Source organism: Chenopodium album, chromosome 19, assembly GCF_948465745.1.
Source record: "Chenopodium album chromosome 19, dcCheAlbu1.1, whole genome shotgun sequence".
Taxonomy (NCBI): domain Eukaryota; kingdom Viridiplantae; phylum Streptophyta; class Magnoliopsida; order Caryophyllales; family Amaranthaceae; genus Chenopodium; species Chenopodium album.
Window position 1 is genome coordinate 4,615,131 of NC_137852.1, and position 70,097 is coordinate 4,685,227.

General features: G+C 34.5%; 8 protein-coding genes and 1 pseudogene across 11 annotated transcripts in view; 4 read left to right on the forward strand and 5 right to left on the reverse strand.

Moving 5' to 3' along the window:
• The first annotated feature begins 7,637 nt into the window (after positions 1-7,637).
• Positions 7,638-13,349, forward strand: LOC145594675 (NADPH-dependent diflavin oxidoreductase 1-like). The gene is made up of 12 exons (XM_081651011.1): positions 7,638-7,830; positions 8,432-8,509; positions 8,609-8,713; positions 9,222-9,313; positions 9,529-9,710; positions 9,985-10,082; positions 10,584-10,658; positions 10,750-10,860; positions 11,445-11,576; positions 12,064-12,183; positions 12,307-12,523; positions 12,622-13,349. The coding sequence occupies exons 1-12, from the start codon at positions 7,693-7,695 to the stop codon at positions 13,149-13,151; spliced, it is 1,878 nt and encodes a 625-aa protein (XP_081507137.1). The 5' UTR covers positions 7,638-7,692; the 3' UTR covers positions 13,152-13,349.
• Positions 13,350-17,230: 3,881 nt separating this feature from the next.
• LOC145594658 (small ribosomal subunit protein cS23-like) lies at positions 17,231-18,589 on the forward strand. The gene is made up of 2 exons (XM_081650993.1): positions 17,231-17,595; positions 18,171-18,589. The coding sequence occupies exons 1-2, from the start codon at positions 17,332-17,334 to the stop codon at positions 18,453-18,455; spliced, it is 549 nt and encodes a 182-aa protein (XP_081507119.1). The 5' UTR covers positions 17,231-17,331; the 3' UTR covers positions 18,456-18,589.
• Positions 18,590-19,534: 945 nt separating this feature from the next.
• On the reverse strand, positions 19,535-21,196 carry LOC145595981 (uncharacterized). Its single transcript, XM_081652408.1, has 4 exons — positions 20,882-21,196; positions 20,568-20,671; positions 20,249-20,420; positions 19,535-20,010 (listed from the first exon to the last, which is right to left on the reverse strand). The coding sequence occupies exons 1-4, from the start codon at positions 21,059-21,061 to the stop codon at positions 19,909-19,911; spliced, it is 558 nt and encodes a 185-aa protein (XP_081508534.1). The 5' UTR covers positions 21,062-21,196; the 3' UTR covers positions 19,535-19,908.
• Positions 21,197-22,220: 1,024 nt separating this feature from the next.
• LOC145595222 (ubiquitin receptor RAD23d-like) lies at positions 22,221-27,851 on the reverse strand. Its single transcript, XM_081651601.1, has 12 exons — positions 27,694-27,851; positions 26,685-26,846; positions 25,894-25,944; positions 25,224-25,294; positions 25,018-25,086; positions 24,737-24,914; positions 24,137-24,331; positions 23,964-24,029; positions 23,831-23,878; positions 23,630-23,736; positions 23,472-23,550; positions 22,221-22,604 (listed from the first exon to the last, which is right to left on the reverse strand). The coding sequence occupies exons 1-12, from the start codon at positions 27,757-27,759 to the stop codon at positions 22,467-22,469; spliced, it is 1,230 nt and encodes a 409-aa protein (XP_081507727.1). The 5' UTR covers positions 27,760-27,851; the 3' UTR covers positions 22,221-22,466.
• A 3,323-nt stretch (positions 27,852-31,174) lies between these two features.
• LOC145594941 (putative dolichyl pyrophosphate Man9GlcNAc2 alpha-1,3-glucosyltransferase) lies at positions 31,175-35,476 on the forward strand. Its single transcript, XM_081651292.1, has 7 exons — positions 31,175-31,276; positions 31,935-32,435; positions 32,543-32,726; positions 32,845-32,952; positions 33,688-33,849; positions 34,402-34,654; positions 34,753-35,476. Exons 2-7 carry the CDS (start codon positions 32,038-32,040, stop codon positions 35,196-35,198), a joined length of 1,551 nt encoding a protein of 516 aa, XP_081507418.1. The 5' UTR covers positions 31,175-31,276; positions 31,935-32,037; the 3' UTR covers positions 35,199-35,476.
• A 10,208-nt stretch (positions 35,477-45,684) lies between these two features.
• LOC145595226 (3-ketoacyl-CoA synthase 6-like) lies at positions 45,685-48,136 on the forward strand. The gene is made up of 2 exons (XM_081651605.1): positions 45,685-46,539; positions 47,112-48,136. The coding sequence occupies exons 1-2, from the start codon at positions 45,838-45,840 to the stop codon at positions 47,883-47,885; spliced, it is 1,476 nt and encodes a 491-aa protein (XP_081507731.1). The 5' UTR covers positions 45,685-45,837; the 3' UTR covers positions 47,886-48,136.
• A 4,527-nt stretch (positions 48,137-52,663) lies between these two features.
• On the reverse strand, positions 52,664-55,550 carry LOC145595585 (pentatricopeptide repeat-containing protein At4g32450, mitochondrial pseudogene; annotated as a pseudogene). The gene is made up of 2 exons (XR_014102978.1): positions 55,486-55,550; positions 52,664-54,810 (listed from the first exon to the last, which is right to left on the reverse strand). The product of XR_014102978.1 is annotated as a pentatricopeptide repeat-containing protein At4g32450, mitochondrial pseudogene (transcript).
• An 844-nt stretch (positions 55,551-56,394) lies between these two features.
• LOC145593842 (F-box/FBD/LRR-repeat protein At1g13570-like) lies at positions 56,395-58,996 on the reverse strand. Its single transcript, XM_081650210.1, has 5 exons — positions 57,621-58,996; positions 57,354-57,523; positions 57,193-57,247; positions 56,880-57,124; positions 56,395-56,527 (listed from the first exon to the last, which is right to left on the reverse strand). Exons 1-5 carry the CDS (start codon positions 58,866-58,868, stop codon positions 56,395-56,397), a joined length of 1,851 nt encoding a protein of 616 aa, XP_081506336.1. The 5' UTR covers positions 58,869-58,996.
• Positions 58,997-67,374: 8,378 nt separating this feature from the next.
• Positions 67,375-70,097, reverse strand: part of LOC145595080 (uncharacterized) — a 3,174-nt gene continuing 451 nt past the window's right edge. The window contains exons 2-5 of one of the 3 annotated variants that reach the window (XM_081651435.1): positions 68,663-69,996; positions 68,379-68,579; positions 68,031-68,197; positions 67,375-67,826 (exon numbers count right to left, since the gene is read on the reverse strand). In XM_081651435.1, coding sequence (XP_081507561.1) covers positions 67,820-67,826; positions 68,031-68,197; positions 68,379-68,579; positions 68,663-69,898 — 1,611 coding nt within the window. In that variant the 5' untranslated portion in view covers positions 69,899-69,996 and the 3' untranslated portion in view covers positions 67,375-67,819. Of the gene's footprint in view, positions 67,827-68,030; positions 68,267-68,378; positions 68,580-68,662; positions 69,997-70,097 lie in introns of all 3 variants that reach the window. The other 2 variants (XM_081651434.1, XM_081651433.1) reach the window with 2 other exon arrangements.

Consider the following 70,097-nt stretch of genomic DNA (forward strand, 5'->3'; position numbering starts at 1 on the left):
GAATTTTATAAATATGGAGTGCGGCGAAAGGATCAATGTTGAAAAAAAAAAAAAAAAAAAAAAAAAACTTGCAAATATAAAATAACATATACTTATTTTAAAATAATATGTATATAAATTGAAATAATAAGAGGTTCATTATAAAATAACATAAATTTTATAATCCTGGAGTACCATGCACACGGTACCCCAGGAGTAGCATAGAATTTGCGTTATACCAACTAACAACAAGAAATATACTACTATTAGGCGTTTATGTTGCAAAATTGATTTGATTGTGTGTAAATTAGTTTGACCCCCTTATATAATACTCCGTAAATGTTACCGAGTATCATTTAAGTGCGACCCCTTTGTCTAGATTCATTTAAGTACTCATATTGAGTATAGTAATAGTAGGTTAAATTTCGTGTCATGCACAGTGACCTATAGCTATATATAGTTGTAGATTATTGATTGAGAAGTATTATAATCATAAATTAGTCGATCAATAATAAATTATTGATTTGGTATTTGCAATTTTTAATTGTAGCTTCTAATACACAACTAAACAAAAGTAGGCAAAACAATCATCGGCAATATTTTTTCTTATTGTGAAATAGGTCACATTATTTTGAAATTTTACCAAATTTATTTAGAAAGATTTGTGAACTCTTTTATTTTAAACTAGGTTAGAACCCGAGCGATGCACAGTTTATTAAAAAAAAAAAAAAAACCTATTTTAAATTTGTACATTTTTAAAATAAATTGCTATTATACATGAATATAAATAAGAATTACGTATATTTTGTAATTTTAAAATTTTTTATTTTCATCAAAATTATGATATAGTATCTTTTCAACGTTGTATAATTTATAGTTTAATGTGTCATTTATTAGTGTGCTATTTAAAATTGTTTCAATTTCTTACGATAAATTGATAGGTTTTAGTTGTAATGTAGAAGCTTTAAAAATTTAAATTTCAAAAATGTTAAATATGATAGCGTAAAAAATAAAAAAAAATAAAAAAAAAGGATGATATCATCATTGCATTTAAGCGGGAAATTTTTTTTTTTGAGAAATTAAAGCAACACGTAGGCAATGGTGATGTCAGCAAATCCTGTTTTGGTAATAATTAATAGATGTAATCATTACTATGTGTTAATATGGAATATGTATAAAAAAATAATATTTTTTTTATATATGATTTGTTTCCTTAGTTAATATTCAATAATTGTGTCCAGGTTCCGAGCACTATTTACAACTCCCAAGTCACATCATTACAGTCAAGTCACATCACTTCAATATACTTATATGACATCATTATAAATATATGACATCATTCAAATCACATCACATTATTACACTTGTATGACATCACTAAATTTCATGAATTTCGAAATAGAATCATAACTCATTCATGGCACTTTATGAACATCTTTATCGGTGTCTTATAGTTTCAAACCTCCTTATATGACCCCAGAACTCATCTAACACATTTAGTTCATTTTTGGGAAAAAAAAAAGTCAAAAGTTAATCCAAACTAGTGTGTATATATTATAGCCTTCAATTTTGGACAATTTTCCACATATTTTGACCCGGAAATAAAAATTGTCGAGATTCTTACCATTGACCCTAATACACCCCGGGAGTCTAATTGGGTATGTGCAACCATCCAATATCCCTTTAAACGGTCAATTTATCTGTTCGTAACTTGCACCGATTTTGTGAACTCAAGCCTGCCACAGACAATTATGACAACATATAATGGTCATATATGGTTCCAAACGGCATTATAAGACCCTGAGATATATCCCCCAGAGTCTCAAGACTTTTCGCCACCAGGCCCCGTAACCTCCAAAATTCCAAAAGCATAGATAATAGCCTTTAATTTTGAAATTTTTTTACCATTTTTCGCCCAGAAATAAAAATTGTCGGGATGCTTACCATGGTCCCTAATACACCCCGGGGGTCTATTTGGGTATGTGCAACCATCCAATATGCCTTTAAATGGTCAATTTACCCGTTCGAAACTTGCACCGATTTCGTGAACTTAAGCCTACCACAGACAGTTATGACAGCATATAATGGTCATATATGGTTCCAAACGGCATTATATGACCCCGAGATGTATCCCCTAGAGTCTCAAGACTTTTCGCCACAGGCCCCGTGACCTCCAAAATTCCTTAAAAAGCGTGGATAATAACCATCAATTTTGGATTTTTTTGACCATTTTTCGCCCGGAAATAAAAATTGTCGAGATGCTTACCATGTTCCCTAATACACCCCGAGAGTCTATTTGGATGGGTGCAACCATTTAATTTGCCTTAAAACGATCAATTTACTAGTTAGCAATTTGCAGCGATTTCATGAACTCGAGCCTACCACGGACAGTTATGACAACATATAATGGTCATATATGGTTCCAAACGGCATTATATGTCCCCAAGATGTATCCCCTAGAGTCTAAAGACTTTTCGCCACTTGGCCCCGTAACCACCAAAATTCTTCCAAAAGCATGGATAATAGCCTTTAATTTTGGAATTTTTTGTCCATTTTTCGCCCGGAAATAAAAATTGCCGAGATGCTTACCATGGTACCTAATACACCCCGAGAGTCTATTTGGGTAAGTGCAACCATCAAATATGCCTTTAAACGGTCAATGTACTCGTTTGTAACTTGCATCGATTTCGTGAACTCAAGCCTACCACGGACAGTTATGACAACATATAATGGTCATATATGGTTCCAAACGAAATTATATGACCACGATATGTAACCCCTAGAGTCTTCAGACTTTCGCCACCAAGCCCCGTAACCTCTAAAATTCCTCAAAAACCGTGGACAATAACTTTAAATTTTGGAAATTTTTGTCCATTTTTCGCCCGGAAATAAAAATTTTCGAGATGCTTACCATGGTCCCTAATACACCCCAAGAGTCTATTTGGGTGGGTGCAACCATCTAATATGCCTTTAAACGGTCAATTTACCAGTTCGTAACTTGCAGAGATTTCGTGAACTCAAGCCTACCACGGACGGTTATGACAACATATAATGGTCATATATAATTCCAAACGGCATTATATGACCCCGAGATGTATCCCCTAGAGTCTAAAGACTTTTCGCCACTAGGCGCTATAACCTCCAGAATTCCTCCAAAAGCGTGGATAATAGCCTTTAATTTTGGAACTTTTGACCATTTTCGCCTGGAAATAAAAATTGTCGAGATGCTTACCATGGTCCCTAATACACCCCGTGAGTCGATTTGGGTATGTGCAACCATCCAATATGCCTTTAAACGGTCAATTTACCCGTTCGTAACTAACACCGATTTCGTGAACTCAAGCCTAACACAGACATTTACGACAACATATAATGGTCATATATGGTTCCAAACGGCATTATATGACCCCGAGATGTATCCCCTAGAATCTCAAGACTTTTCACCACAGGCCCCGTAACCTCCAAAATTCCTCCAAACGCATGGATAATAGCCTTTAATCTTGAAATTTTTTGACCATTTTTCGCCCGGAAATAAAAATTGACGAGATGCTTACCATGGTCCATAATACACCCCGGGAGTCTATTTGGGTATGTGCAACCATCTAATATGCCTTTAAACGGTCAATTTACCAGTTCGTAACTTGCAGAGATTTCGTGAACTCAAGCTTACCACGGACAATTATGACAACATATAATGGTCATATATGGTTTCAAACGGCATTATATGACCCCGAGATGTATCCCCTAGAGTCTCAAGACTTTTCGCCACCAGGCCCCGTAACCTCCAAATTTCCTTAAAAAGCGTGGATAATAACCTTCAATTTTGAATTTTTTGACCATTTTTCGTCCGGAAACAAAATTGTCAAGATGCTTACCATGGTCTCCAATACACCCTAGGAGTCTATTTGGGTGGGTGTAACCAATTAATTTGCCTTAAAATGGTCAATTTACTAGTTAGCAATTTGCAGCAATTTCGTGAACTTAAGCCTACCACGGACAGTTATGACAACATATGATGGTCACATATGGTTCAAAACGGCATTATATGACCTCGAGATGTATTACCTAGAGTCTTAAGACTTTTCGCCACCAGGCCCCGTAACCTCCAAAATTCCTTAAAAGCGTGGATAATATCCTTCAAGAAATTTTTTGACCATTTTTCGCACGAAAATAAAATTACCTAGATGCTTACCATGGTCTCTAATACACCCTGGGAGTCTATTTGGAAGGGTGCAACGATCCAATTTTCCTTATAACGGTCAATTTACTAGTTCACAATTTGCACCGATTTCAAGAACTCAAGCCTACCACGGACAGTTATGACAACATATAATAGTCATATATGGTTCCAAACGGCATTATATGTCCCCAAGATGTATCCCCTAATGTCTAAAGACTTTTCGCCACCAGGCCCCGTAACCTCCAAAATTCCACGAAAAACGTGGATAATAGCCTTTAATTTTGGAATTTTTTGACCATTTTTCGTCCGGAAATAAAAATTGCCGAGATGCTTACCATGGTACCTAATACACCCAGGGATCTATTTGGGTAAGTGCAACCATCAAATAAGCCTTTTAAACGGTCAATTAACCCGTTCGTAACTTGCATTGATTTCGTGAATTCAAACCTACCACGGACAGTTACGACAACATATAATGGTCAAATATTGTTCCAAACGGCATTATATGACCCCGAGATGTATCCCCTAGATTCTTAAGACTTTTCGCCACCAGGCCCCGTAACCTCAAAAATTCCTCAAAAAGCGTGGACAATAACTTTCAATTTTGGAATTTTTAAACCATTTTTCGCTCGGAAATAAAAATTGTCCGGATGCTTACCATGGTCCCTAATACACCCTGGGAGTCTATTTGGGTAGGTGCAACAATCCAATATGCCTTGAAACGATCAATTCATTCATTCGTAACTTGCACCAATTTCGTGAACTCAAGTCTACCACGGACAGTTATGACAACATATAATGTTCATATATGGTTCCAAACGACATTATATGTCCATGAGATGTATCCCCTAGAGTTTCAAGACTTTTCGCCACCAGGCCTCGTAACCTCCAAAATTCCTTAAAAGCGTGGATAATAACCTTCAATTTTGGATTTTTTTGACCATTTTTCACCCGGAAATAAAATTTGTCGAGATGCTTACCATGGTCTATAATACACCCGGGGATTCTATTTGGGTGGGTGCAACCATTTAATTTGCCTTTAAACGGTCAATTTATTAGTTAGCAATTTGCAATGATTTCATGAATTCAAGCCTACCGCGGACAGTTATAACAACATATAATGGTCATATATGGTTCCAAACGGCATTATATGACCCCGAGATATATCCCCTAGAGTCTTAAGATTTTTCACCACTAGGCCCCGTAAACTCCAAAATTCTTTAAAAAACATGGATAATAATCTTCAATTTTGGAATTGTTTGACCATTTTTCGTCCGGAAATAAAATTACCGAGATGCTTACCATGGTCTAATACACCCCGGGAGTCTATTTGGGTAGTTGCAACCATCCAATATGCCTTTAAACGGTCAATTTACCCGTTTGTAACTTGCAGCGATTTCGTGAACTCAAGCCTACCACGGACAGTTAGGACAACATATAATGGTCATATATGGATCAATACAGCATATTATGACACCGAGATGTATCCCCCACAATCTCAAGACGTTTCGCCACCAGGCTTCGTGACCTCCAATATTCCTCCAAAAGCGTGGATAATTGCCTTTAATTTTGGAAATTTTTGACCATTTTTCGCCCGAAAATAATAATTGCCGAGATGCTTACCATGGTCCCTAATATACCCCGAGAGTCTAGTTGGGTAGGTGCAATCATCCAATATGCCTTTTAACGGTCAATTACCCGTTCGTAACTTGCATCGATTTCGTGAACTCAAGCCTTCCTTGGACAGTTATGACAACATATAATGGTCATATATGGTTCCAAACGTCATTATATGACCCCGAGATGTATTCCCTACAATCTTAAGACTTTTCGCCACTAGGCCCCGTAACCTCCAAAATTTCTTAAAGCGTGGATAATAAGCTTCAATTTTGGAATTTTTTGACCATTTTTCGCCCGAAAATAAAAATTGTCGAGATGCTTACCATGGTCTCTAATATACCCCGGGAGTCTATTTGGGTGGGTGAAACCATCCGATTTGCCTTAAAACGGTCAATTTACCCGTTCGTAACTAACACCAATTTCGTGAACTCAAGCCTAACACAGACATTTATGACAATATATAATGGTCATATATGGTTCCAAACGGCATTATATGACCCCGAGATGTATCTCCTAGAGTCTCAAGACTTTTCGCCACCAGGCCCCGTAACCTCCAAAATTCCTCAAAAAGCATGGATAATAACCTTCAATTTTGGTATTTTTTGACCATTTTTCGCTTGGAAATAAAAATTGTCGAGATGCTTACCATGGTCCCTAATATACCCCGGGAGTCTATTTGGGTCGGTGCAACCATCCAATTTACTTTAAAACGATCAATTTACCAGTTTGCAACTTGCACCGATATCGTGAACTCAAGCATACCACGGACATTCATGACAACATATAATGGTCATATATGGTTCCAAACTACATTATATGACCCTAAGATATATCCCTTAGGGTCTCAATACTTTTCTCCACCTAGTCCTATAACCTCAAAAATCTCTTAAAAAGCGCGGATAATAGCTTTCAGTTTTGGAATTTTTTGACCTTTTTTTCGCCCGAAAATAAAAATTGCCGAGATGTTTACCATGGCCCCTAATACTCTTTGGGAGTCCAGTTGGGTGGATGGAACCATCCAATTTGCCTTAAAACAGTCAATTTATCAATTTTCGTACATGCCTCTTATATTGGCTATAAGCTTTCACAGGGCGTCTACGTAACCGAATAATGGTCATATATGGGTCGAAACAATATTATATGACCCCGGGATGCATCTCGTAATGTTCCGTGAAATTCCGACACCCGGGTTAAGACGCTCTGATTTCATGTATTGTAGCCTTCATATTTGGCTTTCGTATATCATTTTTTCACCTGGCGAGACTATGCATCCAATTACTTCCATGGGTTGCCAAAGGGCCTTGGGAGTCGTAAATAGTGCCCTAGAAACCATCTAATTCATCTTTAATCATTATGCCTTAAGGACCTTGGGAGTCGTAAATAGTGCCTTTAACCCGATATGCCTATTTGCATAATATAAAAAATAATATTATTTTTATAAATGATTTGTTTTCTTAGCTAATATAATTGATAGATTTTAGCTGTAGTGTAATCTTGTAATATTTAAATTTCAATAACGTTAAATATGATAACTTTTCAAAAAATAAAAAAAATAAAAATAAAAAGATGATATCGTCGTTGCATTTAGGTTGGAAAATATTTATTAAAATAGCGACACGTGGGCAGTGGTGATGTCAACATCTTATGTTTTAGTAATAGATTTGGTATTTATATTTGATTAATACACATATACTCCTTCCGTCGCTTAATATAAAGCCTCATTTCTTTTTCTTTTTCGGGTATCAAAGTGATCCATATTAAAAAAAAAAACGGAGGGAGTATATCGACGTAGGAAACTCTTCATTAGAAAGCCACTAGTAAGACCGATACATAGATGAAGATACTAGCGAGTAGCCCAGAATTCTGCAACTTTTTTGAGAAAAGCAGCCATTGAAGAAGAAGAAGCTATTTCAATGGAGGAAAAACCCAAACTACTCATTCTCTACGCTTCTCAGTCAGGTAATGCCATGGACGCTGCTGAGCGCATCGCCCGTGAAGCTGAGCGCAGAAGCTGCCCTGTCTCTCTCTACTCCATCGACCAATTTGATCCCGTAATTTTCATTTCTCTCTCTTCTTTTCTGCTGTTCTTCAATTTCATGATTTCTTTTAGCTACAATTGGTTTGTTAATTGCTTGATTGTTGATATTGGCTAGGTTTTTTTGAATTTATATCGATTGATTAATTGACTGATCGTAACCCTAGCTTTTGTTTTTGTTTGCTAAAGATAGAATTTTGTTTTGATATAGTAATTGATTTATTGATTTTGTTCATAATTCGAGTGGCCTATCGATTGATTGTGGCACGTAAATGCATGAACTATTTGCAGAATATTCTTTAATTGAGGAACTAATGGTAATATGTGGTTGATTAAGGAAATTTTGCTTATTTGAACTGTTTGGTTAATGAACTATTATTACTCTGTATATGAGATTGCCAGAACATTTTTATTGGGCATAGAGCCATAAACTCAATTCCGAACTTTGGTAAAATCATTGCCCGAGTGTGTGTGCTCGAGCACGCGTGTGATTCTTAGACAAAGATTTAAGAGTGGAATTTCAGGCCTAGATAGATTAGTGTTTACTATCTTTAACTACTACTCCGTATCACATTATGAATTTTAACACTTTGATCTATAATTGTTTCTTGTCATAGAGTTTGCTGCCCAGTCAAAGGGCTGTAGTTTTTGTTGTCTCTACCACAGGCCAGGGTGACACTCCTGATTCGATGAAGGTAAGTAGTAGATACAGAACACCCTTATGAGGTGAAAATTTGTAATCTTTTCATATTGGTGATGATTGATGAGTAATAGAGTTGGAAAACAAAATATAGGTGTTTTGGAGGTATCTATTGCAAAGGCACCTAACTCAAGACTGGCTGGAAGGAGTACACCATGCGGTTTTTGGATTGGGAGACTCAGGATACCAGAAATACAATGTAATACTTCTAGGGCTCTCTTTATCGTTGGGGAACTACGGTACCTCTTTCTCTCTTGGTAGGGTTCTTGGCATCTGCTTATGTTGTATATTTAGTTGTTGATTCTAGCCTATGTATCATGTGTAACTATATAATGCAAATTGTAAAGCATAGTGCTTAAAAAGTTAGCACATGAGTGGGACATAAAGGAGCATTCCAATGGGTGATTGGGTGTTATCATTCATATATCACAACATCGCTAATGAACATACAGTCCATAGTCACTCTAGGCTAGTACATTAAGAAAAGAACTGCCTACTTATGCGGTTATGCTCGTATATAAATTAGATTAAGGAATCAACTTGTGTATCTGCTAGCTATTTTCTATTTGTATTTTAAACATTGTCTTTAACTGCACCCATTCAATGCATTTCGTTTCTATGATAATCGCACTTTGAGAGTTTGAGAGTCGGATAATTTATTTTCAGGCATTGATAGGAACTTTATTTTTCTTTCCCAACTGCTGTAGTTTGTTGCAAAGAAGCTGGACAAAAGGCTTTCAGGTCTTGGTGGAACACCTATTATTGAAAGAGGTCTTGGAGACGATCAGCATCCTTCAGGGTAGGGTTGGATCAATATTGTTTGTAGATTCTAAACCATACGTCTATCTCTCTATGACTGATCAAGTTTTTAAACATATCAGATCATGTCGTTCATGTTACAACCCATATTTACTTGCATCATCAAAAGTTGTTAAATCTCACAGCTCGTAGTTTTACTGTGACTCATTCAGTCAATCTAATGACAGAATTTCTTCCGTCATTGATAATTGATAGGTATGAGGGATCTTTAGATCCTTGGATGTCTTCATTATGGAGTTCATTGAATCATATATATCCAAGCCTCTTTCCAAATGGAGTAGATATAGTTCCAGATATGAAACTTATGAATCAATCTAAAGTTTCTGTTACATATCATGTCAACGATGTGGCAAGTTTACTATACTCAACTTCTTCAGGTAACCTGTTTCTGCTTATTTGAATTGCTTTTATCTTATAGAGTTTTTTTCTGTCTCAATCTAATATAGTTCTGATCGACTCGATGCTTTAATGAGAGAGGGAGTGAATAAATTTTGTCTGTCCATGGGAAAATCTACTGCTCTCCTGAGTCCTGTCTCGCTCAGATCAATAGTTTATATTCATTATCTGTGTAGCTTTGAAGATTTATGGCTTTTAATTATTTTCATAATGCTTCCCATGTATAGGAGTCATTGTTTGTTGTTTTTGTTCCAGATTTTGAGTCCAGGGCATTGCTAATTGAAAGCGCTCGCTTGATGTCTCCTGCAAGATTTCCTGTAGATAAGAGTAGGCCTCAGTGCTGGTTAAAAATGGTATTCCCACTTTTATTTTCATCTGAATGTAATATGTATGATTATTTTCATGGTGATGAGATATTCTAAAAGGATCTCCGCCCTAGTGGACTACGCTTATTGGATTTTATTTTGATTTTGGTTTCTTGTAAGACCTCTTTTTGGTGTAGGCTATAGGCTATTCTTATATGTTAGATGTCTCAAATAGACAAGTATTGAGACTTGAGAGCTTTATATTCATCCTTGGTTTTCTTCTCTTCTTAATTTATTATTGCCTTCTTCCAACAGTATTTCTAGCCTACAGAAGGAGCCTGGAAAAGGTTTAGTAAGAAGTATGTTAACATCTCACTACAATATAGTTTGATAAGTATGGATATATAGTAGATATAGTATCTGTAATAGACTAATAGTTAGTGTGGAGGAAATTATGTACCCATGCACTTGCTGGGGTTTTTATATGATTTTTTTTCTTAACCAAGTTTCTTATTTCACTCCTTGATTGGTTGTATATTTTTCTTTCAGACAAGAAATTGTTCACTAACACGAGCAAGCTGTGGGAGGGATGTTCGCCATCTTGAATTTGAATTTCATTCAAATGTAAGTTTAATTAAAGTTATACTTTGCTTAGAAAGGTAGCCTTCGTATAAATAAAGGGTTTCGATGTTGAAGCAATTCAATCTTATTTCAGGCAGTTGGATATGTAGTTGGCGATGTGCTTGAGATACTTCCATCTCAAAACCCTGATGCTGTAGATGCATTCATACGCCGTTGTAACTTGGACCCTGAAGCATTCATCACAGTATGTAATTTTAACTACTTAGGTCCTTTTGTTCTTTTGAACTTTGTGAACTTTGAAGAGGGAAAATGAACTTTAAGCTGTAACAGAGTACATTCATTTTCTAGGAAGTGGAGAATGTTATTTGGTTAAACATAGGGCCTAGGCAAGCATTTTCCTTCAGATTGTAACTGGAACTTCCTAAGATATGCAACTTCCCATGTTTTTGTCAGCTAAATAATGTCACACTCTTCCACTACCTATAAAGTTCTACTTCCCATGAGTTTTGGTGTTAAACAAACAAACACTAACAAACATATTATTGACATTATGGAGTGCAGAACTAAAATAGGTTGTGGCCGTCATAAGCTGAAGTTTTATGACAGCTTAATTCCTATGACGAATTTTGCTTGCCCTTGAAAATGAACAATAGAAACTAATTGGCCTTATTTCCTTTATAATTCCAGCAGAAAATGTTTAGATATAGTAGAAAATTTAATTAATGATGGAGTAAAGATGATATGTAGCTGTACTGACTACTGATGCAGCCCCTGCCGGCCTGCCCTACTCAAGTCTTTAAATAATTTGAAACATTATCATCAATGCAGGTTCAGTCAAGAGATTCAAGCAATGCTACTGCTGCTGCTGCTGCAGCATCTAGAGTGCCCATCACACTAAGAACATTTGTGGAGTCAACCATGGATGTTGACTCAGCTTCCCCCAGACGTTATTTCTTTGAGGTACTAAAAGTTCTGCCTGAAAGTTGTGACAGATGTTTGCCCACTGTCATTCATTTTTTGAACATTCAATTTTGGTATACATTGTCTCCATGCCTAATAATAAGTGCACTAATAGGAATGCTATAAGCCTATAAAAGAACATTGGTGGGATTGGTTTTCTGAAATATGATAATAGTAGAGGCTGTTGAGGAAGTGACAGGATCCCACAGAAATTGGAACAAACTTTAAAATCAGAGTGGAGTTAAAAGTAAAACAAATTGGAACAGACTTTTATATCATGACTATCTGAAAATACACTTCAATGCAGGCCCCCACTATATATGTAATTTCAGACATAAGGCTACTTCACTATTACTGCAATTATAAGGCTGCATATTTACAACTCGCTACCCTTCCCAAGGTAGTGGGAGCCCTCTTTAAAGGCAGCAGGGTAATGCTGGTGTTAGTATTAATTCTTTTGATAGGTTCTAAATATCTTGTGTTGCAGGTGATGAGTTACTTTGCCACTGCTGAGCATGAAAAGGAAAGACTGGAATATTTTGCATCAGCAGAGGGTCGAGATGATTTATATCAGTATAACCAAAAGGAAAGAAGAACTGTCCTTGAGGTGGGTTGCTTCTTTTGTTCTTTAGCTCAGGAAGCAAACTTGACATGTCACATATCCCTATCGTCTACTGTCTCGACAATTTCTTCTACGAGTATTTTCATAAATTTAGTCAATGGATTTCAGGTTCTGGAGGATTTCCCATCTGTCCAAATGCCATTTGAATGGTTGGTCCAGCTAACGCCCCCTCTGAAAAGTAGAGCCTTTTCCATTTCTTCCTCTCCTGTCGCTCATCCTAATGAAGTGCACTTGACCGTGAGTGTGGTGACATGGACAACACCATATAAGAGGAAAAGGTCTGGTCTCTGCTCAAAGTGGCTTGCTGCACTTGATCCTCAACAAGGTGTTTGCTCTATCACTACAAAACTAAAATCGTATAAATTGATTATGACTTATTTGTCAAGATTTATAATGCTAATTTTTGTAAAATTATGTAAACAGAGGTTTTTGTTCCAGTATGGTTTCAGAAAGGGCTTCTTCCTGTCCCATCTCCATCATTACCCCTTATTCTCATAGGACCAGGCACAGGTTGTGCTCCTTTCAGAGGATTTGTGGCAGAAAGAGCTGTCCAGAGTCAACATGGTCCAACTGCTCCCATTCTCTTCTTTTTTGGTTGCCGGAATAAAGAAGATGATTTCTTATATAGTGATTTTTGGTTGCTCCATTCATGCGATGGTGGGGTTCTTTCAGAAGAAAAAGGTGGGGGCTTTTATGTTGCATTCTCGAGAGACCAGCCACAGAAAATTTATGTACAACATAAGATGCAGGAGCATGGGCAGAAAGTCTGGGATTTACTCAGTAAAGGAGCTTCTGTATACGTTGCTGGTTCCTCAACCAAAATGCCTTCTGATGTTATGTCAACATTTGAAGAGATCATTAGCAAACAAAGTGGGGTTCCAAAGGAAGCTGCTGTGAGATGGCTTAGGGCATTGGAGAAGGCCGGTAGATACCATGTTGAAGCATGGTCCTGACTCCTTGAGACACCATTTTAGTTTTTTTAAAAAAATTCATTAGTTACGTCAAAAAAAAAAAAAAAAAAAAAAAAATTCGTTATCACTTGTATACTGTTGAATTCATGATGTTTTAGCATTCACCATAGAATATTTTAATCAAGATTATAGTTGTATTCTTTACCAAGTATGAAAAGTTGAAATTTTTAATGGAATGTACCCAAAGGCCAAAGCACGTCGATGCATAACTTAACCATGTAAAAATAATTGTTCTCTGGTGCCGAATTTGATGGTTATAGTATACGAAATTGAGCCACTATAGGAGATTTTAAGACCCAATCTTGAAAAATCAAGCTATGGTATGGGGTACATCCCAACTCCATATAATGTTATTTGTACTCATATATGGTCACTAGTTGGTTACATAAAGGCTTGTGGTGCTCTTGAGTATATGAAGACAGCGATTGGCCTTTTTTGTATTTGGACCCAAAAATGTCGAAAATTAACCACAACTAAAGTTTATAGTCCACACTTTCGAACCAATTTCGGAACTTTTTTCCACAACTGAATTGAATGTGGGGAACGTTTTTCGAGGCCATACAAATTAGTTTAAAATCATAGTAGAACTATAAGAGAGTTACTGATAGGTCTATAAAGCCCTGAGAATGAACTAGGTTCAATTACATGGCTTTTTTGGACAACAATGATGTGTTGGGTCACTCCCCAGTAAAGGTGGGCACGGGCCGTGCCGGCAAGCGGGCGGCACGGGCCGTGCCGGCAAGCGGGCGGCACGGGCCCGGCACGGCGGCCCACCCGTGGGCCGTGGGCCGTGCCGTGGAGAAATTTGTGGGAAATGGCACGGGCACGGCACGTGGCACGTGGGCCGGCACGCCGGCACGACACGTGGCACGGCCCGGCACGGCACGAGGCCCGCCAGGCACGGCCCGGCACGGCATGGCCCGTGCCATATTACCATTGGAAACTAGCCGTTTTCCAACAGCTATAAACAGCTAGTTTCAAACAGCCATTTCCCACCCATTTTCCTACCCAATTGACCGATGTAATATTAGATGGAGATGCACTTCATGTTAGATGCATTTGTCATGTTCTTAACTTGTGTGTGAAAGATGGAACACAAGCAATTGGTCCATTTTATCACAAAATAAGGAATGATATTATGTCTATTAATAGCTCTAACTTGAGATATCAAGAATGGAAAGGTTTTTGTAGGCAACAAAGGATAAAGACTATAAAAATAGCACCGAATTGTGCAATTAGGTGGAACTCCACCTATGAAATGTTGAGTCGGGCAATTGAGTACAAGGTTCATTTAACACTGTTTTATAATATGAAATTTCCGCAATGTGCTTTACTAGAAGATGATTGGGTTAATTGTGAAAAATATATGAAGTTTTTACAATTACTATATAGTATGACACATTGTTTTTCTTCTGTATATAATTCTTGTTCCCATTCTTTATTAGCAATACATGTTTACTTGCACAACTTTTTGCCGAACACCGATCACAATATGATTATCATGGATATCTTCCATCTATGGAGGAAAAATGGCGTAAATATTACACTAATATTCCTATGATTTATATTTTTGCTTCTATCTTAGATCCAAGGCAAAAGTATGATAGCGCTTTTCTATTAATTGATATTTATTATAGTAATATGGAGTTTGAAGATGATGTTGAAACTTTTAAAACTAAGGTCACTAAAGATTTTTTCGCTTTATATAGTGTTTATGAATCCAAATATGGAACCGTGTCTCGATTTGCCCCTTCTCAAACATCCAAAAACGTAAGTAAAAGGGCCAAAGGTTTATTTGCACAAGCTGCTAACATGATGTCTAAGTATTCAGGTACAAAATCATCATCATCTAGGAGAACACAAAGCGATGTTTCGGAGTTGCAAATGTACTTAAGTTACGACTTCTTGAAAGGCATGGACGATGAAGAAAAGTTCGGCCTCGACATCCTCGAGTGGTGGAAATCACAATCCACAAAACATCCAATTTTGGCGGCAATGGCCGTGATATTTTTGTTATCCAAGTTTCCTCCGTTGCCTCCGAAAGAGCTTTTAGTGCGTCGGGACGGGTTTTAGACGATAGAAGAACAAGACTAAAACCCAAAACACTTGAAATGTGTGTTTGCTTCAAGGATTGGTTGGATGCCGAAACTCGTTCCCAAGATCGTACTTATGCAGAAAACGATGACGATGAAGGAACATCGAGTTCTATTAGTTCTCAATCAACTCAATTGGCCGATGAACTTGAACCAAGAGAAGACGAAGACGAAGAATAATAATTCCATATTTACATTAGATACTATTGTACAATTTTTGTATTATCAAATCTCGTATTCCGTATAATAAAATGAAGTTATTCATCAATTATTGTACGATTTTTAATTATCATTAATTTTTTGTATTATCGATTTATCGTACCGACTATTGGCATATAATAAAATAAATTATTCATCAATTTTTTGTGTTTTCGGGTTATCGCACTTACAATTTTTTTATTATTATATGCATTGTTGTTTTTCGCTAAATTAATAATTTTTTTTTATGTAAAGTTAAACATAAATTATTGGAAAATTTGTCAAAAATAAGTCAACCTTTGCGTGATTAGCTCAAAATAAGTCAACCTTTAGATTAACTATAAATAAGTCGAACTTTATATAGTTTCTTCTCAAAATAAGTCATGACCTGCTGAAGTTCAGAATGACTGGTTGTTTCGGTTAATTGTGCCATGTGTCATTAGGTGGTTGGTTTTTTTTAAAAAATAACTAAAATTTATTTTTTTTAGAAATTCAATTAACAATTTTATCAAATAATTAAACAAAAAAAAAAATTCATCCACTCAATACCCACGCCAGCCGCCCAGCCCTCCTCCCCACCAGCTCCCTTGCCACCGGTCTTCCGGCCGCGGAGACCACGGCCCGACGCCGGCGACCGCACTCCATCCCCTCCTTTTCCCCAATTTACAACACCCAACCCCGCCTTTTCCCTTTCTCGCTTCCCCACACCTCCACCTCGACACCCACTCCTCTTTCTCTCTCCTTTTTCGCTCTGGTTCGCCGGTAATTTGACGCTCTATTTACGGGGATGAAGTCACTGGTAATTTGACGCTCTATTTACAAGGATGAAGTCATTCATAGAAGATTACCGAAATCCGACTTCCCTGGCAGTTTGGAGATGTTCTAAGGGATTAATATCGAACGAAACTTGACGACGAAAAATTGTTAAGTCGTAAAGCCTATTTCCTCTTCCAAAAATGGTGGTTGAATTTGGTCTTTGTTTGAATTTTGAACCATCTGAACCTTCCATTTCCATGGTTTTGTGGTGACTGATGTCGTGGGTGGGGAAGGGGGGTTCGTGGGTGTGGGGAACAGGAGGAGAATTGGATCGTCAACGCCGGGGGAGGGAGGTGGTCGCCGGCGGTGGCAGGGGTAGCTTGCGGTGGTTGGGAGGGGAAGTGGGTGGTTTTTTTTAAAAAAAAATTTGTTTATTTAATCTAATTATAATTAACATTGACTTGTTTAGTAGGTTGTAAGTCATTGGACCTATTAAAAGAAAATATCCTTATAAAATCGACTTATTATGAGTTAATCGAAAGATTGACTTACTTTGAGCTAATCACGCAAAGGTTGGCTTATTCTTGACAAATTTTCCTAAATTATTTACATAAACATAAATTAATAACATTAAATATATAAACTTGAGTTGTACAAAAAAAATATATACCGATCTTTTTTTTAATATACATTTAATAAAAAAAATAAATAAATGCAAGGCACGTGTTGGCCCGCGGCCCGGCACGGCACACCAGGCACGTGGGCCGTGTCGTGCCGTGGGCTGGGGTGTGCCAAAAGTGGGCACGGCACGGCACGGTCCGCCGCGAAGCCGGCACGGTCCGCCGCGAAGCCGGACAGCACGAGCCCACCGCCAGAACGGCCCGCGACGGCACGGTGCCCACCTTTAGTCACTCGGGTGCACCTATACTGTAATTTGTGTTATTGAGACTAATTTTGCTTTGAAACAATGATTTATGAAAAAAAGAAAAGAAAAAACCAGAAAACACCTACTGAGAGTATTTCCTTATCCTACAAGTGATATATCTCAGTGAAACACAACTTCCTCATCTTTCTATCTCCTTCTCTCTCTTTCTTCATTTTTTGAACTCAAAAAAATGCTTTCAATGGCGGTTCAACCAAACATCAACGCCATTGTTAAACCTTCAACATACCCATCTCCAAAACTATCACTTAAACCCTCTAAAGCTCCCGCCTTTGCAAACCCAAAACCCTTTTCTTCTTCATCTTCATTTCCTCAATTGAACAACAAATTGAAGAATTCCAGTTTTTCTCTCTCTGCTGCTCCTGAAACCATTTCTGATATCGCCATTGCTGGGGATGAGGTTGATATTGAAGATGACTTACTAGTCACCAAAGAGGTCAGGCTACTCTTCCCTTTTTTTTTTTTTTTTTTGCTGAATTTTAGCCTATTTCATGAAATTTTGTTAATCATTTCTTGTGTAATTGGAAAATTTGATGTGGGTTTTTGTCAAAAATCTGTTTTGGGCATGTATTGATTTTGTTGGGAAAGTAATTATGATGTTTTGCTTGATGTTTGGTTATTCAAGATTGGTTTAATTGGAGATTTTGATGTGTTTGAAATAAATTTTTGGGATTACTTGATTAATAAATTATTTATATATTTATTATTGGTGAAATTGCTTTTTTTTTTTTTTTTTAATGCTTGTTTGATTGTATTTTTAGAGATTGTTTGATATTATGTCAGGTTAAAAAGCAGGTTGTTATTTCTGCTACGAATAAAATTTAGAATTTAGTTATAGAAATGAAGATTTCTTTATGAACTACTCCGTATTAATTAATAATGTTCTTTGATCATATCATATACTTCGAAATTGGAATGCTGAGTATATGCATATTACTTGGTGAGTTGGTAATTTGTGTATTGTGTTTAGGTTGTGACTGATTTGATCTCGTCATTGTGCTGTCAATGTAGAAGCTCAAAGTGGCTGTGAAGCCAATGGATAAACCAAGGCTAGTATTGAAATTCATATGGATGGAGAAGAACATTGGTCTTGCCCTCGACCAGACCATACCGGGACATGGCACGATTCCATTAAGTCCCTACTACTTTTGGCCTCGGAAAGATGCTTGGGAAGAGCTCAAGGTATTGCTAGAGAATAAGCCCTGGATATCTCAGAAACAAATGATTATTCTTCTTAATCAAGCAACTGATATCATCAACTTGTGGCAACAAAGTGGTGGTAATATTGCATCTTAGAGTACATGTTATGTGGTATATTCTTGTTCGTAGGCCTATGTTGTATCTCGTGTTTGTAGGATTGATCAAACATAATCATGCTATGTTACTTTGAATTTATATGTCTATTTTCAAAGGTTCAATTTTCACAGGAACTTCTGTTTGATTTGTTCAATACTTCAAATAGTGTTTGGTCATACCTTATACAATATTTATTTGATTGATCAAACATGGATATGTCATATCACTTTGAATTTAAGTGTCTATTTTCTAAGGTTCAATTCACACGAGAAACACACAGAAACTTCTCTTTGGCTTGTTCTACACTTTTAATTGTGTTAGTTCATACGAAGTATGCACGAAGTATCAGGAACTACATCTCTACATAACTGTTTAAACAATATAAGTGTTGTTATCAAACTGTGTATTGATTTTTGGTATATATTGGATTTGGGTTGGGTAATCAGGCATGAATTATTTTTGTCATGCCTATGTAATCGACGCCATTCAGTCTTACCCATAGCCATACGCCCATACCCATGTACTGGTGATAATACCATGATCACTAGTAATATAGCTTGTGATTTGTGAGATACCAAACTCATGCGTCTTGTGGGAATTCTTTCGGCTTTTGTTTGTTTAGCCAATTAAAATTTTTGAAGAAGTAATCCTGCTTCGATATACAAGATTGGGTCAGTACCTGTTCTTTGTTCCAGAGTCCAGACTCTTTGACTCTTTCAAGCGAACATTTGAGAAAACTTAGCAAATAAAGTACAGTATATGCTAAGGTTAAAACCTGTTGAGATTTTGAACTTGTTATATAGAATATAGATCTCCTTGATGTTTGTGCATTTTAGTGCATACTTTCAAAATGATACAGAGTATTTGTTTAAAATGATTTCACTAGTAAACAAAGTAATTGAAGATCTTAATGTTTATAGTTGTGCATTAAGATGTATAAAGCTCGAATTGTTGCAAAAACAAAGAACGGAAGAAGTATTTAGCATCGCATAATATGAACAAAACAGATGGCTAGACTAAGAGGTACTATATTATATGGTTATTATTATTATTATACAAAAATATACAAGAGTCTATTGATTATCATACAAGTACATAAGAATATTAAAACACCGTGATATTTTATACGAGTACCTTTTATAAGATTGTGGTTATACTATTCAGATTCACGTCCAAATGGTGGAACTTACACAGCTGCATAGCTAGCTTGTTCCGAGTGAAGATCAACCATAGAGAAACCCACTTTGAGTTGCAATGCGATTCAACCTCGTTCTTCAATTTTAGATCACAAATATGTACATTAATGAACAGACCAAATTCCTAATCTTTACATGAGAATTTTCCATCATTTTCGAATAGTAAATTAAGATTAGTCCTGTTTTTTGCCTTCGAAGGTTCAGTCAGAAATGGATTTTGTAGATGCATATTTCAGGAATGGAGTTATTTGATCATCTCAGCGTAACTGCAAACTGATGCCATTGTTGGATGCAATTTCCCCAAGAAAGCTCATTTGGGTTTCCAAACTCGGTCTTCTTCTTGATAGCTTCTGCATAATCTGTATCAAAAATCAACAACGTGCTTTAAATTAATCAAAGCTTATACCACGCACCTAGGAACACAGAAAGACGCATACAAACCACTGCACAAGATGAAGCGCGTCTGGTTATGAAATTTTTGTTATGTTAAAAAAATACACAGCCAAAGAGAGCACCTAGGTGCACATAACAATTTGCCTGAAACTCTTTGGTTGGTTAAACATATCTTATGTGAAATTAATAAATAGTGCTAATTACCTTTTCATTGACACCAAAATTTCTTGGAGAATCAAGTGATTGAGACACAAATTCCTGCCCAAACTTTGAACTGAAAAAATCTCGGATGTGCAGTAGTTCAGGGAAATCTCCAAACCTTGAAGACGCGTAAATTAAGCTTCCTATGGCCTCCTTTAGATCATCTGGGCATTCTCTGAAACAACAAATTACATATATTTAGCAAACAGGACAACAAAAAACTTGAGTAAACACTAACTTGTTTTTTTCAATTGATTACAAACAGGAAGCTTGATTATTCCATTGATTACAAACACCATAAAACAGGAAAGTAAACACTAACTTGTTTTTTTCAATCAATGACATGTTTTGCTTAAGAAGATGGCAGTAAGATTCTATCGTGTCAAAAGCATCCAACATGTTCTTGCTCTTAATCACATGCTCAACCTGTTGATCAGATGAAGATTATTATAAGACTAGCTCATTAAATATGTGTTAATGATCATTAAATCTAAAGAACTACAACCTCCGTCCAAATTCAGTTGTCATTTTAAAAGCACGGATTCTACACCATCAACATAACAACTAATTCCAGACGGAGTGAGTAGCTCTTGGGGCATCCAAAATTAGTGTAACATAGCGTGATAAGAATAGTACTCGAAGAAGAGCTTGTTCTTGATGACTGAGGTTGAGGAGTTGGATAACATCGGACTGAGAAAAGGAGAAGAGTGCTTGTTGCCGGTTCTTGAGATACGAATTCCTAGTCATAGCATGCTCTAGCAAACTACTTAACTTTGAAGATTTTCTTCCTAGTAAAACATCCAATGCTTTTCCCATTTTGCTTTCGAGTCGAGTTTTGATAGACTTTCCTTGTGCTCAGGAGCTTGGTATGTTATATATTTGGAGGATCAAGAGCTATTTATATAAGCATGGATCATTCTAGGATAATAGAAGCGGGTCAAGGAAGAACAAACTGGGTCAAAAATTGAATGGGACTTTGATGGTTTCAAGCCGTGAAAATACATTGGGTATATATAGTAAGAAAAAGATGCCAATTTTTGAACTGCCATTGACCCGAGAAATTTATGATCATGGCATAGTTTATCAACAAATATTCAAATTGATGACCACAAATTCATTTTCGTGGTGAGTTCCACTTGTTTAACCGGGATAAAAGTAGTCCTTTTACCTGAAAATAATAGTCACATATGCAAACTTTAGAGGTCAAGAGTTGTCATATTTTATGAGTAGAATGCTTTATAGTAGTTATTTAAAATTGGATCACAAAAAGGAAGAATTTTAAAGATTGAATAATGAGAAATAATATATGAGAATGATTCAACCATTATTAGTCGTCTTTGTAATAGAATGGAAATTATTTGTGTACTTGGTCTATTAATGCACAAAACTGAAGTGGAATGAACAAATTTCCATTTTAATAATGGTTCCAGAACACTAATAACTTAATAAGGATTTATTAAACTTGATATTGTAAGTAGCAAATATAAGACTTGACCCCTACCCATGAGATGACTCGATAACATGGTCGTTAGTCGTTATGCATGATTTATGAAAGTCTAATCAACTACTCCCTCCATCCTTTAAAGATTAAATGATTTACGAAAATATCTTTTAAAAGAAACTAAATTTATCAAGCCAGTAGTGTTGCTGTTTACGAATCGAATAATTAGGTTTGGCAGAATTCTTCACTAAAGTTAGGGGAAAAAGGCAAAGGTTCCTTGTTACCAAGAAAGTGAATCTGCTCAAATAATGGCTTAAGAGAATCGTATTCAAAGTGGATCTATCCGTCTATATGCTCTAGAAACCCGCCTAAATCCCCACAATTGTTCTCCAAGCTGTTTATTGCCCTGTGGAAATGGCACCTATTCCATAGGCAGTGCCAGTCGGGATCGACGAGATTAAGCCAGCTAGCCAAGTATGATTTTACGAACTACCATAGTAGGGAAACAAACATGAGAACCAAAGTTAGTGATGATGGAAAAGCAACAGAAAAGAAAACTCTTCAATTAGCTTAAGCTATATTTTATGAGATAAGGCAAATCAAAGGTTTAAATGGTACATAAAACTGAACAGATTAACATCTAGCCGATTTGATATATCCCAGGTTTGCAACTAATCCAAATAACCGTCTCACGCGCCCGACAATTATAAACGCAAATCTTCTATTGGCACGCAGTAAACGAGTATGCCGAACGATGAGAATCAACACAACCATTTAAACTCAGGAAAGGCCTTCATCATCCTCATTTTCAAACTCGTCCATGTGGTCTAGGAGATAGTTTGCAGCCAGCTCCTCATTCTTGTTGCAAGCAAAGTAGACTTGTAGGACGGTGGCCCGTCTAAAGCCCATACCTTCAAGCTGCAACACCCAAAAAAGTTGTAAATAAGCAGAGTCAGAGCATAGAATACTAAAATCATTGAAAACTATTAACCCTGGCCTATGTAAACTTCCTTCTGATTAAAGGTAAACAGAAACCAGTAAAAGAATCAAATGTGCACTTTTTATCACATATCTCATTAAACAGTATAAACGTTCTTCAGCAACAAGAGAGGAGAGAGAGGGCTAGGAAGGGTGAGGAAAATGAAATCTGCATGTGATTTGAATAAGGCACATGTGTCTCGTGATGACAAGTATAGCCCAAAACAATACACAAATGATAAGAGGTTCAATAAACAAAGTACAACAATAGTCGCAGACCAGAAACAATTCACTTTCTGTGATTCTGTTTCCAAAAAAGCCATGTACCACAATATCCAAATCTTTTCCTAAAGGTCATAAGTTCATAACAGATGGTGCACATAACCTATTTATAATTATCATACTTTCTATTAACATAAGAGACACAAAAATGTTACTTCTACCGACATCATGAAAAAGGTTGAGCATTATAGTTTACCAGCTTTCTGATCTTCCAAAAATGTTACTTCTACCGACATCATGAAAAAGGTTGAGCATTATAGTTTACCAGCTTTCTGATCTTCATAAGTTGGTTTTCATGAGATGTAAAATGAATTAAAAACAAGCAGGTAGTAGCAAGTGAGCATTTTTACTTTTTCCATCTTTTAACTGCTTAATCCACATAAGCCCCAAAATTATTCCAAAAACACTTGTGCCAAATTTAAGACCCATCCTAATATTCACTGACACATAAAATGAAGCATAAACCTCTTCAATTCTATTTATGACATGTTTTTACAATAATAAAAATAAAAATAAAAAACTTACGCGTTCAATGGCTTCACGTTCCTCTGGTGTCACAGACACAGTCGGTGGCATTGAAGAGGCTAACTGCGAGAGAAGGTTCCTGCTCCAAACATATAAAAAGAGTCAGGATCCATAAGATTTTCGGAATGAAAAAAAAAAGAGTAAAGATCCATAAATACCCATCCCCTTCAACCGGTTCATTAATCAGGCGAAGGAAATCAGACTGGTGTTCTTGAATTAGCCGCATCAGTTGTGGATTCTGCTTCCCCAGTTCTTGAAGCATGGGCTGAACATGGTAAAAAAAAAAAAAAAATATTAGACCTTGCAAAATAAATTCATATTTTTTAAGAACACGTTACAAACTGAAAACTAGAGCACACCTGCAAAATCTGGGGATTGGCTTGCACCATGGCTCGCAACGCTTGAAACTAAAAAAAAAAAAAAAAAACATAATGATTCAGGATCAAGGAATTACACAATTCAGAAAATATTTTAACAGATATTGGCTATTACCTGATGACTATTACGGAGAAAATCTAATGAGCCAGCGCCAGCATTTGAACCCACACTGGGAACACCCTAGGTGAAAAACAATAAGAAATGATAATAGAGGATTATTATAGACCAAACAGTTTTAGTAATACTTGTATTTAAGAAGTAATGCATATGATACATCGATGGCATACCTGTGGAAAGAGATCTAGTGGACTTGCATTAGGACCACCACTTGCTGGTACAGCTGCTTGAGGAGCCTGGCCAAGAGGGTTCCCAACCTGAGCAAGAGGATTCCCAGCTGGAGCAAGAGGATTTGCAGCCTGCCCACCAGTAGTAGCCGCAGGAGTTCTGGCCACTGGAGCAACTTCAGCTTGCTCAGGAATTCCCTGAAAATGACAAACCAAGATTCTATATCAGCAAGAATCAAGGAGATAGTATAGTAACCATTAAAATGACAGCAAATCATGCTGCATCAGTTGGGAAAGACAGCTTTCCTGTAGATGTATAAAGAATTAATCAAAAAAAAAAAAAAAAAAAAAAAAACCAACTACAGTAAAAGAATCATAATCCAATTCATGGCACAATACAAAAGCAGAAGATTCTTTATCAAAAGAACCAAATAAGAGGCACTACTGAAGTCAAATGAAGCAACAAAATGGATTTGCAAACATAATACTGAACCATAAGATATTTGCAAGAATTTTAAAGTAAAGAAAGCACAATGTATGCCCGTTTATGAATTAAAGTGGAAGGGGGGACATCAAAGAAGAATCAGTAGTATATAGACATACAGAGTACAAATATTCGACAGCCCTCTCTGGGTTGTTATAAGCAGCGCGTAGAGCACGAACAACAGTATCCCTGTCCCAACTTCCTCCACCCATGTCAAGAATTTGCTGAATGGTGCTCTCCAAATTGGTTCCTGCAACTAAATTAGACGCAGCCTGGCCATAGACATTAGCATCTCCTCTGCATGCAAGTATTTAAGTGAGTATTTATAAATAAAATCCCACAAATTAGTGATTTTGATGAAAAAAATGCTGAAAAGGTCTAAGAAAGAGTTAAAACTCACGAAGCAGCAGCTGCAGCAGTCACGACAGCTGCAGCAGCAGCAGCAGCAGGTTCTGTAGCTGTCTGGGTCCTAACATAACAAAATAGCATAAGCAAGGTATCAAAGGCAGTGTATCATGCAAGCCTAGCAGCTTCCAGTATTGTATAAAAATAATAATTGGTACACCAAAGCCTGGAAATCAAAAGGAAAATACTTCAGGAACTTACTGAGCTTGAGGTGCAACTGGTGCGGGCACAGCAGCTGCAGGTGTAGGGGCTGTTGTGCTCTGAGGCTGAGCCTACAAATATGCACTTGTTATATCATAGGACAAGCATTGAACTACAAAAAATCAAAATACCAGAAAGCATATCACAAAAGCTAAAAGCAAGGTAGCTTCACCTACACCACATCAAGTAGAAGGATAAGACAAGAAGCATGCAAGTTCAAAATAATGACAATAATAACATTACTACACATCACCAAGAACACCATAATATAGCTACAAGTCTAAAATCTGAATCTTTAAATCTCCCTAGACAACCCCCTTTACATCTCAAATTGTTCACTTTTCCAAAGAGGAACAACATTCAGCAGCCAATTACAGAATCAAACCATCCAGGAAAAAATCCAATCACTGCGACAACTATAGCCATCAAAGCAAGATCATTTTAATATATTTAGGCCCCATTTATGCTTTAATGCAGAAACATGGGTGAGATTTACTTGATACTTAATAAAAAATAACATAGAAGTTTCCTTGACAACATGTCACTAAACCACAAGTAAGTATCATATTACAGTTCAGATTCAGAAAAAAAAAATAATAAAATAATAAAAATAATAATAATATAATGTTCGCTATGTCATCACACCACTTTATATAATTTCCAGGCTAACCTGAGTAGCAGGTGCTGCGGACACGGAAGAAGCTCCAGCTGCAGCTGGCTTCTGCAGTTAATAATATATACATAAAAGAATAAACATTAAAATTCAAGCTAAATCATACAGACATCACAGTTAGCATGAGGAATTTTGGGATGTCCCAAATTTAAGTTAATACCTATTTTTAAAAAGAATTAAATCTCTTCTGCTAATGACGTTGGAAATTACCCATACATGCTGATAATTATAATGGACGGATTAACAATTGACCGGTTTGAGCAAGTGTCTATCATAATAATCAAAACTACCAATCTTAATGTTTAAATCTCTCACATGCCACCTAGCAGTGATGCCACAAGAAATTATTTTCATACAATTATTAACTAAAAATAAATATAAATAAAAATTATACTAACAACACATTGAATTGGACTGTTAAGGGATGTTCAAAATAAAAAAAAAAAAAAAAAAAGAAATACTTTAATGACACAAAAGGTACTGCAGTTAGCAATGCACTGACAGAATAGACCACAAATCTCCAGCAACCATAATTAAAAAAAAAAAAAAAAAAAAAAAAAAAAAAGTAGAAATTTTAGTAAGGGGTCTTCATAAAACAACAAACACTGCCACTCACGTAACATCAACAAGGCCCCTAAACCTAAGGTAAGACTATAGGGTGAAGAATCATTATAATTCAACAAAATTTTCTAACATGTTTGTGAATTGTGATCATACAAAAAATAGCAATAATCAAGACGGTTTCAAGTTTTCAACATGAATTTATACCAACAATGTGAAGAGCCTACCTTACTTAACATGATAACAAGGAAACTTTTATCAGCAACTCCATTTTCTCCCAAAGTTGTTTCATCTTTAAGAACTTTTCCCTGATGGATGAGCATTTGTGAGGTAGCAGGATAGACATCTGCACCTTGCGCTTTCTCGATGCTTTGCTTTACATTTGCAACCTAAACAACGAAATTGTTTGTCAAGACCCAGCAGAAACACAAATAAAATGGGCATCATATTTAATTCAAAGACAAGAATAATAGTATAGCTATCCATTCACCATACCAAAGGACAAACAGAAATCCTAAAGCATAACAATTAAATTAGATCTTTACATCAAAAGCGTAAAACACATTAATAGAAAACCAGCTATCCTAATGCAATAAGCCAATAACGGCTCAAAAACATCAAGAAAGACGCCAGAACGAAACCATCCTATCGACTTCCTCAGACGAAAATGTAATCTAATCATACTGAATTATATCACAAGAACTTACTCAAACTACTGTTCATCACGGTAAACATCCACGGCTACATTGACAAGCTACCAAACAACCCGCTAAGACCACTAGTAGTGGTAATTGACTGATTCGCAGTCGACGACATTAGTTAAATTCTAACACTCCAACCATAAGACATGCAGCCACAAATCAAAACAACCCTTTTCTACCACCACACTTGAACCCTACCTTCTATCTCACACTCACAATCGCAAAAATCCATCATAACAAACTATTTGATTACTCCACTTAATTCAACAAACATATAAACCCTAATCAAATCAATCAAAAACCCAAACAAAAGCAAACACGCAATTCAATAAAACCTAATTCTCCCAACAACAAGAAACCCTTGAATTGACGAATTCGAACACTAATTAACGATACAAAACACCAAATTCAAAAACGAAAACCCTAAATTAGATCTAAACCAAATAAATTCGCAAAAAAAAAAATTGAGTAGGGTTTTTTGAGTACGAAATCAATGAATAATTAAAACAACAAAAATCAAAGAAAGGGGATTTACAGAATCATCGGAATTAGCTTCGATCTCGAAGTTAGTGCCCTTAAGAGTCTTGACGAAGATTTTCATCTTTCGATGAAGGAGAACCCTTCCGTCGTCGTCGTCGTCGCCGGAGGAGAGAGAAAGGGAAAGAAGAAGAGAGAGAGTAGGAAACGCCTTTTTATTATAGAGAAAAAAATAAAAAAAGAAAAGATATTCTCTCTCTAAATTAATTAAATTGATTATATTTATAGGCGGTGATGTCAAATATTAGTGATTAGGTGATATACTTGCCTTGCGCAGTAGGATTCTTCTATGTTTTTTTTAAAAAAAAAAAAAAAATTTATATATAGATCGTAAAATTTAAGAGAGAGGGAAGATAAATTTCATTACAATTTGTTATATACATCCAAATGTATCATACACCTAACTAACTTAAGCTTAGTGTTTGCTTTTCATTGATGATGATTAAATTAAAAAACAATTATCAAAATGAGAACAAAATACACATGGGTGTACAGTGCACCCGAGTGTGTATAACAAGCTCTCAAATTTCATGGGTCTCATTCATGGCATAAATTAAAATTTTGCATGGTGCTCAATTCCAATTTTATATTGAAAAGGTAAATTTACGTTGGGTATGCAAAAAAAATAGAGAAATAAAGTAATAAAAGTACATGGAAATATAAAATTTATATGGAAAATTTAAATTTGCACAAATATGGTTGCAAATTGAAGAAAATTTTAGTAAAAAATTAATAATAATTGTTGTTGGAAAAAACAAATGGGGTGAACATTTTAGGACTAAAATTTGGCCAAAAGGAACTATTAATAAGGAACAGATGGAGTATGTTTTTTTTTAGCTACAATAACTGAGATCTCAACAAAATATAAGGAAATACTAGTAAGTGATTTAAGATTTTAATACTTAGGGCCTTTTCACATTTACTTAATTTGAGTTCAGTTTAGTTCATCTCCTAATTTTCTTCTCTCATAAAATATTCAGCTTAGTTCAGAATAGTTCAGTTCAGCTCCAATCAGTTCAGTTCAGTTCAGCTCCTAATTTCTTTCTTTCATAAAATATTCATTTTTCAGCTTAGTTCAGTTCAGTTCAGCTCAGCTCCAATCAGTTCAGCTCCTAATTCCTTCTCTCATAAAATATTCATTTCAGCTCAGCTTAGTTCAGTTCAGCTCCAATTAGTTCAGTTCAGATCGGTAAATGTGAACAGACCCTTAATGTTGTTTTTTGAAAATTGTGCACATAAATCAAATACGGCATTTTATTAAGGGGTGAAAAGGAGTGCTAATTTGATGTTTTTTACATTAAAAAATAAAAGGTGTACGAGTACAATAAATACCCTACATCCATTCTTAAATTGTTCTAAAATGACTAATATTTTGGATTTCAAAAAAAAAAAAAAAAAAAAAAAAAAAAAAAAAAATATTGATGATTAATATTTGTCTGAATTATATACAAAAAAATTCTTTTATATAAATAGTTACTCGTACTTCCTATCATACTCTTTAAATTAGTAAAATTAGAATATTAGTGTGTGAAATAACTATATTACCCTTATAAAATTTCTCATTTTCTATATACATTAAAATTATATTAGGTTAAAAGTGATGTCAAATTGACTAAAACTTACAATATCTTAAAACTATTTAAACAATACTATAGTATTATTGTAAATTAGGTGTACACAAAAGTTTTGCTTGTACGAAGTATTTCCTAAAAACTCCACTTACATTGTAATTTCATTTTCATATACTATTCAAAAGTGTCCATGAAAGGGAAAATCATGGTCATCTGGTTTCACCATACAATGAAAAGCTCGGGCTTGTTTGCTCAACTTACAATGGCCTTCCGCACACTCGATTACAATCCTCGATTTGCAAATCTTATGAATATATGCTCAAACATAGTGTTCAAGATATTCAAATTTTATGGATACTACAACAAATGATAACAAAATTTGAAAGCTTATATCTTAGTGTAGCATGGACAAAGTTGAACGCCATATAGTACATTTGCACATTAACTCAATACTACTGCAGCTTCTAATCTTGCTTTTCTACTAGTTTTTTAGTTAAAATGTTTAAACTCATTCATAAAATTGCACAAACACATTGATTGTGATTATTAAAAATAGGGAATAGACATTAGATTCCTTAATCAAAGTTATACTGCTACCAAACTCAACATTTAAAAGGTTGTTTGGTTGATATGAAAATTCAACTCTCTTTTGATTTGTTAGGTTTACATCACATGAAACTTAGAACCTGTTCTGATTTACTGAACTGAGTTGAACTGAAATAAAATAAATTGTTTATGAGAGAAGGAATTAGGAACTGAAATGAAATTAAGATGAAGAGAACATACCCTTAATACCTAATGAAATTTTTTACCTTTAATTTTGTTCTTACCCTTTTCAAAAATGAACATTTAGGGCCTGTTCTCATTGACTAAACTGAACTGAACTCAACTGAACTGAATAGAATTGAACTGAGCTGAACTGAACTGAAATGAAATGAATATTTTATAAGAGAAGGAAATTAGGAGCTGAACTGAACTGAACTAAACTGAACTGAACTGAATTGAGCTGAACTGAACTGAACTGAACTCAGCTGAACTGAACTGAATTTCAACGTAAGAGAACAGGCCCTTACTCTTATTTTTATAGCAAGTTGCATTCCTATAAAAATTACTTTCCTTAGTAAATTTTAAAGATTTTCATAAAATTGTTTGGTCCATAATATCAAAATTTAACATTCACATACGAAGTATTTTTTTACCGACTAGAGAGTAGAGATGTCTTTTTTTTTTTCTTGAATGGAGAGAGTAGAGAGGCTTGATTGTCTATTTTTCATGATTTTTACTTTTTAGAAAGGTTAATGCTCACAAATTTCGAATTTCTTCGTTTATACTTTAGCCCGTGCGATGCACGATTTTTTTTAATTTTTTATTTATTTATTAATATGCTAAAATTTAAATTCCTAATTTCAAAATATAATATATAATATTTAATAAAACTTAAAAATTTCATTCGCCAATTTTACTTATGTGGCATTTTAATTATTTAATTATAATAGAAATTAATAATCTCTTATTTGATTGGCTACAACAAAAATTTATAGTCCTACGTGGCGCTCTAAGAAAATTAAATCCTACGTGCCTCTCTAAAAACTCTGAAAAAAATTCCCCTTTATATATATATAAAAAACTCCCCTTTATATATATAAAAAACTCCCCTTTATATGTATTAGATTTTTTTTTTGAATAGTTATATGTATTAGATTAGATTAGACTAGATATTTTAATTTTTATACACTCAAATTTATTTACAGTACTGTATTTATTTTTTTTGAAGGAATTTACAGTATTTTTATCATCGTAAATTAAACAAGCATTTTTATATTTTGCGACACAACCCTTCAAAACCCCAAAATACCCCTCCGCCAACTACACTCGATTAGTCGACATTCTCTTCCCAACTCCCAATAACAGAAATTATACAAAACAACATTTTGTTGGTTGAATCTAGCGTGCTGTTGAAAGTTGAATCAGCCTCTCAGCTTTCTCTCCTCCATTGAAGCAGCTTCTGAAGTAAGATCTCCTTTTTTTAAATTCATCAAATGTCAATTAATTTCCCAATATAGTGTTATTAATCGTCAGTTTTATCCAATTTAGGGTTCTTCTATGTTGGATTGATTATTGATGCAGCTTGTTACTTAAATGTTGTGGAATTGTGAATTTGCGATTGTTACTTAATAATACCTGATTGTTATGCTTTTAATTTCAAATAATAATGATACTAATGTTATATGTTTCATCAAATTTGTCAAAATCTAATTGAAGAGAAATGCCATTTGATGGTCCAAAAAACACAAAGACTTGGATTTTGAAATGTTGGTCATTTTGTCCTGTTATTGGATATTGATTACTACATTTATTGTGTTGTCTCAATAATGTTGTGCAAAAATTGGCATTATATTCTCTCAAAAAAAAAAAAAAAAAAAAAGGCATTATACTATTGATATTAGACTATTGATATAGATTGATAATTGCAACAATATCCCATATAATAGCATTTCATACTAATAGGAATGAATGACTGCTGATATTTCTATGTCTTTTTCACTCTTTTTTTTAATGGATTAGATTAATTATTTAGCTCCAGTTGTGTTGGTTTGAGTTTCGTATGTTGTATTTATTTTCCTCTGGGAATACTATGTTTCAACACATTGAATCTTTGTACTTCTAGGCCTTGCTTGGAAAACCATGATGGGTTTGCCGAGATGATGTGAAAATCCGGTGTTTTGTCCTCTGGTAAGATTGAAAGGAGACGGTGAGCTAGGCAGTGCGAGATGGGAAACAAAAAGGAAAGAAAGGTCATTATTATTGATCAAAATGATGAAAATCCATGGTGGTGGTTACTTAATAAAGGTTTGGGAGCCTCATTCTTGTGCATCTCCCTATTTGCATTGTTAGTTAGGATAGTTGTTTCACTTCATCCTTACTCTGGTGCTGGAAATCCCCCAAAATTTGGCGATTTTGAAGCCCAGAGGCATTGGATGGAGATTACTACTAATCTTCCTGTTAAGGAATGGTATCACAATAGCACTGCCAATGACTTGAGCTACTGGGGCCTCGACTACCCTCCACTGACTGCCTATCAGAGCTATGTTCACGGCATCTTCTTGAAGTCATTCCTCCCTGATTCTGTTTCCCTTTTCACTTCTCGTGGTCACGAGTCTTATCTTGGGTGAGTTGTTTCTGGCAGATTCCTCAGTATTACACAGCTCTCTGAGGATCCTACAGTGGAAGACTGGAAGTTGCCTTTTGAACTGATTGTTTCTCCATTTTATGTAGAAAGCTGCTGATGAGATGGACAGTCTTATCTTCTGACATATTGGTGTTCCTTCCTGCCGTATTTTACTTTGCTCTATCATATAGCGCTAGCCGCCCTCGTAGGCATCAGAGTGATGTAGCTTGGCTTGTGGCAATGATTTTACTGAATCCATGTCTTATTGTTATAGACCATGGCCATTTCCAGGTTCATCTCCCCTTTACCTGTCATGTTTTTGATACTGAATGTTAATAAGAATTGACTCATCAAATTTATGTTAATTTTTCAGTTTGTTTTGACTCATCAACTTTTTGTTATTTTCCAGTTCAACTGTATCAGCTTGGGTCTCGCTATTGGTGCTGTTGCGGCTATTATCTCCAGTAGAGAGCTGGTAGCTTGTGCTTTGTTCACTCTTTCATTGAGCCATAAGCAGGTGCTTCCTTATCCCTTAGTTCAGTCACCGCATGTGAGCAGGGCCTAAACTTGGTTGGCCCCGGCGAAACCTGTCCAACCTTTTTTCTGTTTAATATAAAGTGATTTGTTCTTCAAGGAATTAGAATTACAAGCAAACGTTGGTCTAATGTTTGAGACCTCAATATTATGAATTTATGTCATGGCTCAAAATTTTCCCCACTTGCTATTTTCCCAAACAACTATATTTTCTTTTTGGATGCAATTTCGGCCACTGCATGCAAAACTATCCAGATCCTTTGATTGATTTGCCCCAAAATCTAATCATTAATGCATTTTTGAAGTACTTTTGAGTGATGACTTGAGTTTATGCATTGCTTGTAAAGCCAAAAAGTAATCAACAGGGATGCTGGTTATCCTTTTGTCTTACATGTTTGTTGTGAGCGACCTATTTCCCTTGAGTTTAGTTCATTTGTACTCAGAATAAAGAAGAAATTGGGCCGCCATTCTTCTTAAGAAGAAGTAACGTGCTCTTTAAAATATGAATCAGTTGACGACTTCATGTATTATAGGAGATACAAAGTGCAGAGAAAAAATTCAAATTTTCTTTGCATAATTAAGAATGAACCATTGCATTCAACCCCTGTTTGGCATAGGCAAGAACATGTTAAGGTCTCTGCCTTAAAATTAAATTGACTTGTGTTACATCTGTCTTTTCTTGTGTTTTGAAGTTGTTTAATTCATTGTTTTCTGACAGATGAGTGCATATTTTGCTCCAGCATTTTTCAGCCATCTCCTTGGTAGATGCTTAAGGCGTCGCAATCCTTTCCTTGAAGTGTCAAAACTGGCCTTGGTTGTCATTGGAACATTTGCTGTAGTCTGGTGGCCATATCTGCATTCAAAAGAAGCTTTTTTAGAAGTATGAAACAGTAAACCTTGTCATTCCCTTCAGCTAAGTACAAGTTAGATGGTATATATCGCTGTTTATAATTGCTCATAACTATGGATGCATGCACAGTGATCTCTTCTTTTCACTTGTAAACTTTTCTGTTCATTAAATTGTGTTACATGCGGTGGAAGCATCATGCTTTTGCTTAACTGTTCAATTTAAAGTGCTGATACACATTATTATCTTATGATTTGTTTCTAATTGCCCTGTCGTATGCAGAGTATATAAGTTTCTTGGAGTTTCCACTTATTTTATTAGGTTAAGAATTGTAATTTTTTGAAGAGTGGTTTGACTCTGGCTTACATTTGATTGGATACTATCCTCTCTCCTTGAAACCCATGATGAAATTTTTCCTTGTTTTCCCTTTGGAAGAAACCTCTAAAATGAAACATAAGATAACAAAACTTTTTTGTTGCGAATTGGGTTCTTGATGACAAACATTTTATAACATTGTGTGGAGAATTGACTGTACCTCTGAATCAATGAACCGCAGTCTTCTTATTAAATTTTTAAAATGTGCAGGTTCTGGCCCGTCTTGCTCCCTTTGAAAGGGGAATTTATGAGGATTATGTTGCCAACTTTTGGTGCACTACATCAATTCTAATTAAGTGGAAGAAACTTTTTGATAACCAGTCCTTGAGGCTTATTAGCCTTGTAGCCACTGTGTCAACTTGTTTGCCTTCAATGGTTCAGCAGATAAAGGATCCAAGTAACAAAGGATTCCTCTATGCCTTACTTAATAGTTCCTTCTCATTTTACTTGTTTTCATTTCAAGGTAAGCTTTAATTCACTTTATTCTTATTGACCATATTTGATGATTTTAGCACTTATTATTGCTGAACATCTTATATTTGTGGCTATATAATTCTGCAGTCCATGAGAAGTCAATTTTACTGCCTCTTCTGCCAGCAAGTCTTTTGGCTCTTGAAGAACCTTTGGTTTTCAGATGGTTAACTCATTTTGGGTTATTCTCAATGTTTCCACTCCTATGTCGTGACCGGCTTGTTTTGGCATACATCGCACTCTTCTCTCTCTTCTACCTCCTCTTTTATGCTCCCAGGAAGAAAGACTCAGGGAAAATCAGATCATTTTTCACCTTCAAATCATTAGTCATGAGCCTTCTAGTTTTTTGCTCTTTCGTGCTCCACGTAGTTTACATGGTTATGAATCCGCCAGAAAGGTATCCTTTCCTATTTGAAGCTATAATTATGTCTGTTTGCTTCTCTCAGTTTGTTTGGCTCGCACTTTATACCAATACGAAGCAATGGCTGCTGCATAAACAGCCTACTTCATTAGAAAATGATAAGAAACTTCGCTGATCCCGTTTATGATCGATTGTTTCTAATATGACATGTAAACATGTCGTTTTAATGATATATTGTTGATGAATATAAGTTTAAGCGTTACAGAAATTTCGGATTTGGAGCATCAGGCTTTTTGATTTCTTTGTACAGACATACCCTGACCTTGTTTCTTTAGTTCTAGTCAATTTATTGACAGTGTTAGGCTTATCATCTTGCATGAAATTTCTATTCCATGTATATTTATAAACGTCTCTATTTCACAAACATCCAAGGAGAATTAACCTTACTATGCTTGCCAACTTCTCTTAGTGACAATTGCTTGGTCGCATTATGACTATTTGCTTCCTTTAGCTATACTTCGAAGTATTGTGACAATTGAAGGTATTTATGCGGTTATGCCCTTGAAGTATAATTGATTCTCAGTTCAGTAAGAGTATAATTAGTGTACACTTGCAATCACAATGATCCCGTGATAAAGCTACAGACTACAGCCGGTTTGGTAGGTGTAGTAATGAAGATGTTTATGTATTTGCTTGAAGCAAGTTGTTTTTGAAGATGAGTGAGTAAAACTCAAACTGGTTGAGAGGAAGAAGATCTATTTTCGACTTGTCATAGATGTAATGGTAAAACCTCAAACCGAGGAGCTTTGATTGATAAAAGTTAGGATAGCCTCACTCTACCTCTAGTAGATAAGGAATAGGGACTAGTGGGCTACTGACTTAGGAGCTACAAAGAGCAATCCGAACCTCATCTTTAAGATTTTAACAAACTAAACTAGTATATGTCGACAACTAGCTATGCCCGGCTACCTCGTGTCCTCATTGTAAGTTGTGGACCAACTAGATGTTTGCAACTGGTAACTCCTATCCGTCCTAGACAAGTGCACAATAACTCATAAAGAAAGAATGTGTACCCTGTTTATTAAATGACATAAAAATGATACGTAGAAGGAACGATGAAGAATGGAAGTCAAAAACCTGCGTCCTTACCAAATTCAATGCATTCGTCTCATCCATTCATCCCATTACATTCTTCCGTCAAAAGGGGCAAAACTTTAAATGTATAGTGACAACACCTTGCACATTCAATTTATGCAAAAACTAGCTGTGAATTACTCCTTATGAAATTTTCTGGAACATGGTTTTAATGATATACAAGTACTCCGTAACTATTTATTGTCGTGGACAATGTTCGGATTATTGTATCTATTTACATAGTACTCCGTATGAGATTGATTTTTTTTTTTATTGTATGTTCGGAAAATGATTACTGTGGAGTACAATGTAATTGTTTACCGTGTGGGTTGATTACGATTTATTTTTTATCCTTATCTTAAGACGTATAACTTTATAGATTGATATGATAAAAGATAGGAGTAGTACTAATATAATGGTGAAAACTACTTGTAGAGTTGTAGTTGAATAAGTTGGAGGTTGTGAGCAAGACTTTTAACTTCAAGTGTGTTTTAACTTCAAGTCTTGGTATAAAATTATCTGTTTATGTGAAAGGAGTCCACAAAAGCTGAGCCTTTCAAGTTTCAAGATGAACTTCTTTATTAAAATACGACTAGAATGTATTCCTGCAAATGCAGATGATGCATCACATTTATAAAGAAAGATAAATGTTTTTTTTTTTTTTAAATATATATATCCGGATGACTTGTGATTGTATAGGGTTGGGCAGCTTGGGCCTGAGTTGTAGTTGTATACTTGTATTGTCCAAAAAATAGCAGCAATGTACAAGTAGCCCAATTCTATAGAATCTCATTGTTCATAGACTGTACCCAACTTGTATAGTGTATAATTATACGACTTAGGGCCTGTTCTCATTGATTGAACTGAACTGAACTCAGCTGAACTCAGCTGAACTGAACTGAACTGAATTTCAACGTAAGAGAACAGACCCTTATACCCCTTTTACCACGTATAAAATACTGATAAAAGTCATTGAAATTGACACTTTACTTTATATTCATGAATATTTCGTATTTCCTAAGTGTTTAACATTAATTACTTCATGTGAAAGTCAATTAGTTTAGCACAATACATCTACGCACAAAAAAATGTCAATTAGTTTAGTTGATCAAACTTTTAGGCGTAGTATACCAATGCTTAAAACCCGAAATCAAATCAATTACACATCATTAGTCTATAAGACTCTTTCAACACCGAAAGAAAAAAAAAACTCATTTTTTCATTTTAAAAAGTTTTTAATTATTTTGAGCTCGTCATGTAAGATCCGAATAGTGTATTGATATTTAAAATTATCAAGTACGAGTAACATATATCTAAATGATACGGAGTGATAAAAAAATACTAATAATTTGATGGGGAAATATAGAACCAATAAATTCCTCTAATGAAACTTCACTCCAACATGTAAATTTGGTAATATAATGTTTCTTTCTACTAACTTATACAATGTGTGATGATTTCTACTCCGTATTTTTTTTTTTTAAATATCCAAAAAAGAAAGACATTCTCCTTCAGCTAAATAAAGAACGAAAATTTAAATAAAATTTTAGACAATTTAGTCATTACACTATGTAGCTCTACGCCTCTACAGGTCCATAACTATACAACTTACAAAGTTTTATTTATTTAAGAGGGGGTGGGAGGTGAGGATTGGACCCAGGTCACTTCTCGGGGAGATGGAGGGACAAACCTCCATAATCCTCTTATCATTATTCTATTTTGAACATTATATAATTATAGATTTTGGTGGATTTTACCAGCCATCTCTCATGATCCAACACCCAACGGTTTGAAGATTCAACGACCGAGTGACAAGTAACCAATTAAAGTTAATTTTCTTATTTTGTTTTTTTTTGTAAAAACTTGTATATATAGCATTATTATAGTTGAAACTTTTATCATGAACAATAAAAAAATAAATGTGAAAAGGCATTAAAACTACAAGCGTTGACGTGTTATAATTAGTATTGTTGGACCACTGAATTAAAGTGAATTCAATCAATTTAGTACCTGATTTTGAGTGTGATTAAAAGTTTAAATAAATACTCCTCCTACCAAACTGAGGTATTTGATTTGAGTACACTACAGCAGAAAAAAGAAAAAAAAAAAAAAGCATTGGTTTGTTATTCACATTTATTGGCATGTACAAGTGGACCAATAAATATTTTGAACAAAATAGGAACCAATTAGAAAATTTTGAAAACAAATGGACCAATAGAAATTTGATGTTAAGCTCAATGAAATTTCTAGAGGAAAAGTAAAGAATTCTGCCATATTAATTTACTCCATATTAAAAGTTAAATTTGAAAACAAAACTAATAGTTGATCCACAAATTATGAGTAGGAGATTAGGTGGACATATACGGATTATTACATGTATTCAAGAGCATTGTAAGGTGCTCCCATCGACACGAGGAAGTGAAGTGAACTTCGTGTATTGGCACATATTTAAAGTGGTGTCTTATGCCGACCTTGTAGTTCATTATTATTTGCAATGTTATCCAACTTAAAGTACAAACATGTACATCAATTCTTAAATGAGTTTTTCTAATTGTCATTGTTTCGGTGATTGTAAAAATGTTCAACTATATGTTATGCAATTGTTAATTGAATTATTGAATTGTTATGCATTAGTGAAAAAATAAATTAAAAAATTAATCACCTTTATTTTTGATGATTTTTTCCATCCTCACATTATAATTGTAATGAACTTGTAGTAAAGGAATCCAAATGAACGTAAAGTATCACCTTCAATTATTAAATCATAATTAGCCGAAACTTAATTTGTTTTCGGAATAGTTATATTTATACTCTCAAATGAAACAACAATCATAAACAAAGTATTGTCTATCAATTCTTAAGCAAGGTGCCAAGATGACATTTTGGTTGTGCCTAATTTGTTAATTTGTACATGTCACTTGAATATTTGAGGGGTCATATTCATATATATACTCAACTACTCAGTGGTCAACATAGGTTTACATTTTTATTTTTTTTGAAAAACAATAAAGAAGTAAAATGAAAATCACCTTCAATTATTTTGTTATGTGAAAAGAAATTAATACGAAGTACTTTGTGGCAGAAATATAAATTTATCTGTGTAGTCTTATGATGAGAGTGCAAATTGTACTTTTATTTATTTATTTTATCAGTGCTCCATAGTAATGTGACAAGTGGCTAGTACTTAAGAGTACTAAATTATTTTTGTAAAAAAAAAAAAGGACAAAAAATTGTAATGAAGACACTTGTCATACAATGAGATTGAAAGTGAAATTTATCCACTCACTCTTTTCACTCTTTGGTTATGAGATTGAAAGTGAAAGTGAGAGGATGAATCGCAACTTTGTTCCATCCTTTGAAACATAATTTAACCTCTATTATCCTCTAACTTTTTGGACACATGCAACTCGATTATCCTCTAACTTAGGGCCTGTTCATATTTACTGAATTGAGCTGAACTGAACTGAACTGAACTGATTGAAGCTAAACTGAACTGAACTGATTGGAACTGAACTGATTGGAACTGAACTGAGCTGAAATGAATATTTTATGTGAGCTGGAAATTAAGAGCTGAACTGAACTGAACTGATTGGAACTGAACTGAACTGAACTGAACTGATTGGAGCTGAACTGAACTGAACTGAAATTAAGTAAATGTGAACAGGCCCTTAAAGTAGTATTAAAATTTTTGAATAGGTTTTACTAAAAACAGAAAATAATTTTTTTTTTATCTAATTAAATCATATTTGTGTGAATTTTGTCTAAAAAATGGAGTACGTACTAAAGTTATTACGGAGTATCCTTTTGTGATGATTTTAAACTTGTTTGAGCTTTTATTGTCTAAAATAAATCAAAATAAGCTAAAATATTTTGAACCTAATATAGCTAAAGACTAAGTAAATACTCGCTAAGTTTAGAGAATTAACTTAAGTCTATCAAAACTTTATTAATTAAGCTCAACATAAATAAGTAAAATGTAATATGTACGAGTATAAAAAAAAATAAAATAAGATTAATAATGTAGCCTTGTTTGAGGTGTAATCCCAACATGAGATTAAATTTTGAACTTAAAATAATTGTTGAACATTTAAACTTTGCACCAACTGTAGATAAATGCTTTGACTAAATAGATTATATATAAGTGATGATAGATTGATAGGGTGTAAATGCAATGGAAATTATTTAGTAGATTCATATTTTGTTTTTTTTATAAGTAAATCTTCTTATCTTTTAGATACAAATAAATACTTCATTTTACAAGTTGCCGAATAATAACAAAATAGAAGCATATTATTAGATTATATAAAATTTATGACACGTAAATGGCACTTAAAATGTTTTAACATTTGTTAGCTTTGAGTTTGATGAATACTGTGGACCATTAAAGACTTTATTATTTATACGTAGTATATAAGATGTTATGGATATTAATCTTAAGCCTGAAATTTCAACCTTAAACCAACGTTCATATGTAAGTAACCAACTAGTAATATCATGTTTACACGTAAAAGAAAGCCTTAGCTTGATTCAATATGCAATTAATCTACTTGATGTGTATATAATAATGCAATTAGCCATATATAATATTAACCTAACTAGATACCACATGCTGATTACACTCCACCTGCAAGAAAAGGGACATAAAACTTTGTGATTTTTTCTCTTCAGTATAAGTCATTTTGCTAGTCTATAGAAAGTTAATTTATTAAGTTTGTGTTGTTTTCCGTTACTACTGTAGGATATAACGGTAATATTTCAACCATTTTGTAGGCCAATTATTCAAATATATTGCTATCTTCTAATTGCACCCGAATGCATATGAAACCCATAATTAATTCTTTATTTTTTTTCAAGGATGTATGACATATTCACATGCAATTTCACACGTAATATTAATGCATAGTTGATAATGGTGGCAAGAAATTGGTTGGCCTTTTCATTTTTGTTATTCAACAATTGTATAAACAGGGATAGATTATAATGATGAGCAAATCATGCATGTGATAAAAAAGCAACTAAAAGTCTATTTTTAGGTCTTCATCCAATAAGTAAGATGAGAAATGCAAGAATTATTAATTCCCGAATTCGTGAAAGAAAGCTAGCTTATTAAAAATCAACCCGACTTTATATTTTCTTTGTCCATGCCACCATGCAAACTCACTAGACTCTTTGATTGATTTAAATCTTACCAATTTTTCATGCCTATTTATTATTATTGCCTCCTCGTTTGGTTAAGACTTCTTATTATTGAAGTACTACGTACATTGGTACATTGTATACTTCGAACTTATATATAATAAGTTTTATATGAATGAAGATGAAATAGGTTTGAGCTACCCTATCACGAAAGAGGTGGTTACATAGTCGGTCTACTTACAAGCCTATAAGATTCATTCCCATAACCAAATGGTAACTCGATCGATTAGATTTACAAATTGATTTTGTTTTTCTTCTTCTCTAATACGAGACATGGACAATAATCATAAAATGTCACCAATAACTAATTAATTTGATTTTTTTTTTTAGTATAACTAATTAAGTGACAATAATTAGGGTCATTAGTCATAACCTACTTTATGAAATTTATTCCTTTTGATTAATTTGACTCTATAGCTATCTGATCTCTCTAAGATTTTCATTTAAATATAATAATAGGACTACATAGTCCCTATCCAATCTAATTATTCACGCATAATTTTTAAGATTTGAATTCAATTCCTTAGGTACATAGTCCCTATCCAATCTAATTATTCGTAAGTTTTAGGTTTGAATTAATTCCTACAGAGTAAAATTATATGAAATATTAATAATACTTGTGTTCCTTTGGTCCGTAAATGATCAATCTCATATTCAATCTATTTTTATTATCAAAATTATTAATAGGGAAGGAGTAATATAATTTATTTACTCAAAATTAAAAGCTTCTTGTATATTTTTGTGAGATGACTCAAACCTTAAAAATATATACTCCCTCCATTCTTGAAAGTTCGATTCACTTTGCATTTACACGGTCTCCAAAATTAGCAACTTTGACCATTAATAACTTCGGCTATATATGTATAAGTAAATTTTTTAAAAAGTTGATGTTTGAAAAATTTATCATAAGGGGAATCTAATAAGATCAAACTTGTTAAAATCTTTTGCTTGTATCAATCATAAAATATAGTCAAAGTAATTTTATTTTGACCTTATAAAAGTAAGTGAGTAGAATTTTCAGAAACGGAGGTAGTATAATCTAAGCAAAAATAAGTTAATTAATGACAACTTCCTGGTTATGGTAATTTTACCTTAATAAACATATCACTTTATCTTTAATGTGAATGACCAAAAAAGTATATACACAACACCATACACACTTATGATAGTAATGAAAATCATATGCCATATTAATATGTTATTATTGTGTTCTTTCTCAACTAGACGAACTATATATTTCCATTTATGATAATTTTGTTATAGACGCATACCAAACATATTAAATTTTTTGTCGAACAATTCGCTACACGTTGAAGACCTTGAAGTTATACCAACTTAGAACATTACATATAACGTGGCACTACTTAAAGCATAAACCAATAAATAGAAAAGCAATACTTTGTATATATAAATATATTAATATGAAACCGGCAAATTATTACAAATAATATAAAAGTAAATCCTTGTTGATGGGAAGCTAGGACCCGGGTATCAATCGATATGATCGCAAGTTATTGGACAACGTAGTGCCAAAGATAATCGTGAATTTTAAATTTTATACTCCCTCCGCCCCAAAAAGAACGACCCATTTGGCCAAACTTTGTTCCAAAAAGAATGACCCATTTGCATTAAAACACCCACCAATTTGCTACAATATTTGTGCAAAATTAGCTTTCCCATATAAAAATTTGATTTTCCATGTTATTTTATTACTTTCTCTCTCTATTTTTTCACAAACTACATGTAAATTTATCTTTCCAATATACTTTACCTCTTTTTACTTAACTTCCTTAATACCCGCGTAATCAACCCAAATGGATTGTTCTTTTTGGGACGGAGGGAGTATTTGATATAATTGTTGATTTTAAATGAGTTATTATATTTGTCAAAAAAAAAAAAAAAAAAAAAAAGAGCTATCAGAGATATAATGATTTATTGATAAATAGAAGTATACTATTAATATTGTAAGTTGTAGGTCCAATTCAACCATTGTCTAGGGTTTGGTTGTACCTTGTAATATAAGCTTATCCAAAAAACGAGAGGACTATGACGAGAGTTAATTAGTGTAGTTAAATTGTTTAAGTATTTAATAGTGGACTAACAATCCAATTAAGTTGGAGGAAAACATAAAACTAATTAATATATATGACTTTACGTATAAGATAAAGCTAATTAAGCGTGATAAAGTTTAATTTGCTGCTTGGTGAGCAATAAACTTCCTTAATCATGCATAACCTTCATTATTTTTTTTTTTTTGGTGCAAATGCATAACCTTCATTATGAAATAACAAAGAAATTATATGTGTAATCTAATGTGCAAAGTATATTAATAAGAGCCATTTAATCTCCCAAATAACATATTTTTCTATGATTAGAAAACGAAATTAAAGTGCACTAATTCATCAATATCATCATCACATTGTCAGTCCTTCCAAGTAGATTTGGGGGTCCAAATTAAACCCCAAATTCTACATACAACTCCCTTGACTTAGGAGATGATAATAGACATGACTAGGTTTGGGATTGGAGAAGTCTTCTTTAGGCTTCAATTCTATCCACTGCGTATAATGTGCTTGCGAACCACATAATTGTTTTTGAAAGCTACATCTACATGCATGCATGGCAGGGCCCATAAATTCTTAATTTTGTTTGTGGAATAATTTGAGGATTCTTATATTATTTTCCGATATTTCGATCCTCTCAAAGATATATCTTATATAGTCATATGAAGCCTTGATGCCTTGACCCTGATTCCCTACTGATTCTGAATGAGTATAGACAACATGTTATACGCATTACAAAATAAACTACATATATAGCAATTCTTAATAATACTTGTATATGATATATAAAACCGAACTCTATAAAAGGTTAGGTAGCTAAGGTACGGTTCCATTTTAATTTTACTCTAAACATATGTACTGGCTTCTTTTTATTTTTGGTATGCGGTATGTGATGGTAATTATATTTACAATTTTGTAAAAATGATTAAATTGGAATTTCAAGTTTAATTTCCTCTACATCAAACACAAACCAGTGACGCATAGATTTAAATATACGAAGTATACATTATCCTACTTTTATATAATGTATTCATAAACCACAATTCTTTGTTTGTTTTTCTATACCTTTAGTTTTATTTTGTGAATTGTTAATGCAAAAGTACGTTTGAATACTAATCTAACTGTTTCATATCCTTGTATTAGTTATACAAGCATGAGATGTCTACTTTTAGCATTGTTCATTAAGGAATAAGGATTGATGATTTTACAAACACATATATTATGATTATACATATATATATAACATGTATCATAGAGTTAACTATGTATGAAAAAAGTTGTACGTAATAGCCCTAAAGATTATAAATAAGAAATTATACATAGAATTATTAAACATTATATTAATATCGTACAATTAGTTATTTGTGCACTTCAAATTTCTATATATATCTAATAGAGGGATGTACTTAACCCCGTGGATTATGAATAACAAAACCCTCAATTACAAGTAAGATAGTTATTGCTATTTTCATTAATATACATACAATATTTCCAAATATATATGGTTTTTGTCCTCAAACACAAAATGTGTATGTAACTAATATTAAGCGTCCTTATCAATCTATCATGATTGAGTCTATTATCGCTGGTATAGCAACATTTTGTTGTGAATCTTGTTGCAACTTCTAGAGACTTTTAACATCTAACTAATTTTAAATAGCTTAATTATGACACAGTACTTTGTAAACGACGTGAGTACATACATATTATAATTATTTTTATCCGAATGAGTCATAAGGGCAATACAGATTACAAATAATTGAGGCAAATATTTTGACCTTAAGCTAGCATATGACCTATTGTTATATACATGCACTCAAGGCCTGTTCTGATTTACTGAATTGAGCTGAACTGTTTTGATTGAAGCTGAACTGAACTGAAATAAATTGTTTATGAGATAAGGAAATTACGAAGTGAATTGAACTGAACTAAAATTAAGCTGAAGCTAACATACCCTCAATCTAAACCACTAGATTAAGACCGACCTCGCTTAGCTTGTAATCTTGTATATATATGATTATGATTTTATGATTGAATTCATGATGTATGTTTTTAAACCTAACTAGTCCATGCAAATATATATACAACCACATTTTAATTAAAAAATATATATATATAAAAAAAAACCAACAAAATCAATATGAATATAATAAAGTCCCCCAGCTAAGAGAGCGTTGCATGATGTTGAGTCCTCCATTGAATATCCTCCCATCTGCCCACAATTAATTGCTCCCATCTTTCTTCACTTTCTTTATATTCCCCTTTCTCCCTTCTCATTTTTCCTATACCTCGTTCACACATAAAACTATACTTGAAAATTATTATATTTTCTCAACCCTTTTATTAATTCCAAAAATCAAATTAAATTAGCCATATAAATAAAAAAATAGAGGGAAAAATATAGAGTAACAACAATATTACATGGCGAATACTTCGTCAGTGAGGCTAAAGTATGTGAAGCTAGGTTACACTTACCTAGTGAACCATTTCCTTGGTCTAATCCTTATACCCATTATGGCGGGTATAGCCGTCGAAATCCTTCGGGCCGGACCCGAACAAATTATTTCTCTTTTCAAATCTCTCCAATTAGACATGATCCAAGTCATGTGTTCAACTTTTCTTATTATTATTATCCTTACGGTTTATTATATGTCCAAACCACGACCTGTCTATTTAGTTGACTACTCAATGTTCAAACCCCCGTACATTTTTAGGGTTCCATTTGCTACCTTCATGGAGCATAATAAGCTCAACTTGAAGGACGACCAAAAGGCGGTTGATTTTCAAACCCGGATCTTGGAGCGATCCGGGTTAGGTGAAGAGACGTGTTTGCCCCCGGCTATTCATTATATTAACCCTAAGCCTACTATGGAGGCTGCTAGAGGCGAAGCTGAGTTGGTTATATTTTCTGCTGTCGACGATTTATTAAAAAAGACCGGAGTTAAGGCTAGGGATATCGATATTTTGATCGTGAATTGTAGTTTATTTTCTCCTACTCCATCATTGTCCGCCATGGTGGTGAATAAATACAAGCTTAGGAGTAACATTAAGAGCTTTAATTTATCAGGCATGGGTTGTAGTTGTAGTCCTATATCCGTGGACTTGGCACGAGATCTGTTGCAGGTAACTTTTTATCAGTCGATATTTAATTATATATGCTACATACTCTTCTTACGTACTACAGTAATTACGTTTACACTTCAATCTAATAGAGTAGTTGGACTCATTTATCTCTCTTAATTAAGTAAATTGTTGGAACATCAAATTTCTGAATTTTGCATTTAATTCTCAATGAACATATTGGTCCGTGACTGTGAAATTTCATGGAAAAATAAAAATTAATAAAGTAGAGTAGCTAGTAGTTGGAATATAGGATAATAGGATATTGGTACGATTCAATTTAATACGCTAAACCAAAACACTTAAATTTTTAAATATTTTACTCTTAGATTTGCTGATGATAAACTTTAGCTAGATATATCTAATGGGATGGTAGATTTGGGTTAAGATCAGTTAGTTAGAGCTTAAATTAGGTTAATTTAGAAAGAATAATAGGGTCAAGTACAATTAAAAAATAAAGTAGCTAGGACTTTACAAGTTTTGAGTGACAATTTTATTTATTTTACAATTCTTAGTTGTTTATGATTTCTTAGTACGTGTTTTATACATAGACTTATATTATTCACGAATTGTAGGTTCATCCGAACTCGTATGCCATGGTGATTAGTACGGAGATCATAACTCCGAACTACTACCAAGGGAAGGAGCGAGCAATGCTCCTTCCCAACTGTCTTTTCCGCATGGGATGTGCGGCCATCCTATTATCCAACAAGCGGAAGGAAAAGAAAAGGTCTAAGTACCAACTACTTCATGTCGTCCGCACCCATAAGGGAGCGGACGACAAGGCCTACAAGTGTGTCTACCAAGAGGAAGACCGCGAAGGCAAAGTTGGAATCTCCCTCCAAAAAGACCTCATGGCAATCGCCGGTGAGGCCTTAAAGTCCAACATCACTACCATGGGTCCAATAGTCCTACCAACCTCGGAACAACTACTCTTCCTCTTTTCTCTCATTGGAAGGAAGCTCTTTAACCCTAAATGGAAACCCTACATACCGGACTTTAAACAAGCTTTCGAGCATTTTTGTATTCATGCTGGTGGTAGGGCTGTTATCGACGAGCTTCAAAAGAGCCTCCAGCTCTCCGCTGAGCATGTTGAGGCATCTAGGATGACCTTACATAGGTTTGGAAATACTTCTTCATCCTCCCTTTGGTACGAGCTTAGCTACATTGAGGCCAAAGGGAGAATGAAGAAAGGAGACCGTGTTTGGCAAATAGCTTTTGGAAGCGGGTTTAAGTGTAACAGTGCAATTTGGAAGTGTATCCGTACAATCAAAACACCCGCTAACGGCCCTTGGGACGATTGCATTGACCGATACCCGGTCCATATACCCGAAATTGTGAAGCTGTAGATGAAGGCCAAGGCCAGGGTATATTATCAATTGAACAAAAAACATAAAATGTTGTTTGTTATTATTTTTCTTGATTGTCATCATATATTGTTTGATTAACTAAAATATGGTTTACTCTTATATTATAAGATCAAGGGGAAAAAAATCCTTTGTGATGATTTTATTTATTTTAGTTTAGTTGTCATAAAGGTTTCGAATAGAAATCTACCATGTTATGATGAAATAGATGAATGTTACGACCATTAGCTTCTGCCCATATGTTGTACTATAATATTTCACAATGAAAAGTAAACACTGTTACACTACTATCATGTGCTTAATTCTGTCATCTTTAATTTGGTACCAAAGATATGTTTCCAATTGTGCAAATAAAATTTGTTACATAGGTCATACAAGTATATATAATAACTCCATCAATTGATATTTTGGCGTATATAAATAAGAAATATAAATCTTGAATCATCAATTGATTTTTATTTTTTGTTCGAGGGCATTGTAACTCCAAATTCTCATATTCTACGACAAGTTTATCTTCTATTATAAAACAAAAAATTATAGCAACGTAAACTACATACATGACTTGCAAAAGTAGTTTAAACAAGATTCGGGAACTTTACACCAGGCCATTAACGTAAAGAATTAAATCGGCATTTTTTTTTTTTGGTTCCACGCTTAGATTTGTGGGCGTAAACATAGAGTTTTATCTCTGTGAAGCTTGATCAAACATGACAATGTAAACTAGCGGTATTCAAAACCACCTTAGAAAAATGAAGGTCTTATTTAGCTATGGTACTTATTAGGAGTACTACGTAACTTTAATTATCATTACTATTATCATGGATTCATGGAAACATCATTCTCATATGATGTACGAGTATATATATGACAACAAAAAGTCAAAAACTACTCAGAATTTTCATTAATATAAAAATTAATTTATGTGGCATAGTTGTAAATAGTTAGCCAATGCAAATGCCAATGTGTTTACAGTCGGTCCAAAATATTATCTGAGATTTACAGTCAACACTGTATAATATGGAGTAAATGAGTAATGTATACTTTATACTAGTAGTTTAATTTATACTATAAAATTAAATACATATGATAATGCAAGAGTAGCAGCAGAAAAGATTTAGGGCGTGTTCGGCAAAATATAGCTGTGAAGGTAGCTGTAGTTGTGGAGGCAGCTGTTAGCTGTGTAGGTAGATGTTAGCTGTCAACAAGTTGTTAGCTGTGAAGATAAAAAATTTAGATATGAGTATTCGGTAAAGTAGCGGTTGACTAGCTGTTACATATAAGAATCAATATTTTATTTTTAAAACTATAGATTAAATTTTCAACAGCTACCTCAAAAGCTACCTCTAATTTCAAAAGCTAATTTTTCTAACTTTTCACAAAAGCTACATCCACCACTAAAAGCTACCCAAACCACTACCTTACCAAACACTCACATTTTTTGTTAAGTAGTGGTTTGACCAAGTCAAACCACTAAAAGCTACCTAAAAGCTACTCAAAAGCTAACGCCGAACACGCCCTTAAATGGGGTCTCAAAATCATAAAATTGATGGCCTGAAAATTTAATAAGTGGAGGTTGCAACTGTGCCCAATGCCAACTTGGCAACCCTCCTTGTCACTTCAAAAAATGTTGGAAATTAGTTGGTTAGGTCTACTCTTTCTATTTCCAAATATAAAGTTTGATAACTTCCATTTTCAAATTTTAGGTATATTACTATTATATGATATACACAGGGATTTATTCTGACATAAATTAAATAAACTATCATTTATACAGCTTCATATTTAGATGGAGGTAAAGAGGAGGCTAGGATTCTGAGAAATGTAAAACCTTTGATGATTTTGCATGTAATTATACAAGAAGTGTCGCGTGTTTACATTCTGCGTGTGAGAGAGTATTTGGCCGTGATATGGTTCTGTATTAAAACGAACTAGTAATGAGAGAGGCAGCATACCATGCATTGTATGTTAGCTGTCGTGTGTCCCTCCTAAATCACGTATCACGTGTGAGTTTCTTATCGAGATGTACCACACTATCATATAGTTTAACTTAGTAAACGAATAGAAAAGTTACTTATATAGGAAATTAAAGCAATCGAGATCGAGAAAGACAATTGTATGTGAGCCCCTATATGATAAGTATTATTCAACTGTTTTTGCTTTTAGGATGCTAGTTGGATCTAAGGATTAACTAGTTGGGTAATCATAATGTTAATATCATTATATCTTGAATTCATGACAATATGTGTGACATGTATAGATTTAGATAGCTAACTAATTAATAAGTTAAATTAGGCAAATAATGTAGCAATGTCATTATCAATTAGTTGTACAGTGAAATAGTATTACTCGTGTTTTATAGACTCAAACCCTAATTAGTTTATGTTTTTGGAGGTTAGGAAGCCACATTCACAATTTTACACATCACTTTTTCATAATTTATACAACTGTGCGACCCAACCATAAAAAGTAGTTATGTCATTAATATTTTTTTTTTTGTTTGTTTGACAAATAAATCTAAGTAAAAGTACTCAACTTCACTACTACTTCCCAAACAGCTACATTTCCAGCAAATTTCCGTTGGGATAATTTATTGTTAAAAGGACTAGAAGGAAGGTAGATCAACTACGGAAAATCACATCTCCCATAGGATAATGGTTTCAATAATACTATCAATAATACGGACTATAAAGTACGTCTAAAAATGAGGAAATGATTTTGACACATCCATTGTAAAAACAAAGTATTATATGTTTTTTTTTCAAAAAGAGGTGTACCAAAATCAATTTTTGATGTGTCAAAATCAATTTTAACTCATTTTTGGTGTGCCGAAATTGTTTGACATCGATGCTTTAAGAAGCTCTCTATACTCCAATAAAATTACTTCGCATACAACTTATATAGAAAATTGTTTGATTATTGTTCATATTTCCATTATTTCAGAGCTAAACCACCTACTCATTGACCATTGTGTACACTAGATGTGTACTTATATTACAATTACTACTTCGTATAAGAGTCTTTCATCAATTGATTTGCTTCTTTTGTTGACTAAATTAGTGATATACACAGATGACGTTACACTTAATTATTTATAATTTTGGAATTTCATTAATAGCAATTCACAAATACAAGTTTGTTTACTCGTACCAAAGTCAAAGTGAAATAATGATTAATGAGACAGGTATGATACAAATCAAAGTGATAACAATATGTTTTGTTTAATGAGACAGGTATGATACAAATCAAAGTGATAACAATATGTTTTGTTTTTCTTATACTACATATCTATATAATGAATTAATGAAGTTCAACAAATATTCCATCTCAATATTTAAAAATATCACCTCAATTCTTATAGAGGTGCAGTGGTGATTGAGACTGCACTTAATTAAGAGGTGATTCGAACCTAATTACCCAGTACTAAGCCCCGAATTCAAATCAACCAAAAAAATTAAATAAATAGACCTGTTTAACAACTTAATACTCGACTTTCTTAACTATCTAGTTTCACAATAGGATTTATCGTGGCCTATTATGTCTGAACTTTATCTTAACTCATTTTTTTCTTTGAAATAATTCAATATAAGTTATAAAATTTATTGTTAAGAAAAATATCAAATAATCATTCAGATTTTCTTCACACTCCTTTCATATAAGCACACATAACAACAACAACCAGACAACGAGAAAAAAAAAAAAAAAAAAAAAAAGAAAAAAAAAAAAGAAGAAGAAAACAAAATATAAAAAGTGTATTGTTGTACTATTTTCACTTCATAATTTTAAAGCTTACAAATGTCCGGAATATATACAGGATATCTATGTAATCTTTTTAAGGTCCAAGCCCATCAATTTCTGGATCAACATTCCTATTACATTTCCAAAACTTTACTATTCCCACTTAAATCCACTTCCAAATGCTAACTGCCAAACACTATCTCCCTTCTTCATATCTCCTCTAGCTTCAATAGTTCAATGCAACACTGTAAACTCATACTAAACAGAAGAAGATGATGTGTTTCCAAATCTGTGAAGATTCATTCTAGAAGCTTCTACTTGGCGGGTTGATAAGCTTAAGGGCCTTTTAGATCTTGTCGATCACAGTCCGCCCCCAGCAAATATGCATGCCAAGATGATCATATACTTTGTTAAAATGTGGTACATAGGCTAGATTTTGTTACCCCTTAAGATTTTCCTTCAATTTTATTACCCCTTAGAATATGAATGCAAAAATGATCACATAATATTTGTCTATTTGAGTAAATTACCCTTCAAAGATTTAAATTGCGTGCAATAAAACAACCCTAATCTAGTCTAGCTTAGACATCCAAGACCCACTATTTTCCTGAGGTTCAGATAAAGTTATTATGTTAACTATATACATTTCTAGTCTCTCTTTGTCATGTATATAAGTATCTGAGTCTGAAAGCAGTATACAGGCATAAAATATTTTTCCTGAAATTCTAACAGTGCTTAGCATGTAGGTTCCAATTTTTATGGCATTTACATGTGATGAGAATGTCAATGTTCTCTGGCCTGCCTTTAGACAAGCTATGACATGGCAAATAACGATATGAAGGGAGACATAGGAGGCTAGAAGCATAGCAAAGGAAGTTGAAAACCTTATGAATCCTGATAGGATTCTAACAGAAAATTGCTAGCTCACAGTAGAGAAATTGACATGATAATGAAGTTAGAAAAAATAGTGCAATCAATTTAGCATTTCATTTCCAAACTACAATATGCATTTCTCTATATGTAAACACAGTTTTGATCCTTGCCTAGACACTTCCTAGAATTCCTACGTATCCCACTTTGAAATTTGAATGTGCTGAAAAGTATCAAACCCCCAATGGGAAATACAACCTTGGCACATAAAATTAAGTACCAAGATTGACTCTTAAAAGAGAAATGTTACAATCATATATAACGAAGAAGGATGATGCAGGGTTACCTTTTGCTGCCGTAAAATCATTCACCAGTAGTCATTGCAGGAGCATTTTCCATCATTAAAATGGTGAAATCTCTTAGCATCTCTCATTATGATCTCCCTACCTACAAGTTTTGAAATAATCTTGAAATAATTGTGGCAATCACCACAGACGCGAAGGTTTTTGATAATACGAAGTGGCATACGAGCTGGGTTCGTAAGTAGTGCATAGGTGCAAGCAAGTCTCTCGCTGTGCGCCATGATTGCTTCCTCTTTGCTCTCTTGGTCAATGTCATGAAGAACAAATTTGGTCTCTGCAACATACCCAGCTTCTTTTACTGATTCTTTTATTCCCTTTAGAACTGTATAAATCTTGTCATTCTCTGGATGTGTTCTATCACCCGCTCTGTATTCATGCTTTGTATGTGCCAGCGGATTATACTTCTTCACCTTCTTTTTTGGAGTGTCTGAATCATTAACCGGTAGAAGCCCATCCTTCAACTCCTTGCTCAAGCGAGCAGGATCCAGCTGCTCCACAATTTGAGCACAATGATCCCCTATTTCTATATTCCCTTGAACCCTGGCAATATTCATTAAGCTTTCCCAGACATCTGCATTAGGCTGAACAGGCATTTTCTCAATAAACTCTAATGCTCCATCTAGATCACCTGCACTGCCAAACATGTGCACTATGCTAGCATAATGAGCCATGGTTGGAGTAATGCCGTATATCTTGGTCATTGAATCAAAATGAAGCATTCCCTCGGTTGCATCTCCGAGAACTCCACAAGCATCAAATATACCAAGGAACATCTGACCATCTGGTTTCAGTCCTGCTTCCTTAAACTTGGTGAACATATCAATGGCATCTTCTCCAAGACCATTTTTTGCAAACCAAGTAATCATGGTGTCCCATGATGTTAAATTACGCTCAGGCATACTGTTAAATGTATTATAGGCATCATCCATTGAACCACATTTCCCATACATCTCCAGTATCCTGTTAAAAATGCTAATTTTAACAGGAGAATTATATTTGACAATATTCTGATGAACATCTTGTGCTTCTTTTAAAGCTTTGCCCTTCCCACAAGCATCTATCAGTTTCAAGTAACGAGGCATGTCTATAAAAACTCCCCTCTTGCTCAGCTTACTCATGGATTTCACAGCATGTTTAAGATCCCACTCTTCACAAAAAACATCTAACTCTTCAAGTGTACCCTCAACATCATTATCCTCATCCAATTCATCATTTCCAGCTGATTGTCCGTGATGAGTAGCACTTACTTGTTGCTGAGGAAGTATGTTAGGATTGCGAGATCCATTAAAGTTCTGCTGAGGAGGTCCCAAATGAGTGTTATGATATCCACCAGCATTTACTTGATGATATGAATTCACATTCGATCTAGTGTCCACACGTTCTTGCTGGTAACCACCAGGAGGGGATGCTACTCCATTCCCCATATACACATTACTAGAATTTTGCTGATACTGACCATTGCTCATAGTCTGGTTGTTACTGATTGGCTGAAATGCTGCATTTTCTCCGCCATTGGAGTATCCATGGTGTTGTAGACCTACTTCAATTTTCTCTGTCGTATGGTAACCAATATTTTGAGAAGTTGTCCATTCATTGGTAACATAATGACTAGACTGATGCTGAAAGTGTCCCACATTCTGTCTGTAATTTACACTCCCACCCCGGGGACTGGAGTCACCTAACTTATATAAATCATTATGATTTTCAGGAGTTCCATACCTCCTATCTGAATGAATATCCTCAGTACTTTCCTGAATCATATTTACTCCAAGACTCGAATACTGTCTCAGACAAAAGGCCGCTTCTCTTTGACAAGAAGCAATCTCATTACGCCAACTGATATGTGAGTCATAGTATCTATTATGAAACCGTCTGAATTTGGAAAAGAGAGGCATATATCTATTCATCTGGATATATACTCAAATTCACTCGCAAAATTCCTATGTCAATGAGAAAAATCACATCAACAAATTCTCTCTTTTCAAACTGATTTGCATATCATAATGTTGCAGCAATTATCTTTCCCTGAATGAAACAAGAGAATCATTTCACCCATATTATACAACAATTAGGCAACCTATCACATTATTTAACTAACTAAATCCTCCAATTTTATACCAACTTACAAAAAACATACTTTTCCAAATTAACATATGATAAATCTTCAAAAGAATAAACACAAGCTCGAGCCGGAGACGACTAACTACAAGTCCTATCAATGTTTCAGATGATTTCCTCTGTTTTTCAAGTTCCGAAATTATCAGCAAACAAAAGGGCATCCTCCAAATATTGAAATAGCAATATATGAGCACTAAAGAGTACACTTTACAGATTTTTTTACAAAAAAAAAAAAAAGACCTAGATTGTTATTTAACGAAGCTATCCTCTGAAATATGGAATCGAAAATTTATGGAAAAATTAACATATTCAAGTGACGAATGTAACATGAAAGTGGGCATGAAATCAACCAATAAATTAGCAATTAGTTCATCAAAAATGGTTATACACAATATTGAACATTAATTAACAACGAAGTCACTACTAGAAAAAACAGACACAAATCAAAATTAAAGTTCAAATTCTTAAAATTGAGGATAGATAGGACGAAAGCTTACCTCGTCAAGAACAGTCCTTGTTACGAAGAGAGATTAAAGAAAACAGAGAGAAAAATGAAGGTCTAATAATGGAGGTTAGAATGTCTAAAGAACTGGACTTAGGTTTTTCTTTTTTTTATTTTTTTTGGGGAGGTTTTTCTGGGGTTTGGGATGGGATAATTGAAAATTTTTACTAACGAAAAATCTACTTAAAATACTACCTCCGTTCATTTTGCAAATAATATGAAATGGAGGTAGTATACAATTACCGAGTTATTCATTTTATATTTTTATTGATTTAGTTGGTTAATTTTTCCATTCTTTTTGTACTTCTTTTTTATTCTTGTCTTAATTCACATGCTCCACGAATCACATGCATTTTTTTTTCCTTTTTATAGTAAAATAAATCATTATCCAATTTATTTTCACCTTAACGTAAAAAAAACTCCAACACATTTCTGTAACTAATAAAAAGGAACAGAAGGAGTAAGCAACAAAAACATACGAGTATTATACAATGAAAATAAGAGAAGCACTCTCCGTTAAAAAAAGAAAAAAAAAAAAAAGAAAAGAAAATAAGAGAAGCACTCAATAATTGATTAAGTTACAAAAGGCAACGTATTTATTTAGACCAAGAAGTAGTAGTAGTGTGGTTGCTCACGAATCACGATGGTGTCCAACAATTCAAAAAAAATCTTAAAACAGAAGAAATTTAAAAAAAGGCCTAGGCCATAAGAGAGTTTAGCAGCCCATAATTACAGGGGGAAAACAAAAGCCTATAAGCACCAGCAGGCAGCAGAATAACCCAAAAAGCCTACAAATACAACCCCCAACATGAACCTATCAACCAGACTACCAGTTTTATACGGAGTACAACAAAAGATGAAGATGTAAAACAGCAGCAGCAATTTGAACAGCAGAAGCATCAGATCAAGCATAAATGTTGCGACTACCACGCTCCAGAGCTCGCTTGGCACAATCTGGAGGCTCAAAGTGATCCTTGTGCACCACAGACATTGCCATTGCATAACAGACCAGTTTATGCATACCCAGATTCATCTCCCTTGGAATGTGATGGACAGACATCCACTCAAGATTACAGATATCTTTAGTGATTTGTCACAAGCAAAGTTGGAAGGTTGTGCAGCAAGTAGAAGACCTGCTAGACAGACGGTGATAGCTTGAATGATCCTGGTGCTAGCCAAACGTACTGTGTGTTATGAAGGCAATAACAATGGTTGTCATAAGCTTTGGGACAGGAACGGTGACAACATAGCATAAGTGGAAGAGCTTAGCACCTAGCAAAGAAAGGTTTGAAGACACTCAATAATCAAAATACTCAAAATAATGAAATAAGATGAACTATAAATTAGTAACTTTCACCCAAGGTGATTTACTGTGCAATTTTAGTATACCATGACAATTCTAAAGATAAAGACTTCACAGGGAAATTCTTCTCCACAGATCGCTCCTTGGCTTCAATCACCCAATCATCTAAGTAATCAGTCAAGTTGTTCAGGGTCATCGCATTAAATACAGTATTACTCTCCCAACCTTCGACTTTAATCAGCTTTATATCCTTCAACGAGTGATGCCAACATTCAAGATTCTGAGAGCAGTGACAATTTGGTTCTTCTGCCTTCCAACAGTTCAGTAGCCCCTGCAACAATATTTAACAAATTAAAATTTCAACTCATACTCTATTACTAGAATTTTATTTTAGCAAACCATACACAATTGAGCAATTGCATAAACTGATAACTTTACGTAGTAAAATTTGTCACTGCAATGCAAACCAATAGAAAGTAAGCGATAAAAAAAAAAAAAATAATAATAATAAAATAAAATAAGGCATACCTTCAACATTTTTAGGAGAAATAAAAATAAACTTGAATGACATAATCCTAGGACGCAAGTTCCAGAATAAGGCATCTAAAAGAGATGCATAGTTTATTGATGTCGTCCCCAACATATGCATAACCAACTTCATATTGTTGAGTTCAAAGTGAGGAAACTGTATCCCGATAAAGTCCTTAGCATTGAAGGAGTTTTCCTTACCCTGACAAACCATGAAAAATATTATCACAAAATAACCAAAGGAATATTTTTTATAATGGAAACAAAATAGCAATTACAAAGTTGAAAGACAAACATACTGGTATAGAAAACATCATAACAGTCAGGTCTTGAAATTTGAAATATCTGAGAAAGTTGCACAATCTTGTGAACCATAAACTGTCCATATTTTTAAGAAGGACAGAGAACTCTGCTGCACGATAATCAGCAACAGCAACACTGTTTAAATACAAGCGAGGTATGGTCTTCCCACTATATTTAAAAGATTGTAAATTAGGTGTATCAAACTCTGCTTCCACCAGTTTCATACAATCCTCAAAACATATCTCCTTGAGAGATTGACTAGAGAGTTTAATAACTTCTTGCAACATGCGTCCACCCAAAGACAGATGCTCAAGCAGAGGAAAGGATGTAATTATGCTCTGTAGCCACTTTGCATCTACGGAAATGCCACACAAAGACAAACGTTTCATAATTTGGCAAACAGGACTGACAATGATTTCACATACCATTGCTTCTTCACCATCACTGCAAAAAGTGAGTTCAAGTTCTTTTATTGTTGGCACCTTTATGCGAAACCTTTTGGCTTTGAAATCTATACTAGGACGGTACGCCACCTTCTCCAGTTTCTCATGACCACATATGTCAAGATTTTCAAAATTTAAACATTCCCACAAATAGAGCACTTTCATTGATTGTATTGAGGAAATGAGATCTTGAATTGTATCCTCATCTATAGAGACATAATAAAGATGCAGCTCAACTAAAGAGCATAGCTTAACAGCTTTACTATCAGGAGGCATACTTAATAGGATAGAACCAACTAGATGTAAAACGGTTAATGACTCCATTGTAAACAAAATCTTAGACAGGTCATGAAGTCTTCCTTTTCCCGTAAAAATATACAAAAATAACTCCTGAATACGGCTTTTAGCAACCAATTCCATCCACCTATCAACACGAGGGGCCAAAACTTTACTGACAAGGGTTATATGAAGAGTAAACTTGTTCACACGAAGTTTCTCCTCATGAAATCGAAGCAGTTTCTTATCAACATAGCTCATGAACTTGAGTCTTTGATTAAAAATATTGCGTCTCTCATCTTTAGGAAGCTCTTGCTCCTTCGGGTTAGTTAAACGTAAATGTTTTCCGAAATGCCCTTGATAACAATCAAGGATGGGAAATGTTTCCCAAACATATTGCCATCTCTTGGATAAAACACCCATTTGAGCAGCTTGTTTAGTTGAAAGATAAGACAACACATGATGAAGAATGAATTCAGGTAGTTCGGATATTCGATCAATACAACTTGTTTCCTTATCATCCATATTCAAGCAGCCAAATAAATCTCCCAATTTTCAAGTTTAGTTATTCAGACCCCAATAATACAAACCTTGCATAAAAAGTTAAGCAATTAAATCCCAATAATCAGAACAATGATTCTGTAATCTTACTCAAATGCTTTGGAGACAACCAAATTCCAGATAAATGAGTAAATTTTTCTAACAAATTCACTTAAGTCTGATTATTATAAAATAAAAAAAAAAATTAAAAAAAAAACCCCCGCAAATCGTTGATATCAATGCCCATTAATGTAATTAACAAAATAAAATGCAAATTAGTTTATCTTGAAATGAAATTACAAATTTTTTTAAAAAAATGAGGGTAAATGATTATTTTCAATTCTTCGACTAATCAACCAAGAGAGAAACTTTGAGAGGGGTTACATTTTTTTTCGTTTTTAATTTTATTAATTTGGGCATGAAATCAACCAATTAGCAATTAGTTCGTACTTTAAAACAATTGTTCAAAAAAAAAAAAAAAAAAAAAAAACAATTGTTCAAACACAACATGAATAATATAAAATGATTGATAGCAAAAAAAAATCAGGAAAAAAAAGTAAAATAAAATCTTTAAACACTTACCAGAATCAAAATAATTGCAACTAGTGAATGTTATGAAGAGTCGAACGCCGATGAAGTGGAGTGTAGAGAATTAGAGATTAAAATAAGCTGTAAAAATGGAATTTTGATTGTATGAAAATTTTTGACTGAAAATACCAAGTTTAATTTTGCTTTAGCTTCTTTGAGAAACTTATGGGTTTTAGCTTTTTAGAGAAGCTTTGTTTACTCCGTAGTTGTATTTTTTTCTTTTACCCCCTTTGTCTTATCAAACTTTGTACACATATCAATATACACCAATTAGGGCTCATTCTCATACGATAATTTTTGTTCAGTTCACTTCACCTCTTAATTTCCTTCTCTAATATAATATTCATTTCAGTTCAATTCAGCTCAGCTCTAATAAGTTCAGTTCACTTCAGTTCAGCTCAGTTCTAATAAGTTCAGTTCACTTCAGTTCAGCTCAGTCAATGAGAACAGACCCTTAAACTATATTTTACGTGAGTAAATATTAATTAAAATCATAACAGAGGTTATATTACGAAATTTTATATCAATACCAATCCAACAACATATTTTATAAGCTTACTATGGAGTATTATGTTAATAAAAATTATAGTCAAAGTTAATGTGTTTGAGTATGTGGTGTGAATCCCGTCAAAAAAAAAAAAAAAAAAAAAAAAAGAGTATGTGGTGTGAAGTATGAGTAGAAATTTTGAGTACTCTATATGTTACTCCGAAGTAAGTAGAGTATTAAGGCCTGTTCTCTTCAACTTAAGTTCAGTTCAGTTCCGTTCCGTTCCATTCCGTTTTTAATTTCCTCATCTTATAAAATATTCAGTTTAGTTCAGTTCAACTCAATAAATCTGAACATGCCCATAGTTGGTGACACCTTTATAACCTTGAAGTCACAAGGTCGAACTCTCAATTGTTGTATTGTTAATACTAACCCTTCCTCCTTACTTTGCAGAATTTATTACAATAAAAAAGACCTAGATTATTATTTAAGGAAGCTATCCTCTAAAATATGGAATAAAAAATTTATGGAAATGTTTTAGATATTCAAGTTATCAATATTTCTTCTGTTCTCTCTCTAAAATATTTCTTCTGTTCTCTCTCTAAAATATTTCTTCTGTTCTCTCTCTCTAAAATATTTCCTTTTTAACTTGAAAATGGAGGCAGATACACCACCTCCTCCATCATCTCATCAGGTTGTTAATCCTACTTCAGTTCCACATTCTCTAAGCTTTCGTGAAGTGGTTGCTACCTCTTCTCAATGGTTTGAAGAATCCAGGAAAATTGTTAACTCTGTTAATGATTGGGATGATCAAGAGGATATGGTCCCTGATCATGCTCTCTCTGTGCAATTTTCTAAAGATACTCTTCAACGTCTAAGAAAACCATGGAATCTCACCCTCATGGGGAAATGTCTAGGGGTTTCAATAAGACCTCAATTTATGGACATAAGAGCTAGAATTATGTGGAAGATTAAAGGAAGTCTTGAAACAATTGATCTAGGCAAAAATGTCTTCCTTTTTAGATTTTCGATGCAAGATGACTATGAACGTGCTCTTTTTGGAGGTCCATGGTTTATCTTTGATCATTATCTTATGCTTTCTAAATGGAAACCAAACTACAGGCCTGAAACAAATTACTTCGATCAAATGGCGGTGTGGATTCGCTTCCCAGAATTCCCAGTTGAGTATTATGACAAGAATGCTTTGTTTGACATTGCTAAACTGGTTGGTGAACCAATCAGGGTTGATTATGCAACAGATAAGATCACAAGGGGACGTTATGCTCGTGTCTGTATTGAAGTTAATCTCAAAAATCCACTATCACAAAATTATGGATTGGTGGAGCTTGGCAAGCGGTGGTTTTTGAGAATATTACTTCTCTTTGCTTTAGTTGTGGCAGAATAGGACACTCTAAGGATGAGTGTGTTATGTTTGCATCTAACACATGTTCAAGCTATGGTAAAGCAGATCCTAAAAGCTCTTCTTTAGCTTTGCCTAATTCTGTTTCTGATTCTGCTTCGGGCCCATCCTCTAAAGCCCATAGTTCAGAAAATTTGGTAGCTGATGCAAATATTCTCCCAGATTCAGAGTTGGGCAATTCGGAATATGGGCCTTGGACCCTTGTTACTAATAGGAGGTCCAACAGAAAAAAGCCACCTATTATTGTCAAGGAGAATACAAAAAAGGAAGTTCCAAAGAAAGTTCATAATCCAAGCAGTGGCTTTGGAAAGAGTGAAAAAATTTTAAATTCTGCAATTAATAGAAAAATTGCTCCCTCAACTACCAGAAAACTCACTCTATCTCAGTCTTGGAAACAAAAGAAGTCAAGTGAGAGTATTACTTCTAATATTTCTCAGAAGAACATTCCTTGTGATAAAAAATTAGAGCATATATCACTCAAGGAAAATATTTTGGAAGATTTCACAAGCAAAGATATAACTTCTGAATCTTTGTCTGATATCCATGCAAAAGACAATTTCCAACACCTGGCTTTAAATTCTTCTGCTTTGTCTCTTCCAATGCCTATTAATACTACCCCTTCTTCTAACCCTTTATCTTTCATCTCTCCAACTACTAAAAACCCTACCTCTTCTCCTACTGAACTTCCTTCTCACCTTCCAATTTCTGAATTTTCCCCTGTTTATCATGAATCCGAATCACAAAATACCACGCCTGAGCCTTCAGATGGACAAAAAGTCACCGGAGAAATCAACCTCGACGCAATTATAGATAATCAGACCCTAACCTGTCAAAGTTTCGGAGATGAATGGCTCCTCTCCCCTCAACTCAATCTGATGACATGCAAATCGAATTTCAGAACATACATCCCCTCTCCAACCCCCTCGACAATTCTGAATCTCTTCCCGGAGACTCCAGAGTTTCAAATCAACAAGAATCATCCCTCTTCGGAAACGGAGCTTCACGGAGCTCTACTTCTGTTGGACTCTCTCAAAAGGAGAGAAGAAGCTCTGGTAATTCCGAGAAATGTTCAGCGGGAACCTCACACTCCCTTGGCAATCCTACGAAGCTTTCCAATAATTCCATTGGTATTCGCAAGTCACGGCCAAGAAATTTCAAACCCACGTCGTCCATTGGTCCTTTACATCACCCAGGACGAGGTAGTGGGAATTCAAGTGAATGCCACGTATTGGGAAACACAGAGAGGTCTTCGGGAAATTCAGAGTGTAACAACTCCGATTCGAATGGAGGATGTGATTCAAGTGGACTTATCGGATGCATGGATGGATTGGGACGAGTATTATCTCCCCCTCAATCCGAAACCAACTGATGTTCCCTAGGTTGTTTTGCAGCGGAACCTTCCAAACTTAAAAATGAAATTAGTTCTTTGGAATGTTCGTGGAGCTAACAAAAATGATTTTTTACCAGCTGCTGCTCAAATTGTTTCGAATCACAAACCAACTATTTTCATCTTTTTAGAAACAAAGAGTGATGATAATCGTGCACGACAAGTAATGCTTCAGCTAGGGTTTCATGATTTTAGAGCAATTCAACCAACTTCAAGAAGGGGGGGGGGAGAATTTGGCTCTTTTGGAAAAATACTGTGGATCTTCCCTCGTACTCTTGTGATCCTCACCGCTTTCATGCTTTGTTTCACTTTAAGAATGGCGCTCCGGAAGCTCTCATCACCGGCATGCATGCTCCTAGTATTCCCTCGGAGAAGCATAAATATTGGCAGGAAATGGCAGCAGATGTCCCTCCTTCTTCTACTCCATGGTTAATGTTAGGAGATTTGAATGAAGTGACTTCCCAAGCTGAAAAGTCGGGTGGTCGGAGCTTTCGTCCTTCTCAATGTCGTGATTTTAATCACTTCATGGATAAAGCAGGAATGATAGATCTTGGTTACAACGGCAATCCTTTTACTTGGAATAATGCTAGAGATAGCATTGATCATATTCGGGAGAGGCTTGATCGTGCTCTTGGTAATGCTAAATGGTTGGAGACCTTCCCCAACACTAAGGTAATCCATCTTCCAAGACTACATTCTGATCATTCTCCAATTTTAGTTTGCTTAAATGATTCTTTTGTTGATGGTAATTTCCCTTTTAGATGTAAGGAGGTGTGGTTAGAACACCCTAATTTTAAAGAATTTTTTATCTCTAATTGGGAAAAACCGAATGACAATTTCTTGTTTGGTCAACAAAAGTTTTTGGGTAATATTAAAAATTGGAATTCTAATATCTTTGGCAATTTGCAAAAACAGAAAAAGAATTTAATTGTAAGGATTGATGGCTCTCAAATTTCTCTTGCTCATCATTACTCTTCCTTTTTGGTTAATTTGGAAAAAAATCTTTTAAGAGATCTTAATGAAATTTTCAAAAAGGAAAGGATAATTTGGGCTCAAAAAGCGGGTATTAATTGGAGGAAATTTGGTGATTTAAACACAAAATATTTCCATGTAATTGCTTCTATTAAAAAATCTCGAGGAAAAATCATGTGTTTAAAAGATAGGAATGATAATTGGGTTTTATCTCAATCTTTGTTAATGGATATGGCTACTTCTCACTTTAGAGGATTATTCACTTCCACCCTCCCAATCCCTTTTTTCCAGCCTATCTTCTTGCCAAATAACTCTCTAAGTGCTGATGATGCTTCCTTATTGTCAGCACTTCCTACCTTGGATGAAGTTAAAAAAAGCCTTTTTAACATGCAACCTATGAATTGCCCTGGCCCTGATGGTATTCAACCTAGATTTTTCCAATTTTATTGGGATGATTTAGGTGACATACTTCATAAGTTCTGTGTTGAATGCTTTTCTTCCAATTCTCTCCCTGATAAAATCAACTCTTCCTACATTTCCCTTATTCCAAAAAAAGGGCAGCCTGAATATATCACTGATTTTAGACCTATTGGCTTATGCAACTCCATCTACAAATTGCTCACAAAAGTCATTTCAGCTAGAATCCGTCCTCTACTCCCCTCTCTCATTAATCCTCTTCAATCCAGTTTCATTCCAGGCAGAGGCATAGAGGATAATATTATTGTGATCAAAGAAATTTCACACATGTTCAAGAAGGCAAAAAAAGGAAAAAATATCATGGCCTTAAAGCTTGATTTGGCAAAAGCATATGACAGTCTAGAATGGAGTTTTATTGAAACCACTCTTAGGGGTTTTGGTTTTCCTAGTTCCTTGGTTGATCTCATTATGTCATGTATTTCTACTCCCAAAGTATCTGTCCTTTGGAATGGTCAAATAACTGATGAATTCTCTCCTTCTCGGGGAATTAGACAAGGTGATCCGATATCTTCTTATATATTTGTTCTTTGTCTAGAAAGACTTTCTTTGATGATTGAAAAAGCTGTTGCTGATAGGAGTTGGAAGCCCCTCAAAGTGTCTAAACACATTTCCCTTTCTCACCTCTTTTATGCAGATGATGTGTTTTTATTTGGTCATGCTTCCCCTTTGAACTTGAATAACATCATGGGAATTATTTCTGATTTTGGAAAAATTTCTGGGTTACAAGTTAATATGACTAAATCTTCCATAATTTTTCCTCAGTCCATGTCTTTTCCTGTTAGACAAGGAATGAGTTCCTTGTATCCTTTTAAAATCTCCTCTTCCTTTGGCAAATATTTGGGAGTTGAAATAAGCCCTAACAAGCTTAAGATCTCTCATTATCATGATCTCCTTCAAAAATCATTGGATAGAATAAAAGGTTGGCAATCTAAGCTTATCAATATTGCTGGTAGAAAAACTCTGATCAAATCTGTTCTAAATGCTTACCCAGTTTTTTCTATGCAAACTAATTTACTTCCTTGTTCAGTTCTTCAATCTTTGGAGAAAGGTTGTCGAAAATTTTTGTGGAATAAGGTTGATAGATCAAGATATCTGCCTAGAACTAGTTGGTCAGTTGTTACCAAACCTATGGCAGCTGGGGGATTAGGCATCAGAAAATTAAGAGAATGGAATATTGCCTTTATGGCAAAGTTGGGTTGGTCTATGCTTAATGATCATTCAAAACTTTGGGTGAAAATTTTCAATGACAAATATCTTCAGCATTCTGCTCTTTTAGATTGCTTTCCCAAACCTCACCATTCACCTATTTGGAGTGATCTTTTAAAAGGTAGAGACCTTTTATCCAAGGGCATGATTGTGGGAATAGGTAATGGAGCTTCTACTTCTCTTTGGTATCATCATTGGGTGGCTTCCAAACCCCTTTACCATTTTGTACAGGGGGATGTTCCTCCTTCCAAAGCTCATTGGGGGGTATCTCATATTATTAGGTATCATTCTTGGTATCTTGAGGATATCAAACATCTTCTGCCTCCTAATATTCTTAAGCTTATCTTGCTAATTCCTATCTCCATGGACTCGAATTTTGAGGATTTCATTCGTTGGGCCCCATCTAAGGATGGAAACTTTAGTATAAAATCAGCTTATCATCTTCAATGTTCTTCTGATTTTTACTCTCTCTCTCAGCAGCCTTTTCATAGTGCCTTTTGGAAGAATATTTGGAAAATCAAAACTCCACATAAATTTAATATGCTTCTTTGGCATTGTGCTCATTCAATTCTTCCAGTAGCAAATTCTATTTCTTCTTATATCCCCACTATCTCTCCAGTTTGTTGTAGGTGCTCTTTATCTAATGAAACCCACCTACACCTTTTTAGAGATTGCTTTTCCTCTTCCATTCTTTGGAATTACATTTTCCAAAGACTTCCCATACCCAAAAACTTCAATTTCTCATCATTTAAAAATCTCACCTGGGATGATTGGATCTCTTTTAATCTTTCACAATCTGATAAATGGAAGATGATTTTTTGTACTTGTATTTGGCATATTTGGAAGGATCGAAATACTGCTGTTTTTGAGAGAAAGATGTTCAGATCCATGCATGTTTATAGCAGATTCTATGTGGACTATCAAATGAATGCTCATATCCTGCAGGGGAAAGGGAAAATTGAAGCTGCTGGACCTGGTTCTTCTAATTGGAATCCTCCTAGAGAAGGTTTTATTAAATTGAACACTGATGGTGCTTGGAGGAATTCAGAGATGGCAGCAGGTGGTGGAGTTATCAGAAGGAGCAATGGAACTTGGTTCTTTGGGGTTTCCAGCAAATATAATGCGGTTACCCCTCTTGCTGCTGAATTGTTTGCTATGAGAGAAGGTCTCAATGTTGCTCTTGAATTCATGGTTAAAAAAATCGAGTTGGAAACTGATTCAGAATACCTTACCAAGCTCTTCAAATCCGTGGATCATGTTCCCCATCATGAGTTATATGCTGTGATCAATGATGTTGCTGGTATTCTGCAGGCCAATGGAAACATTCTCATTAGGCATGTTCCTAGAAAAAAAAAATGTCTTTGCTCATAGTCTTGCAGCTTATGGAATGGAAATGAGCATTGGGCATAAGGACCATTTCCTGGTTCCTCCCTTTGCTAAGCATATTTATGATGCTGATTTGGGGGTTTCTTCATCATCTGGATAGTCACTCTTGGAAGGTAGTTTCGATGCTGTGGATGTCAACTTCTGTCACTATTATTAGTAATATAGGTTGTATGATAAGTATTTTAGTTTTTATGTTTAAGCTTACTCTTGTCTTTTCAATGTATTATATGCAGAACTCTAAGCTCTATATCACTATCCATCCTTATGATGATAGTGATCCTAGTTTTAGTTTTAGTATTAGCTGTTCTCTGCTATTTCTCTCCTCTGCTTCTAGTCATTCATTTTGGGTTGTTTTCCTTAATGGCTGTGCAGAGGTAGGCTTTTGTTGTAAACAACTCTTTGAGGCTATAAGCCTGTAATATATATTTGCTTCGTGTTGTGTCAAAAAAAAATCAATGTAACATGAAATTGGACATGAAATCAACCAATAAAATTAGCAATTACTTGTAGTTTTTTTTTTTTTGAACGGGTAGTAATTAATAGAGTAGTTACCAATTACTCCGTAGTTCATTAAAAATGTTTATAAACAATATTGAACATTAATAAACAAAGAGGTCAATTCCCAAAAAATAAATAAAAATCAAATCAAAATTGAACTTCATTGATTACGTTACAATTTATTTAAAAAAAAAAAAACTTCATTGATTAAGTTATAAAAAGCAAAGTTGTTGGTTTTGAAAACTGTTTAAGTACACACCAAGGAGGGTGTTCAGTGGATGCTCAGATTGCTCACATGTCACAATGGTGTCCAACAATGGTGTTCAGGGTCTTCTTAAGTACAGTAATTGTTACAAGCAAAGTTGGAAAGTTGTGCAACAACTAGAAGACCTGCTCTAGCCGTTAAGAGCTTGAATAATGTACTGGTGCTAGCCAAACTGTGTATTAAGGCAACAACGATGGTTGTCATAAGCTTTGGGTATGAGAACGCGACAACATAGTGTAATTGGAAGAGCTTAGCACCTAGCAAAGAAAGGTATGCAGACAATGATCAAAATACTCGAATAATAAAATAAGATGAACTATAAATTAGTACTCCCTCCATCCCTAAATTATATTCCTGTTTGTCTCTATTATGCGAGGAATAAATGCTAGAAATAAGAATGTTATTTAGGGACGGAGGGAGTTCTGTCACCCAAAGTGATTTACTGTGCAATTTTAGTATACCATGACAATTCAAAAGATAAAGATTCCACAGGGAAATCTGGTCCTTGATCGGCTTCAATCACCCAATCATCCAAGTAATTAGTCAAGTCGTTCAAGGTCATCGCATTAAATACAGAATTACTCTCCCAACCTTTGACTTTAATCAGCTTTATATCCTTCAACGAGTGCTGCCAACATTCAAGATTCTGAGAGCAGTGACAATTTGGTTCTTCAGCCACCAAACATTTTAATAGCCCCTGCAACAACATTACTAGAATTTTTTCTCAAAGCATTCATGCATTTCGCAAACCATACACAATTGAGCAATTGCAATGCAAACCTATAGAAAGTAAGCGATTAAAAAAAAACCTTCAAAATTTTAGGAGAAACAGAAAAAAGCATAAACGACAGAATCCTAGGACGCAAGTTCCAGAATAAGCCATCTAAAAGAGATGCATAGTTCATTGATGTCGTCCACAACATATTCATAACCAACTTCATATTGTTGAGTTCAAAGTGAGGAAACTGTATCCCGGTATAATCCTCAGCATTGAAGGAGATTTTCGTACCCTAACAAACCAAGAAAAATATTATCACAAAATATTTATAATGGAAATAAAATAGCAATTACAAAAATGAAAGACAAAACATACTGGCAAAAAATACATCTCAATAGTCAGGTCTTGAAATTTGAAATATCTGAGAAAGTTGTACAGCCTTGTGAACCATAAATTGTTCATATTTGAAAGAAGGGGAGAGAATTCTGCTGTCCGATAATCAGCAACACTTTTTGAATGAAAGCGTGGCATGGCATTCCCACTATGTTTAAAAGATTGTAAATTAGGTGTATCAAACTCTGCTTCCACCAGTTTCATACAATCATTTAAATGTATCTCCTTGAGAGATTGACTAGAGAGTTTAATAACTTCTTGCAACATGCATCCATCCAAAGACAGATGCTCAAGCAGAGGAAAGGATGTAATCATGCTTTGTAGCCACTTTACATCAACGGGAATAACCCACAAAGACAAGCGTTTCAAATTTTGGCAAATAGAACTGACAATGATTTCTTGTTCAAAGTTTGGGTCACGACTACGAAAATCGAGTTCTCTTAATGTTCGCACCTTTATGCTAAACCTCCTTTTGGCTTTGGAATATCCATGAGGACGGTATACTATCTTCCCCAGTCTATCATGACCACATATGTCAAGATTTACAAAACCCAGACAATGCATCAAAGACAGCACTTTCATTGATTGAATAGAGGAAATGAGATCTTGAATTGTATCCTCATCTATAGTGACAAATTGAAGATGCAGCTCAACTAAAGAGCATAGCTTAATAGCTTTACTGTCAGGAGGGATACTTAATAGGATAGAACCATCTAAATGTAAAATGATTAATGACTCCATTGTAAATAAAATGTTAGACAGGTCATGAAGTCTTTCTTTTCCCGTAGAAATATTCAGAGTTAACTCCTGAATACTCCTTTTAGCAACCATTTCCATCCACGTATCAACACGAGGGCCCAAATCTTTACTCACAAGGGTTATAAGAAGAAAAAACTTGTTCACACGAAGTTTCTCCTCATGAAATCGAAGCAATTTCTTATCAATATAGCTCAAAAATTTGAGTCTTCGATTAAAAATTTTGCGTCGCTCATCTTTAGGAAGTCCTCGCCCCTTTGGGCTAGTTACAAATAATTTTTTCCCGAAATAATGTTGCTGACAATCAAGGATGGGAAATGTTTCCCAAACATATTGCCATCTCTTGGATAAAACACCCATTTGAGCAGCTTGTTTTGTTGAAAGATAAGACAACATATGGTGAAGAATGAATTCAGGTAGTTCGGATATTCGATCAATACAGGTTTTTCCCTCATCATCCATATCTCTCAAGTTTTAAGTTATTCAAATTACAAATTATCTACTCCAACCTTTAAATGTTGCACAACAAGGGAAGCATTCAATCCTCAATAATCCAAGATCTGTAACAAATGCAAATATACTCTTTAATATCAATTATGTAATTAACACACAAATGTAATCTGAAATTGAAATATACTCATCAGGGTTTTAAATCATTTCC

Excerpts from the sequence above, each read along its gene's own strand:
- LOC145594675 (XM_081651011.1), top strand. The coding sequence starts at position 7,693 with ATGGAGGAAAAACCCAAACTACTCATTCTCTACGCTTCTCAGTCAGGT. Across the intron at positions 8,510-8,608 it reads ACACTCCTGATTCGATGAAG|GTGTTTTGGAGGTATCTATT; the intron begins GTAAGTAGTAGA and ends AACAAAATATAG. Across the intron at positions 12,524-12,621 it reads TGCACTTGATCCTCAACAAG|AGGTTTTTGTTCCAGTATGG; the intron begins GTGTTTGCTCTA and ends TTATGTAAACAG.
- LOC145594658 (XM_081650993.1), top strand. The coding sequence starts at position 17,332 with ATGCTTTCAATGGCGGTTCAACCAAACATCAACGCCATTGTTAAACCT. Across the intron at positions 17,596-18,170 it reads ACTTACTAGTCACCAAAGAG|AAGCTCAAAGTGGCTGTGAA; the intron begins GTCAGGCTACTC and ends CTGTCAATGTAG.
- LOC145595981 (XM_081652408.1), bottom strand. The coding sequence starts at position 21,061 with ATGGGAAAAGCATTGGATGTTTTACTAGGAAGAAAATCTTCAAAGTTA. Across the intron at positions 20,672-20,881 it reads AAGAACAAGCTCTTCTTCGA|GTTGAGCATGTGATTAAGAG; the intron begins GTACTATTCTTA and ends TCTGATCAACAG. Across the intron at positions 20,421-20,567 it reads TCATTGATTGAAAAAAACAA|AGAATGCCCAGATGATCTAA; the intron begins GTTAGTGTTTAC and ends TTGTTGTTTCAG.
- LOC145595222 (XM_081651601.1), bottom strand. The coding sequence starts at position 27,759 with ATGAAAATCTTCGTCAAGACTCTTAAGGGCACTAACTTCGAGATCGAA. Across the intron at positions 24,332-24,736 it reads CTGTCGAATATTTGTACTCT|GGAATTCCTGAGCAAGCTGA; the intron begins GTATGTCTATAT and ends TGTCATTTTCAG. Across the intron at positions 23,737-23,830 it reads CCAATCCCCAGATTTTGCAG|CCCATGCTTCAAGAACTGGG; the intron begins GTGTGCTCTAGT and ends TACCATGTTCAG.
- LOC145594941 (XM_081651292.1), top strand. The coding sequence starts at position 32,038 with ATGGGAAACAAAAAGGAAAGAAAGGTCATTATTATTGATCAAAATGAT. Across the intron at positions 32,436-32,542 it reads GGTCACGAGTCTTATCTTGG|AAAGCTGCTGATGAGATGGA; the intron begins GTGAGTTGTTTC and ends CATTTTATGTAG. Across the intron at positions 32,953-33,687 it reads TTTCATTGAGCCATAAGCAG|ATGAGTGCATATTTTGCTCC; the intron begins GTGCTTCCTTAT and ends GTTTTCTGACAG.
- LOC145595226 (XM_081651605.1), top strand. The coding sequence starts at position 45,838 with ATGGCGAATACTTCGTCAGTGAGGCTAAAGTATGTGAAGCTAGGTTAC. Across the intron at positions 46,540-47,111 it reads TGGCACGAGATCTGTTGCAG|GTTCATCCGAACTCGTATGC; the intron begins GTAACTTTTTAT and ends CACGAATTGTAG.
- LOC145593842 (XM_081650210.1), bottom strand. The coding sequence starts at position 58,868 with ATGGATGATAAGGAAACAAGTTGTATTGATCGAATATCCGAACTACCT. Across the intron at positions 57,248-57,353 it reads CCTAGGATTATGTCATTCAA|TGACAAATTTTACTACGTAA; the intron begins GTTTATTTTTAT and ends TTTGCATTGCAG. Across the intron at positions 56,528-56,879 it reads TTATCTTTAGAATTGTCATG|GGAGATGAATCTGGGTATGC; the intron begins GTATACTAAAAT and ends TCACATTCCAAG.